Source organism: Leucopleurus acutus, assembly GCF_964270905.1.
Source record: "Leucopleurus acutus genome assembly, chromosome: 11".
NCBI lineage: Eukaryota > Metazoa > Chordata > Mammalia > Artiodactyla > Delphinidae > Leucopleurus > Leucopleurus acutus.
In genome coordinates this window covers 1,045,888-1,106,835 of record NC_139152.1, presented here as the reverse complement: position 1 = coordinate 1,106,835, position 60,948 = coordinate 1,045,888, and the positions used below count along the sequence as shown (strand labels likewise).

At 52.6% G+C, this 60,948-nt stretch overlaps 2 protein-coding genes across 2 annotated transcripts; both read left to right on the top strand.

The window, feature by feature from the left end:
• The first annotated feature begins 24,706 nt into the window (after window positions 1-24,706).
• On the top strand, window positions 24,707-33,580 carry PEX26 (peroxisomal biogenesis factor 26). Its single transcript, XM_082849812.1, has 5 exons — window positions 24,707-25,172; window positions 26,210-26,350; window positions 26,794-27,089; window positions 28,556-28,702; window positions 31,072-33,580. The coding sequence occupies exons 1-5, from the start codon at window positions 24,958-24,960 to the stop codon at window positions 31,173-31,175; spliced, it is 903 nt and encodes a 300-aa protein (XP_082705938.1). The 5' UTR covers window positions 24,707-24,957; the 3' UTR covers window positions 31,176-33,580.
• Window positions 33,581-51,595: 18,015 nt separating this feature from the next.
• Window positions 51,596-58,889, top strand: TUBA8 (tubulin alpha 8; the record flags this gene model as incomplete). The annotated part of the gene is made up of 4 exons (XM_082851133.1): window positions 51,596-51,785; window positions 53,200-53,348; window positions 54,917-55,597; window positions 58,596-58,889. The coding sequence occupies exons 1-4, from the start codon at window positions 51,758-51,760 to the stop codon at window positions 58,887-58,889; spliced, it is 1,152 nt and encodes a 383-aa protein (XP_082707259.1). The 5' UTR covers window positions 51,596-51,757.
• Between the last annotated feature and the right edge of the window lie 2,059 nt (window positions 58,890-60,948).

The window sequence follows — 60,948 nt, the reverse complement described above, 5'->3', positions numbered from 1 at the left end:
CTGGACGATTGCCACACCCACTACACACTTCTTATATTGCCCTAACCAGACATCTCTACTCCCCAGGGCTTGAGTTTTTTAAACACTCACTTCCACCTACTCTTTCTCTCAAGGATAAAATGGGGTTAAAGGACTTCCCTGGTGGCACAGGGGTTGGGAATCCGCCTGCCAATGCAGGGGACATGGGTTCAAGCCCTGGTCCAGGATGATCCCACACGCCGCAGAGCGACGAGGCCCGTGTGCCACAACTACTAAGCCTGCGCTCTAGAGCTCGCAAACCACAACTACTGAGCCCACGTGCCACAACTACTGAAGCCCACATGCCTAGAGCCTGTGCTGCGCAGCAAAGAGAAGCCACTGCAATGAGAAGCCTGCGCACCGCAACAACGAGTAGCCCCCGGTTGCCGCAACTAGAGAAAGCCAGTGCGCAGCAATGAAGACCCAACACAGCCAAAAAAATTAAATAAATAAATAAATAAATTTTAAAAACTATAAAAAATGGGGTTAAAAAAGGAACTAAAAAAAATGAAGAAAAAGCACTATAAAAAATCACTACATATATAGAGGGACAGACGTCACTCATCCTACTGATGTGTGTGAAAAGGACAGTTGTTAACTATGAAAAATATTGTCAGTATTAAATGGATGATTTTTAAGCTGGAAAATTGAGCTTTTGCCTTTTTCTAAGACATCCATCTTCCAGCCTCTACTACTTGTCAAATATCACCAATACTCAGTAAAAATGTCAGGGTTTTACTGACAATTTTTTTTTTGGCTGTCATGTTCTTTCTAGATGATAAGCTGAACCAACATCAAAATTATTTTTGTGTGCTTTTCTGCAGTGTCAAATTTGGTCACAATCCCTCAACTCTTTTTTTTTTGCGGTACGCGGGCCTCTCACTGCCGTGGCCTCTCCCGTTGCAGAGCACAGGCTCCGGACGCGCAGTCTCAGCGGCCATGGCTCACGGGCCCAGCCACTCCGCGGCATGTGGGATCTTCCCGGACCGGGGCACGAACCCGTGTCCCCTGCATCGGCAGGCGGACTCTCAACCACTGCGCCACCAGGGAAGCCCCCTCAACTCTTAAATGTTCTCATGGCATCTACAGATAAACCTGAGATGCTGTGGGGCTGAGTGGAAACAAAGATCTCCATCTTGCTTGCACCTTGCTGTGAGCCCTTGGGCGAGAGCCGATTTCCTCATCTGTCACCTGATACTCAAAGCTCCGGTGTCTCCCCAAGTCTGTGAATCTGTCTACTAAAGATTTGGTAAGTCTTTCCCAGATGAATACAGAATTAATCCATTGAAAACCCTGCTGGCTGCCATTTTGCTTCAAGATGGTAACTTGCTTTCACAAATGGAAAGTAAGCGTTCCATTCCTGGCCAGTAAGCATTCTGACCAGGTAGCATTTAGGAGGGCTTCCAAGTGGGTCAAAATCAGATAATCGTTTGCAGAAGGGAAAAGTTACAGACATGAACCTGAAGGGCTGACTCACAGAGTTTAGATGGAGACCCTTCTTCAGAAGGCTGGTCACTCTGCTGATCCCCTCACAGAAAAGGGGGCTCAGCAAGTCCTGGGTCTCCCCATAACGCCTTTATTAACCCTTACAGTACTTTCTGACAAGGAACACTGATTCCAGTGTGAAGTGGTACTAAGAGCATGTATGTGATGTCTTAAATTCTCCTGAAATCCGATCCCCATCCTAGGTGCCTGCTCTACCTAGAGTCATGCCTCACGTTCGTTTCTTCCAGGACTGGGTGCAGGTGTAGGGAAGTAGAAACACGCTAACAAGAAAAATGAACGACAGGGGTCCTTCGCTCTAGGACCTGAGAATATTTGATAAATACAGCTCTCTCAGCCCCAGCACAGGCTGCGGCATTTACAAATCCGGGGAGCAGATGGTAGAGCCAGGACCTCCCAGAGGGGCAGGCGCCCGCTCTCGGGATGGTTTTTATCCCTCACTTCTTTGGATTCCTGTGGGGTCTGAAGCAATTCCCTTGACCCTCTTAGAACCCACTCTTCTTCCGAGGCAATTGGTTCCTTGTGTGCAAAGGCAAACAGAAGGCCTTTCTGCCCTCCTCCCTTCCCGAGCTGGGCGGTCACTGCGTGTTCTCAGATCAGGCTGCTCCCACCCGCTCATCTCCCCCTTCCCCTCCACTCACCTCCCTTCTCAACTCTCCAACCTGGTCCGTCTTATTACATCGCCTTGCATGGATCCCCTGCTTGTCCTCCCTCGTATTCCAGGTGTTTCATCGCTTCATTTTCATGGGGTTTTTAAATCCACTCTTGTTTCCTGCTACCACCCCTCGGCCTAAGACGTCACCTTGAGGGCGCCGGCAGAGATGGCAAGGAAGGCAGCATGTAGAGTGAGGAAGGTGGCCAGGTGCAGCTTCACAGGTGAGGCCCCGCGTGCAGACCCACAGAAGCCTCACGGGCCTCTCTCCTTCCAGTTCACAAATCAGGGCAAATGAGATCCGGGTCCCCTATGAACCTATCTTCCTCATAGGCTGCGACACCTTCTCTACTCTGAGCGAGTCACAAACATCAGGGGGACGCAGGCAGGATAACCAGAGTCATCTGACTTCCAAGAGATCTGATAGACAGCAACGGCCCAAGATGAGGTCAGACCACAGAGGTGCAGGTTCTGAAGTGGCCTGGCCTGGGCTTAAGCCTTTCGGGAAGTGACGCTAGGAGGCCCTGTGCCGTCCCAGGGTCTGGAGGTGTGGACTGTGGGCTGCACCGTGTGTAATTAGGTGTATTTTACTTTATAGGGCATTACTGGAAAAACTTCCCAAACATTCAGTTTTATCCTGGATGGGCTGCGGGTGGCTGAGTGGGGCGATAAGGGATGGAGACGGGGAGAGTGGACCAGAAGAGCCCTGTCCCTTAGAGAGTCTGGAGAAGCCTCGGCAGCAGCATGATGGCAGAGAGCCACAGCTCCAGGAAAGGGAGAGCAGGAGACAGGATTTGAGTTGCCTTTTAGGGAAGCAGCCTTACCAGCAATTCCAGTTTAAAAAATAACTTTGCCAGCGCAGATCAAGTCTTGGCTCCTCCTGCCTGGAACACACTGAGGGGCACATCTTGGGGTTTAGCTGTGAGTTTCTCCCGCCCCTCCTAAGCCCGTTTACAGGAGGCAGTAGAGGCTCGTGGGGACCCTTTGCTGGGGGAGGTCCCAGGGCCTCAGAGGAAGTCTGGCCTCAGAGCTGGATGAGGTTGACAATTCTTGATAACAAAACAGACTGTTCCATGGTGCAGCAACAGGAAGAATTGGGTCCCAACGCCAGGGGAGAAGGATGTGGCTGCACTTCAAGCGTGACCTTTCTGGTTATCTTCCTGCCAGAAGCTTTCCCAGTTTGCTCTCCACCACATGCACTGCAAATGATGGTGTCAGGGAGAGGAGAGCCAGTTAAGACGGAAGGAGACCTTTTCTTGTTTCAGAAGGCACACTCCCCACCCAACCACACCCCCAAAGGAAACCTAGCAGAAGCCCGCTGTAGGCTTCTGCTACTGTTTCTACTGATGACGTCAGATGGGCCCTCAGACAAAGCAGGTGAGTCAGCTGTACCTTATTAGAGCCGTCTTGCAGAATATTTATGACAGACGGTTCAGAGGTCCAGGGATGACAGGCAGCAGCGGCCTCCGGTTTGGGGGTGGCTGAGTGAGTTCCGAGCTCGTATCCACTTCCCCTGGGAGGCCATCCTTACGGGCCCGGCACACACACATTCCATTACCCTGAATTTGGCAGCACGGTTTTCTGTGGTTTGGTCTTTTGGCTCCAGATTGAACTACATTTGTCCTCCAGTTATTTCTTTTCACCTAAAACTTTTCTCTTCATCCAGACTGCACAAACCTTGTCCCCCTCTTTAACCCCTGTACGAGCATGCAGCCCAGCACCAGACACACAGCAGCTACTCACCAAACACCTGCTCAGCTGAGAATAAATACCTGGAACGGGCAGCACACCAGCCTTGTGCTGCGTGAGGCTGTTTGAGATGCTCGTGCTTCTCCCACCTGCCAGGCTCTGCCCTCCTAGTGAGCCCATCCTCCGCCTCTGCAGAAACCATCTCATACTCCTGACCCTCACTCTGAGTCTCCCTTCCCTGCCCTTCACACCAGATGAGGCCCCTGCCCCATGCTTCGTGGAGAAAACGGTGTGGTCAGAGGAGAGCCGTCACCTCCCACCGCCGCCCCTGCGTCTGGATGCATCTGTGCCACGTGGGCGGGGGTCCCAGCTTCAGCTGCACACGTGCCCCTGTTCTATCTGAGGTCAGCCTTCTACCGGGACTCCGGGAACCATCCCGTGTTTCCACAAGCTCTTCACCTTGCTTCTTCCCTTTCTCTCACAAATTTTCAATTATTTGCCCCTTCTCCTCCCCTCATTATTTGCAATTAAAAAGAAAATATTGCCTTAATATTAATACTAAACACGTCTATCTTGCTGCTGACTGTGTGCCAGGAACTCTCCTAACCACTGCATACATATTAACTCATTTACTCTTCACGCCAACCCTATAATGTAGTCAGTGCTACTGTATTTCAAAATGAGGAAACTGAGGCATAAGTCTCACCAAACTCTCTTGGAGTCCAAGAGAGAATAAGAGCAGGCATCTCAGACTTAACTGAGTGGACTGCTTCCCACTCCAAAGCCACTGATTTCCTTGTCTTCTCCATCGTATTGAGTGAAACCACTATTTACTCTGTTGCTCAGGACTAAACCTACGAGTCATCCGTAACTCTGCTTTCTCTATGAATACCCCTCTCCGTTTCACCTTCAAAATGCATTGCATGAAGTACCACAGCTCACTACTTCACCACCTCCACCACATCTAAACCACGGCTCTCTCTGTTCCTCAGACCACGGTCCCTATCTTCCCATCTCCATTCTTGGCCCCCTCTGGCCGGGTCCGTCCTCCACATGAGCCCTAGTGATCTTTCTAAAATAGACAGATACTGCATCATAGCGCTCTTCCCCTAAAAATTCTCCAGACTTCAAATCCCTGCCCGTGTCCTACCAGGCCCTACAAAACTGGCCCTGTCTGCATTTGCGGGCACCTGCCCCTTCTCCCGTGGTCTACAGGATACTGCCCTACTGGCCTTCTGTATGTCGTCTCAACATGCCGAGTACTTTCCTGACTCAGAGACTTTCCCTCCACGGAAACACTCACCCTGGGACTCGGTGGCCTCCTCACCTTCCAGGTGGCAACACCTGCTCAGACAGGCCTGCCCTACCTCCTGAGCTAGTGGGCCCCTCCCATCACCCAGCCTCACCTCCTGAGCTAGTGGGCCCCTCCCATCACCCCGCCTCACCTCCTGAGCTAATGGGCCCCTCCCATCACCCCGCCTCGCTTCATGTTCTGTCCCCGAGCACCTGTCAGCCTGGGAAATTACCTGGCGTAATCACTGTGTTGTCTGTCTCCCGCTGCCCCCATTTCCCACCCCTGCTCCAAGTGGAAGTTCCTCGAGGTGGGGACCTGCCCCGTTCACTGCCACAGTCCCAGCCTGGAATGCGGCTTGGCCCCTAGCGGGGTGGACATCTGGAGGGATTCCAGCTCCCCTCCTGCTCTGGTCCCACACAGTGACCCCTGCAGAGACGAAGGGGTCCCTGGGAAGCCTCTCTCGCCCCTAGATCTGCGTCCAGGGCCACATGCTTCCTCTTGTGTTTGACCCCATTTGCAGGGTGTGGAGAAGCCGCCAGCCTGTTTGTTGCTGGGCGTCGGGGCCAGCACGTCAGTGAAAATACAGGCCACAGTCCAGATCCATGGCATCACGTCTCAATGACTCCAGCTGCATTTAATTAAAACTGAGCCTGCTTGCTGGAACCCAGGCCTTGTGGCCAGTAGTCTGAGCTCTGCCTCAGTTTGTTCTCCTCCAATCTTCAATTAAGGGAGCAACAAAAGATCCCTGTCATGAGCCATGTGTGGTGATCTCATCAGCTAAGACAAATATTTTTTTTCTGGTTATATTTATAGAAACCTTTCTTGTTTCCTTGGACAACCCTAGCTGGGGTTATCTTGTTTACTTTCTCTTTGTCCAGATCTGCATCTGTCGGGGGGCAGCTTTTTATCTGCTGCTCTTTGCTGCCTTGGATTTCTAATTCCTCTGTTTTTCTTCTCATCTTTCATCTTTGGGGCTCTTTTAAAATCAGACAGTTTGGAATTTCCAGTTACCAAGGCAGTAACTAGAATTAAAAAAAAAAAAAAGACACCATTGGCTCTGGTGAGCACTTGGCGATGGTTTTTCTTAGCAGTGTCTTGTTGCCTCCAGGGAGGGGGCCTTGGTACTCCTTCCTCCTTTCTGCCAGTCACGTGTTCCATGGTGCCAGGCCCTCCCTTCAGCCGCCACAGGGTGGAGAGTGCAGCCCATCCCTGCAGCCCTGTGAACTAACACCTCTGCGTCCGCAGTGAACCCATGTCGCCTGGGAATCTACATGCCCAGCAACATTCTGTCCTGCTCAGGGGCTGTTACCCTGGGTCCTGTCAGGGCTGGAAGAACGAGACCCTGGGAGCCGGGGAGGCTGCGCGGGCTGAATCCTGGCCCTGCAGTCTGGGATGCAGGGGGCAGCATGGTCGGACCGGCCAAGCAGCTCTGCCCAAGGAGCTTGGCTCAGGTGCCGCAACTTCTTAGCCAAACTCGCGTTTCCCTTGTGGGTGGTGGCTTCTCCAGACGCATGCTCACGGGCGCTGTTGCCCCCAAGCAGGGGGACTGGTTCTCAGGTTAGGGTCTGAAAAACACCTTAGTATTTTTATGTATAAAGCACTGATATTCACACCACACACAAACAGATATACAGTGTATCTATGGTATTAAAATTTCTTTGGGGGAGTGTCAATCAGAAAAAAGATACTAAAAAACACTCTTTAAGATGTGATAATAACAAAATGGTTGAACAACATCACCTTAATCTTAGCTCTTGCCTTCCTCTCTCCTGATCAAAACTTTGCTTTCAGCAAAGAATCTAAGACACACTCCCTCTAAGTTATGTCTGATAAAAGTTTATAAAATAGCATCTCTCATGGGGATATTTGCCCACTAATAGCCCTGGCAACGCCTTACAGTAAAAAGGAATGAAGCTCTAGTCGTGGAGTTGTAGGCTGGGGCGAGCAGGACGATGCTGCTTTGTGAGAAACTTGGATTTATTGACTATCTTTTTACATAAAAAATTCGGACATTGGGCTTCCCTGGTGGCGCAGTGGTTAAAAGTCCGCCTGCCGATGCAGGGGACGCAGGTTCGTGCCCCAGTCCGGGAAGATCCCACATGCTGCGGAGCGGCTGGGCCCGTGAGCCATGGTCGCTGAGCCTGCGCGTCCGGAGCCTGTGCTCCGCAACGGGAGAGGCCACAACAGTGAGAGGCCCGCGTACCGCAAAAAAAAAAAAAAAAAAAAATTCGGACACATTGTCCACCAAAAGATCTTTTTTATAATTGATTTTAGATGTAAGAAGCTTCTTCTTAGGTATAATTCAGAAATAGAAATGTTGCAACTTCTAGGGTCATTTAATGTTGTTTCTGAAGTCAGGATAATTCTGAAAACTCCAGGACTTGTGATTACATAGACCAGGACCTTCTCAATGTCCCTGAAATCAGAGCTTCAGGCTTTGGTCACTTTTCCTTTGCAAAAGACAGTTATCAGTACTTAACTGACCTAGACAGAGGGGAGAGCGGCCGTGGTGCCTGTGCAGGAGGAGGGAGGGCTTTCTGCCGCCTTGGTTGATCTTTCTGTACTTGCCCTGTGCGCACAGCAGCTGGATTTGTGTGCCTGAGATGCTCTAAAGTGGCCCAATGTCCTTGAAGTCATCCTCTCACTATTCTTGGCTTTAACCAGATCTTACTAGTGACCGATGTCCAGTGTTGGCTTTAAAAGTAAAAAAGAGACTGGGAACAATTGGTAGTGTCCGTATAAGAAAAAAATAAAGTGACTGGAAAATAGATCCTTTGCCAAATGCAGTTAGAACTGTTTACCTTGGACTAGGAAGGGCAGAGGAAGAGGTTATTTTATGGGGATGAGTGATAAACTCTTTTCTTTTTTCTAACTTTTTGGATGCAGATGGGGTACAAATAATATTCTCACTGCTGAGAATCAAATAAAAGAAACTGGGCTTGATTTTGCAACACAGAGATGTAGAGCGAATACAAGGAAAAAATCCCGGTACGTTGTTGGACAGCAGTCCTTAGGGGGCTTGGTTTTGTTTCTTTTCCTGGAAAATGTAGAAGAAGCAAGGCACAGCAGGGATGGTTTTGCCAGAGTGGAGCTAGTTCATATTTACTAAGTACCTGTGAACTGGGGCCTTAGTAGGACCCTATAAAGGCCAGGAAATATATACTCCCTGCTCTCTGAAACGTCCTGACTTTAGGACTAATTACTCTGATTCTTTTCATTTCTGAAAGTTAAAGGGATCATGGTAAACTGAGTGGGAGGGATGTAAGCCCTTGTCCTGCCTTTGCCATTGACTAACTTGCTGACCTTGGACAACCCACAGCTTCCTCACGTGCCATGTGTGATGACAAAGGCCTTCCTTCTTACTTAAGTTATTGTGTCAAATAAGAAAAAGAAATGACAGTGTTCTATAGGATGTTCAATGTTACACAAATATAGCAACTGTTACTAATTTGGATAAATCATTCTTTAGACCTTGATCAAAGGTATTTCCAGCTGAAAGTGTTGACCAAAACTGATTCCCAGATTTGAATTTCAAAACCTGTGAAAATCCATACATTCGAACATCCTCCTGTGCCTACCCACTCACCCCTCAGAGAGTGTCCACCGTGGGGCAGTCAGCGTGGCAGGCCCAGGGATGCAGGGAGGGATCGGGTGCAGCGCCAGCCTCAGGAGGGCACAGAGGACAGTCAGGAGAGGAGACTCACACAGGGAACTGCTGTGCCGCACAATAAGTGCTCTGATCCGACCTCACTCACTCAAGGGCCCCAGATCTGGCCTTACGAGGGCAGAGGGAAACTTCTCAGAGGGGCTGGGTGCCAACCCAGGCTCGAGTGATAGGACTTGGGCGTGTACAGAACAAGTGAGGTGGGGAAGACCCCAGGCCAAGACTCAGAAGCAAAGGAAAGCTGGGCGAACTCGGGGAACTGCAAGTATAGTTAAAGGAGGATGGGCGGGCGGTGTGCAGGTTAGCCAGGAGCGACGTCCAGCTGGCTTCTCTGCCCGGCTAACGGCTTCCCTGAGAGCAACAGAGAGCCATTGGGGGTTCAAGTGGGGAAGCGTGAAGATCAGACTGAAATGCAGACACCTCACTCTTGGTGCAGTTCCGGGGGATGAGTGGAGGGCAGGGCCCTCACGAAGACCGGGAAGGAGTGAAGGTGGCCCGACCAGAAGAGCTGGGTGACCAGGGGCTTACATGATGCTGTGAGCTGGGGGCGCGCGGGCACAGCGGGTTTCAGAAGGGGAGGAAGCAGGAAAGGCAGGAGGCCTAGGTCAGCGGGTGGGCGGTGAACGGTTCCTGGGGACGGCCCTGGAGAAAGGGAGCTGGGAGTGAGTGGGGGTGATGTCACTGACAGTGAGGACCCAGAAGGCTTCCCCTGCAGCTTCTTAAAAAACTGTGGTGAAACACACAAAACATAAAATCTACCCTCATGATCACTGGAAGTGTACTGAGAGCAATGAGTGTATCGCGTGCCAGCACATTCCCCTGTGTTGTGCTACCACCACGGCTGGCGGCGTCCATGGGATGTGTCATCGTCAAAAGTGAAACTCTGGGGACTTCCCTGGTGGTCCAGTGGCTAAGGCTCTGCGCTCCCAATGCAGGGGGCCCGGCTTCTAACTCTGGTCAGGGAACTAAGATCCCGCCTGCTACAACTAAGACCCGGCACAGCCAAATAAATAAATAAAACAAAACAAAAAACAAAAAACTGAAACTCTGTTCCCGCTGAACACGAACTCCCCACTCCCTGCCCCCCATCTGGACCCTGGCAACCACCTCTGTACATTCTGTCTCTATGAATGTGACTATTTAAGCTCCTCTTATAAATGGAGTCTCACAGGATCTGTCCTTTCGTCACTCGCTTATTTCCCTGAGCACAATGTCCTCGAGGTTCATCCACAGTGTAGCCTGTGTCAGACTTTCCTTTCCTTTTAAGGCTGAATAGTATTCCTTTATACATACTCTTATCCCTTTTAAACTTTTGACTATGGTCCATAATAAAAAGTGTATTTGATGTCATGACCTAGTACACATGTATTATGTTACTGAAATAATATGTTATTAGTATATGTTATCATATAATAACATACATGTCTTTGAAATAAACATTTTACCCCCAAACTACCCTTCCTACATGTGAAGTACTCTGATATTTTATTTCTATACTGTTTCTTAAAAAAAAAAAAAAGAATCTAGTCACAATTCTCCAAATCAGTTTCCTGACACACTAATGGGTTGCGATTCCCAGTTTGTAAACAGTTGGTCTGTCTGACACTGATTACCCAGGATGCCAGCAAGGCTTGGTGGAGTGGAACATTAGGGTTTGGTGCCAAAGCCGTCAATGAGTAAGGAGGGGTGGAAACCAGCTTCACCCATGTGTCTTCATGAACGGCCTATAATTCCAGCACAACCTATCAAGCAAAGGTCCAAACTATTAGTTTATTTCTGGTGTAAATAGGGTAATTCATGAATTTGCTGCTTTTTTCCAGTGGTCACCAGCTGGCATGGGTCTTTTGCTCTGGTTTATTCACTGCCAGTGGCCATTCCAATCCACTTTTCTATCACGGGGGAAAGCCAAGTAAACTGCCCTTCCTCATACCCTTGGACCCGTGCCCCCCACCCCCGCCCACCTGATCTGGGAAATGGGAAAGTGGGGGGTGCGGGGGGGTGACTTTGGCAGCAGGTGACTGTGGCCTCTGGACCTTGCGGGGCTCCCAAAGGCTCCAGCTGTTGCACAGCTGCAGGAAGGATCCCCTGAGGGAGGGGCACAGTGCAGGGGAGTTGGTAGGGGGGTCAGCCTCCAGGATGGACGCTGGGGGAACGCCTGCCAAGAGAAGAGAGGAGGGTCCCAGAGCAACGAACATCAAGGGTCAGGGCTCCCACTGTGTGTCTTCACGATGCTCTGAGAAGCCCTGGGGTTTCACCACTGTCTCCCAGCCATTTCGGTTAAACACTAAGTGCCAGGAGAGCTTCGCCCTCCCCACCTTATTAATTAGCTAATCTCTGTGGTACTCCCAAAGGATGAGGTCAGAAATATCCCCATCTCCATGGCAATGAAAACATCAGTGGGGATGGGGGGGAGAAATCAGGGGAAAGTTCACGTATGCATCAAAGTTCGCCGAGCACCGCTGTGTGCCGTGCGCTGAGTTAGCTGTGAAGATACAATGTGGACAAGCTGTGGCCTCTTTTGGACGTGGACCGAAGGGGGTGACCAGACCAAGGACTCCGAGTTATGGACGTGGACTCTGCAAAGTTCCAGTGGGGAGAAAGAGCCGGGCTCTTTGACTTTTCAGAAAGTGGAATTGAGGCTGTTCATGTCAGAAGTAAACAGCTGCTCAAGAGTGGAACCAGTCAAGGGTTTGATGATGACCTTGGGTGATTTGGCCAGAGAGACTCACAGAGAACCCTAGGACGCCTCACGACTTGGGCTGAGCCATTTGAGCACCAAAATATATCTACAAAACATTTTGAGCTGGAGAGTCAACTAGATAAGAACTTAGGATTTTTATAACATGACTATATTTGGTGACTTATTTATTCAGGGTTCCGTTTTGTCTTTGTAACTTAGTGAGGTCAGTACAGTGGGCATTTACTCATCCTAATTCCTCTATCCCATCCCACTGCCTTTCCTTGATAAAGGAACTGAGGATCAGAGGGTAAGTAGCTTGTCCTGCATTAACCAGAAAAAGAACCAGGACACTCCTGCCCAGACGAGAGCTCTGTCCACCACCTCAGGACACCTCTTCAGGTCCAAACTCTTCTCCTGCAGAGCCTTTGAGTGCTGGCCCTGCTGGAATGAAAGGGTTGGAGGAAAGGACAACGCAGGATGCCGCAGCGTGCCCCTTGGGCGCCGAGAGCTCAGTCCTCTCCCATGCGTCCCCCTCCCTCCCCGGGACACACTGGCTCCGTCCCTCTGGGAGGGGCCCTCAAGCATGGAGTGCTGTGGTGCAGTTGCTTTGCTGTCAGATTTATGGGTTAGAATTTTGGCTCTGGCATTTGCTACCTGGTAAACTCGGGCAAGTTTCTTAACCTTTCTGAGCCTCAGTCAAATGGGATACTAATAAGCACCCAGCGGGATAGTTTGTGCAGTTAAACCTGGCTCATGGGCTGACGTCAGGTACGGGAGAAGGAGTTCAAAAGCCTCTGCCGTTTCATCTGAGGGCCCTCCCCGCCCTCTCTCTGCTGAAGGCCCTGCAGAGATTACCCCCTGAACCCAGGGCGTCCCAAACACTAGAGACCCTTGTTCTGGGATCCCAGGGGCTCACAACGTGGCCTCAGGGCATCCTGTCCCAGTGAATCACCTCCTTCAGCGGTAGCGCTTTCCCAGCCCCGCAGCCTGGCTAACTTACTGCAGACCAAAAATAGCTCCAATGAATGGAACTCGGGTCCCCGGAAGTCCACAGCCATCCCTGAGCATGGAATTCCAGAGCAGGAAGGACTTCCCGGGCTCTCGCACTCACCCCCAACCCTGACCCCAAGCAGACACCCCGCGGTGGAAATCTATTAAAACCTTGAGCACGTCAGGAGCACTTGCTGTGGACACCTAACTTCCTTGACCTTCCAGCCCAGTTCCCCAACCTGCCTGCAAGAGCTCTCCGGGACAGGACCAGCCGCGTCCCACCAGGCCTCCCCTCCCCTTAAATGCTGATCATCTCAACCTCTGTGCTTTGCTTGCACAAATCTTATTTTTCATACTGAGTTCACTTCTCACCTCTAGACCATTGCTGAGGTTTCGTGGCCCCTCCCTGCTTCAGTGGGGAGCTGGGATGGATGGGGACGGGGCCCCATCTGACACAGTCTGGGACAGGTGCCAGCAGCCAACATGCTCCTGATCTAGGAGGAGGGGGAAAGGAAAGCTGACAACCATGGACACAGGTGCCCTCTTCTTGGTAATGCGGAAAGGCACTAGTATTTTCGTGGCCAAACAAGTCCTGAAGGGGAACCTCAGGGCAGAGGGTGGCACGACGCGGGGGTGACGACTGGGTGGGAGCGGGGAAGGCAGAGGGGGCCCTGAGAGCGCCAGCGAAGCCAGGGTTCCAGGAGGGGAAGTGTTACTTGGCCCAGAAAACCCAGGTCCTGCCTTACTTCTTTATCAGACCTCACTGGAGGAGACCTTGGTACTCATTAGGCCAAGGGATCCTGGCTACTCACTCATTCAACAAACATTCACGACCACCTCACTGGGTTCGGAGTTGGAAATACAAAAGTAAAATACACAGCTTTCTATCCTAAAGGAGTTAGCTGTTCACAGGGGGCTTCTCTGAAGTGAACAGATGGCTCATCTGCTACAATACAGGCAAGTACAGGCCCTACAAGAACACAGGCAGGGAGGCACTGAATCTACCTGAGAAGGGGGGTCAAGGAGAAGCTTCCCAGAGGAGGTGATAACTGTGAACTCTGGGGGTGAGCCTGTCCAGGAAGCCAGAAGGGGACCCCAAGAGGAGGGAGTAAGCCGCTCAGAGGCCCAGGTCTGGGGAGAGCAGGGTGGGTCAGGAGAGCGGCCTGGAGCTGGGCGTGAGAGCAGGGCTGGGAAGGCAGGCGGGGCGGGTCCCGGAGGTGATGCGGGCCACTGCCTGCAGAGGTGATGGGGGCCCAGTGCGCCAGGGGCCTCGGTCCCCCGCCAAGTATGCAGCCCGTACTAGAGCCCAGGTTCGGGAGCAGCGGGCCCGTGGTGCGGCGCAGGGCAGCTTAGGGGGGCGAGGCTTCCTGCCGCACACGCACATGGAGACCGCCACGCTGAGGTCTGGCTGCTCCCCTGTTCCTGAGTGGGCGTGCAGCCGGAAGTAAGGGGCAGCCCTGCTCACGTGCAGCGACCAGGGGGCTGGAGGCCCGTGAGAGGCTGAGGAGGAGACGCCGCTGGAGTCTGGGCTCGCGGTGGGCTCTGCTGGGCCTCCCGTGTCTGACAGCTTTGCTGTCAAATTTCTGTCTTTCCCATCGGATTCCAAGCGGCTGGCACATGGTGGGTGGCGGAGCCTTGGTGTGACCGCCACTTCCTATTGCCGGGAACGTGAAATGACCGCCCCCCCCCCCAAGCCGCTGCACGCACAGCAGCCTGCCGTCCCCTGCTCGGGCAAGTGCCCTTCCATTTGCCTGCTGAGGTTGGGGAAGAAGAGGGCATGGCCGGGCATGGCCTTCGCTTTGAGTTTATTCTGCTTTGACCTATTGGGACAGCACCATGGTTCCCCCAAATTCAGGTAGAAAGGGAACACTTAGGACGAGACCCCTGGTGAGGCGCTTAAGGTAGGTGTACAGCTTGTCCTGCTGTCCAGGAACTGGCGGTCAGGCTGACTGTCTCAGGGGCGGGGTCTTAATGAGACAGACCCCGGAGCAGAGTGTGGCTCGGCTGGGCAGCCAGCCGCCGTCCTGAGGCCCACAGGCCAGTGGCACCGAGACAACCACAGGAGGAGAGGGATTCTAGACCCGGGGCAGCGCTCCCGAGAGCCCAGCCACCCCCCACCACCCTTTACTCCCCTCTTAGTGCCTCTCCCCGGCCTCCTCTTTCAATCCCTCTCTTTTCCATCCTACCCTCCGCCTGTCTCACGGTTCTCTGCACCCCGTTCCCCTTGCTGCTCTGCAGCCGGCTCGCGGGGCTTCCGTCTTAGTGGTGAAGGAAGCCGCTAAGCACTGCGAGTCACCCGGCGGCTACTAGGCGCTCCGTCCCCCAGAACACGGACCAGCACCTCCGCTGTGCACGGCCCCGAGGGTACCTTCCGCCTGCGGCTTGTGTCATTCGATGGGGCGCCTTTCACAATGTAAACGGTGCTCTTCGGAGTCACCTCAATTTCAACGTGGGACTCGAAAGCCTTCATAGCATCAAGTCTTTCAGGGGCAGATGTCGGCGCCTGGAGGAGACCAGGTCCTCAAATGGACACGGAAGCCTGAGAATAGTGTCCACATTACTGTGCTCCAGAGCCTTCTGACGTGGAGACTGTAAATCTCCTCCCCTCCAGCCGCACCACCCGCTACCCTCACACGACCGCAGCTGCGGCAGATTGCTGATCGGAACCCGCCAGGTACCATCCTGGCTCCTGGAGATCTTCCTGTTTGCCCCGTGACGCTCGGCTCCCCACTCTGCTCCCCTTCCCTGCCCACTCAGCTCAGGGACACCTCTCCTCGCCACTCCAAACTCCTTTGGAAGTCTGGCACTGTACCTCAGATGTCAAACCACTGCCCAGAAACAACGGCTTCTGTTAGGATTGGAATGAAATGCACGCATCTCATCCTTAGACAGCTCTGAAGGCGTGACTCGACCCGGCCCAGGTCTCTTACTTGTTTCTTCCTGCTCTTGCCCTCATCCGGCCCCTCAGCCCCACTGGTCACTCTCAGACTCACCAAGTTCATGTCCATCTCAAGGCCCTGCACCTGCTGTTCCCGCTGCTTGGAGGACTCGTCCCCCCGACATCCAGGGCTACCAGAACGGAAATCTACGAGAGCAGAAGCTTTGCTTTTTCTGTCTTTCCCATCGGATTCCAAGCGGCTGGCACATGGTGGGTGGTGGGTAACAACGCTAGATGAACAGTGTAAATAACACGCCACCTGGGACTTCCCTGATGGTGCAGTGGTTAAGAATCCACCTGCCAGTGCAGGGGACACGGCTTCGAGCCCTGGTCCAGGAAGATCCCACATGCCACAGAGCAACTAAGCCCGTGCGCCACAACTACTGAGCCCACGTGCCACAACTACTGAAGTCCGCGCACCTAGAGCCCGTGCTCCACAGCAAGCCACCACAATGAGAAGACCGCGTACCGCAACGAAGAGTAGCCCTCGCTCGCTGCAACTAGGGAAAGCCCGCGCACAGCAATGAAGACTCAACACAGCCAAAAATAAAAAACAAACAAACAAAAAACACACCGCCTCGCATTGTTTCCTCGTGTGCCTGTCCTCCCCTGTAGAAAGCGTCCTGAGGACAGAGATCTGGTCTCGGTGATGCGTATCCTGCCCAGCATCCAGCCCAGGACCTCGAGTGGATGTGCTTTTAGAAATGTTTGTTGACACAATGAAGACAGAACGGGAAAGAGTCCTTTCCTACCAGGCGGGCTTAGCAGCCTCCACAGCAGGAAAAGAGTAACCCTTGTCCTCCCCGCTCATCCTGGGCTCGGCTGCCAGCCCAGCCCCTGGAATGTCGCTCCCATGGCAGCAGAGCTGTCCTCCACTTGGATTCCTTTCCCGCCACTGCCAACATCACTTTCTGAGCTGGTCGGACTCAGAGAAAGGGTATCTGCCCTCCTAGAACAGCACACACCTAATCTTAGGAGAAAACAGGGCTCTGCTGAGATAACTGCCTGATTTCAAGGTGAGCTCTTCTAGAAAGATTTACTGAGGCCATGACTGTGGCTGCTGCTTTTCAAAGCCCAGGCAGACGTTTAGGTGATAGAGTTAAATATTCCAAACTTACCTCATCCTCCCCCTCTCTCCCTCTCTCAAGGGGGAACATTCGGTTCCTCTTCCCCAACCCAGTCCTTCTCCATATTTGGGAATCTGGAACGGGCCCTAGGGGCACAGCGTCCCCTCTCGGTGTCTGCTGGGAGCTGTAGTTCCCGACGAGCCCCTGCCAGCAAGTGGGCTGTCCTTTCTCAGGAGGACGTCTGGACGCAGGGGCGGAAGGTGCCATGAGGAGGCTCACCTTCTGGTTTCAGGTCTCGGAAGCTGGTTTTGGTTGTGGCTCCGGCTCCCCACCTGTAAATAGGGATAATTATCTCTCTTTTCCTACCTGCCAGATTGTTTGTTGGGAGGGGTAATTATCCAGCACTCAGTAAATGCTTTGAGCTCGTGCCAGCAAGGAGGGCTTTATGAATAAAAATTGCTGTCTTTAAAGAGGAAAATATTAACTTTGACTGCCTCATTGCCTTCACAAGCCAATCCTTTGCCTACATGTCAAAAAGATGCTGTTTCATTCCTTGTATGTGCCTTCCACCCACCCGCATTTAAATAGTTTCCCTGCATCTCATTCCATTTTGTTTCATCAGCCTTTGTTTCATATCCTCAAGAATAAATGCGCGCTTGCCCTCTCCTCTCTGAAAGGAGTGGATGAGTTAGACAGCTCTGCCCTATGCTGAAAGCACAAGAAAGTCACGAAGAAGGGATGGGCTGGGCCTGCTCTGAGCTCCTCGGCTCATGCCTGGGTGTGGCAGCAAGCTCAGTCTCTGCGCAAGAGGCTGACCTTTGCTCCCTCTGAAGAAGGCACAGAGGTTTCAGTGCAGCAGGAAGGATTTTTGAAAGATCTTTTTTTTTTCCTTTGGCCATGCCACGCGGCTTGCAGGATCTTAGTTCCCCAACCACTGTGGAGTCCTAACCACTGGACTGCCAGGGAATTCCCTGAAAGATCTTAGCAAGAACTCCCTTCTCCAGAGATTTGAGGGAAGAGTTCTGCCACCCAGCACCTTTAGTTACAGGAAAGGGACTGGTCCCATGCAGTGGAAGCAGCAGCTTAGAAGCAAATGGTTAGAATCCTAGCCCTGGGACTTGAGGCAAGTCATTCACCTCTGGCCTTGGTTTCCTCATCTATGAAGTGGAGACGACACACAGGTCCGAGTTTTGTCGAGTGCTGCCCGAAGGGATGCTCAAGTCAGAAACGTCTGGATCAGAATCCTGCCAGGGTCCACTGTGGACACGCAATCGGTCTACTTGACTTCTCTGACCCTCAGGCATTCTCTCTCTAGGATGGGGATCCCGAGACCACGTGAGGCCCCCTGCACAGAGCCCGGCGCTGCGGCTTCTCAGTAAACGCCGCTGTGACTGTTAGTGCCTTGCACACATGGAGTCGTGAGTCTCCACATGCACCATCATCGCACTGTGATTACTTGTCTCGTTTACCACCGTCTCATTTCGTGATGATCAATGAAAATAATGTAAAGGTGCTTTCTAAGCTGTAAAGAACTACACTTTACAACTTAATGATGAGGGGTGATTAGAACTGAGCACACAGACAAGGGCGATGGAAGCCCCAGAGGTCTCCTCCCGGCCCCAAGTTTCCACGGGATCAAGGAGGTACAATTGCTTTTTACTACAAAGAACTATAAGCACGTAAACTGTCACCAGGAACAGCAGGATTATTCATTTCTTGTTTTAGGTGTGAGTAGTACCATGTCCACTTGAGGAGTAAGAAGGACTCCTGTGCACACCGTACACCAGGTCACAGGGCAGCACAGTCATGTCTAATCATACGAGCACGCTGTGTTTATGGAGGGTGGCCATCAAAGGGTTAAAGCTGTCATTTATGGATGGTGGGATTTCAGGTGATTCTTGTAGTTTTTGGTCTTGTCTGGGTATGCATCATTTTAACAAAAACAGTTCAAAGAGCAGGTACTAAACAATCAGATTAGAGGTTGTAAAATGTGAGGAGGATCCTTTAACCCCAGAGAACGTTTTCTTAGGCGTGTCTGTGGAAATTACGCCCAAGGCCTGTGAAGAGAAGCCAGAGGGGGATGGAGTCCCTCCAGGATGGCCCCAGAAAGACAGGAAGGGACGCTTTCACGTCTGTTTACTTCCTAGGCTGTACCCACACAGCAGTTTCACCATCGAGGGGTAGGTCGAGCCTCCGGTTTTCCACCTCTGCTCTCTGCAATCCCTAGGACTCGGGAACTCACCCCTCCTTCATGCGACCCAGGGAATCACCTTTTGTCATGAGGGATTAGGGGAAGGGTGTGGTGAGCCTACCTAGTCCACTCCCACTGTCCCACTACATTTCAGAACCAGACGCACAAAGAACAAACTTGCTTCCCAGCAGGACACAAGATAGGAGGGACGGTGACGCACGCCTCACCATTCATGACCTTCTTCCCAGAGGACGCCCAAGGCAAGTCTGCGCAGGCTCCGGGGCAGCCTGTCTGTTGGGGCAGCCCATCCCCGGAGAGGACAGGCTCCCTCCTGTTGCCACAGACACTGAGGCTGTCCCCAGAAAGACTTCTCACCCAAGACTTCTCACGTTAACATGGAGCCAGAGAGAGGGCTGCCACGTCAGGCCCTGTGGTGGTGGAAGCTCACAACCCAGACTCGTGGACCGGCACCTCCTGGGGCTTCCTGATTACCCCCCCGGAAGGGTGATCTTTCCTGCGCAGACTGATTTGCAGGGAAAGAGGCTTTTACAAAACCAACAAACTGGAGCTTGGCCAAGTAGTCCTGAACAATTTTTCAAATGAACTGAATTGTCATGGGTTAAAAAAATATGTTCCGACACCTGTTTTCCTCACTTTACCAGCCTTCAAGCATTCCACCTGGTGTCATTCTGAACCTGCCCCGGAACCAGATGCTGGGTGGGGTCAGCTTACCTGTGGAGCAGGGCACGAGGCTCGGGGTGAGGATACCAAGACGCCCTTTGAGGTTACAGTCTGAGAAAAATCATTAAGACAAATGCAAAGGCAAATTGCAATTCCTTTTGTTTATTTTATAGTTATTACTTTATTTCTTTTAGGCCCTGGACATGGGATAGTCTTGGGCACGGGTGTGTTTTCCTTGCTGTAGTCAGCTGAGTAAGAAACCCAATTTTCAGGCTGACTGAAGCCTCCAGGGTTGGGAGCGCTGCCCTTCTGCTTCTTTGGGGTTCTCACCACCCCTCTCTTTCCACTGCCCTCACCTGGGTCAGGTGTGAAATGAAGATTTCTGGAAATCCTCCCAACATTTCTCCTCCTTCCCCACTGCCCATATGCCTTCATCAGGGCTTGCTGACCCGAAATTCCATTTGGGGAAATAACTTCAGGAAATAATTTGGGACATAAAGATTCTGTCAGTGGTTCCCAGGCTTTTAAATAAAAATGACCACTTTTAATTGCCCCTCCATCAACCCTCTTTTGGAATGTTTCTCTAGTAAATAAAATCTATTGATCAGTAACAATTGTAGCATCATCTCAGGTAACCATACAACCGAAATATTAAAACTATGTTGAGAGCCCCTCCCGAGGGCCCGCTGAAGGAAGCCACAGGTTTTGGGGACCAGAGTTGCTCTGGGGGGGGGATACAGGGAGGGAGCCCTGGGGTGGGGAGTGCTCTTCCCAGCAGGATCTGGGCACGAACAGCGGCCTTGGATGCTGAGACCCACCCCAAAGCACGGGGATCTCTGGGCTGGTGAGGAAACACTTCAAGCCAAGGCGAGGTCCTCTCTGGGGCAGAATGTCGGGGGCAGGGGTGCTGCATCCTTCCGTGGGTGACAGCAGCTGTCGCTTCCCCTTCCTGGCCTCAGTTTGGCTGTAGAATAGCGCTCCTTCCAACCCTGAAATCCTATCACTCAGGGTGACTAAGTTTGTTCGATTATTTCCTCGGAAACAAGGAAGAGAGCACTAGAAGGAACATTGCAAATCACTCACAGGCAGGTAGGCAGGCCGGGGCACCAGTATCTGGAAACGCCACCACGCGTCCCTCCTTTTTGGCGGGCTGCATTAGGGCCTGTAGCTCCTCAGCTTGCAGCCTTTCTCACAGTGCTCACCAGCGAGGGTACCTGCAAGTCTCGATCAAATGATGCAGAACAGCTCAGGGGAGGCGGGGTCCCTTGGAGCAGCGCACGCCTACCGCTTTGCACCATGCCAGATGCCCCCTGAGATAAGGAATGGCACCGCTGAGTAAGGGAATGGCACAAATAACTGTAAGAAAATGCAAAGCACAGTGGGGAGTTTGAAGGGAGGAGTGATTAGCTTGAGTTGAGTGGGACCAGGGAAGACTCAGGAGGGCCCAGCATCCTTCCACCTTCCACGACAGAGCAGGGCTGACTAGTCCCCAGTGAGCAGCCGTTACTTGTTTCACATCAGGCCTGGTCTGGCATCGTGAAGATTTGCTCAGGCGAACCCTCTGGCTCCCGGGGTGGGTGAGAACATGTGGAAATTGGAAGGCAGGTCTGTGTGGGGGCTCCCGGTCGCGCTGAGGGCAGATAGGGAGGAGCTATTGCCAGCCCTCTGAAGAATGCCCTGCCGTGGGCTCTGGTGAGAGAAGTCTCCAGTAGTTGTTCCAGCTTTGCCACTGAAACCATGAGTTTTGAACTCAGACAGTTTCTGAGCTTTAATTTCCCATCTAGTGATAGGAATAAGAATAATATACCTGTATTGCCTTGCTCACAGGTTTGCTGTCCAGCTCAAACAGGGTGAGAGCACCTTGTACAGCCAGAATTACGTTATCAGCTGAGAAAAAACACTCGAGCCAAACTGCCTTACTGAAGTCCCAGCCCCCCTCTGCATTCCTGTGTGACTGCCCTGTTGCCTTGGCTTCTACACCCACAACTTGGGGGCCACAGCAGGGCTGCTGTCGCAGGGCTGCTGGTGATTAAGATGACGTGGATGTAAAGCACTTGGAACAGCGCCCGGCACATGGTTGATGCCGGAGCACCAAACTGAGCCGGCGTTCCTACGCTGTAAAGTACTGCACGGGGTGGGGATGACGACACTCCTTAGACACAGAAGCAAAGTGAGCACTGTGTGTGTGCCTGGAGAGGAGGAGACGGGAAGCAGAGTTCTGCCCTGAACTCCAAGTCCAGGCTCTAAAATGAACCATAAAAATGCCATCTAACTGACGAAGGTCTGGGGCCCGTGACCGGCCTGGAAAAGCATCATCTCCACCCTGCCAATATTTGTCTTTGGCTTGCTTCTAGCCAAAGTCCACACCAGGCATGATCCTACTGCCTGCAGGGCTTCACCACTGGGGTCCCTGTACAGAGGGGCTCTGGCTGGACGAGACGTGCCCAGAGGGGCAGCTAAGGATGCTGCCTATCATCACGGAATGTAGGGCCAGCTTGGAAAAGGGCAGACTCGACATGTGGGCATCTGACCTTTGTAAGGTCAAGAGTCTGATTCTGGGTCAGAAAGTAAGAGTACAGGACTTTGAGGTGGAATTGGATTCTTTCTTCTCCTTACCCACCCCCAGTTATCATCTCATCTTATTATCAGCCTGAACTATTCCAGTGATTTAAAGCATTCTAGGGACTCCCCTGGTGGTCCAGTGGCTAAGACTCTGCGCTCCCAATGCAGGGGGCCCGGGTTCAATCCCTGGTCGGGGAACTAGATCCCATATGCCACAACTAAGAGTTTGCATGCCACAACTAAAGATTCCCACGTGCAGCAATGAAGATCCAGCAGAGTCAAACAAATCAATAAATGTTTTTAAAAAGGCATTCTAGGCATTGTCACATGACCTCTTCTGACCTTTACAACCACCCACATGGCAGGTGTTGGTGTCAATGTCCTCAGATGAGAAAACCGAGGCTCAGAGGACTGGCCTGACTTTTCAGAGGCCCTCGGGATTCCAAATGGTGTAGCTCATCTCCCAGACCAGAGCCCTTTTCGCTATGGAAACACGGACTCATCACTTGCTCAAAGCAGCCGAGCAAATCCACACCCTCAGGACACTTCTCAGGCAAGAGACACTGAGCACCCGACGAACAGAAGGGCAAGTGGCAGGTCCCAGAGCTTGGGTGGGCTGGGGGATGGCTATCAGGTGGGTTTTGAGTCTCATTTACTAGTTTTCCCAAAATGAAAGCATTCCAGCAAAACAAATATTGAGATGGGTCAGGTCTTACAGATCTGAGAGAACTGCCTTGTTTCTACTCATTTTATCCCGGGGGAGGCTAGGTGGTTTCAAAGCCTGAGTCATGAGCCCCTGTTCACTCTCCCTCAGCTGGAATACATTAGGACTGCCACGTCTTAGGCTGAGAAGTTCTGGGTACGTTCAGAAGGGGGTGAGGGGTGGGGAGTGTCACAGTGCTGGTGTTCAGGCATCAGTCGGCGGGCACAGCAGTGCTGAAGTTGTGTGGTGACAGACAGATCACTATGTGGTCCTGCATAGTCAAAGATTGGGTGAGACACAGAAATAGAACACAAGCCTATTTTTATATGACTTTTTGCAACCTCCCACTTCCTTAAATATCCTGACCTCATTCCGGCAGCCACAGCACTACACCTGCTGGCAAGTTGGCTTCTTTTAAGGCTGTGCTGCCATCTCCTGGAAGGCCTGGGCATTGCAAGAACGTTCTCCTTAGGGATGAAGGGAGGGGCCTTTTTCAGGCAGCAAAAGCTTGGAGGTGGCACTTCCGGAGGCTGAGGTGTGGCTGTACCAGTCTCAGCTCGCCCAGGCCTGGTACATCCATGTTCTGATGCTACTACTGCTTACCCGATTTTTCAGGGAAGATTTCTAAAACCAGCTCTGAGAAACAGGTTTTTTTGTTTGTTGCAGTCCAATAATTATGTCATTACTAATGATCTTCATTAGCTGCTGTCAGACTTGAGGCAGAACCGATAGAACATGTTGGTAACTTCAGCCTTGAACTGATCCACACTTTCCTCTGGCCTGCGTGCCTCTGGAGTTCGCTGCGTGGGAATGAATACTGCCTGGAGTTGAAGAGGGATTTAAGGTGCACACTGAGTATATACTGGTCCCAAGGGCAGTGACCCCACCAACGGAGGCCAGTCCTGAGCTCAAGGGCCACATTTTCTCTCTGCTCTGCTCCAGCCTTGGCTTTACTGTTAGAAAACAAAGTTAGCTGTCGGCCCTGTTGTCACGCCCAAGCTCTCTTCTGTATTTGGTTTATCTCTCCTTAGCATTTATCACCACCTGACATACGACTGTATGTACTTCACTGGTTCACGTTCAATTTTGTTTCCTTTCACCGTATGGAAACTCCGCAGAGGCAGCTATTTCTGCCTTTGTTCAGTGGGACCCTCAGTGTTTAGAACGAGGCCTGGCACTTAGGCGGTTAGGTGTCTGTGGAACAAGTGAGTCCTGGCTTTATCACCTTCTACGGTTATGGCTCCACACTTCTCAACCGCAGAGTCTGATGCATTTAATGCTTCTGCCTCAGCTTTCCGGGAGGACTTTCTGCAGAGAGCTGAGGGCCCAGGCGGCTGACCAGGGAAGGGGAGGCCGACGCGGGCAGGTCCTGACCCTGTGCCTAGCCTGGTCCCTCTCATCTAATCACAAGCGGACCCGCTTCGAGAGACTTCAAAGGTAGGAACTGGGAGGAACCGAACTGAGGTAACACAAACCTGGGAGGCCCCCAAAAGCCTGAGTGAAGCACAGAATATAATAATAAATGTCACTTATGTGTCTGTGTACAGCCACTTAATAAATACTATCGCAGCCGTAACGTATGGAATACTTACTCTGTCCCAGTGCTTTACTGCAAACTGCATTACACACTGTACGGCTGTTTTCCACGAGCTCTCTACTTGGCCTGAGGTATGGAGTCTCAGTGTGGACTGACCGGGAGCCGGGCGGGAGCCCGGCGGAAGACGGCACACAGACGCCCTTTCCCGCCCGCTGCCCGAGATGCGTCCCCACAGCAGGTGCCGGAGAACCACGCCTACGCCCGCACCCCGTTGGGCCTCAACTCCAACAGCCCGCGGCTTCCGTCGCCGGGCTTCCTCCAGCTGCCACGACTTCCGGGACGCGGCATGCCGGGGCTTGTAGTCCGCAGTTCCTAGCTGCGCCGGGAGGGCGGCCGCTTCGGGAGCCGGACTACAACTCCCAGAGTGCCCTCGCGCCGCCGAGCCCCGAGCGTCGGTGGGAGCTGCGCGCGCAGCGATGTCGCTGGCCGCGTTCCCGCACCAGTGCTGGCGGCTCTACAGCTAGAGAGGCCAGGGAGCGGCCCTCCGCGGGCCGAGGGTCCGAGTCCTTGTCGTGGGGCCGGGTGTCCAAGGACGCATTGCTCTGCAAATCCGAGGGCGCCAGGCTGTCCCGCGCCGGAACCGCAGGAGAGCCCAGCCGCTCCCCGCTTTCCTTCTCGGGGCGCGGCCTCGGGGAGGCTTGTGGGCCAGGCTGTGCGTACTCTCCCTCCTCCCCAGGCCGCACCGGGTACCCCGCAGCCCGCAGAGGGCGGCGGCCTGGCGCCCGCCCATGAGGAGTGACCCAGCGACTTCCGCAGTCCCCCTGAGAGGGCTCGGGGGGCCCCTGCGGAGCAGCGAGCCTGTGCGCGCCGCTCCGGCGCCGTCGGCGGCCGCGCTTCTACTGGAGGAGGCGGCCGACCTGCTGGTGGTGCACCTGGACTTCCGCGCGGCGCTGCGCACCTGCGAACGCGCCTGGCAGGGCCTGGCGGAGGAGCCGGCGGGCGCGTAAGTGCTGGGCTCGGTTCGCCTCCGGGGGCGGTGGGAGGGGCGCCAGACCCCAGCGCTCCTGCTGTCCGGTCGCTCACGCCAGCCTTATGCCGTGTTTTCTCGCGGTGACTCTCCGGAGGCAGCGGCTCACCTTGTGCGGGTTCTCCGAGGAGAGAACGAGGCGCTGCCCAGTGAGGAGGAAGCGGTTGAGTAGTGTAACGGGCTTAGGGGAACCCACAGCCAGTTCTTTCTCCCCGTTCCAGGCTAGAATGCCTGACGGGAAGATAGAATCGAGTTGTTAAATCACTTCAGTAAGCAGGTGGCGAAGTCCTCTCCTAGGCGCACCCCTCCCCCGAGCGCTCTCACCTTGGCTGATAACTAGGTGTGTTCTGGTCCTGCTGAAGGATCGTATCAAAGAATCGAAATCTTGGTTCTGCCTTGCTCTTTCTGATGCTGCTAGCCTCTCCGGTAGCTGAGGGCATCATTTCTCTGTGGGTTGTAGAGTTGGATTGGGCCGCAGTAGGGAGGGGGTAGAGTCCCCAGAGAAGGATGGATGAACTGGGGAGCCCTGGCTGTGTGTTGAGGGGTCGGTGAAGGCTTGTTGCAGTAAATGCTGAAGGCTGTGATTCTGGGTGCTGCCCTCAGGCGGAGACCTTGCTCCTGCGCCTTTCTTCACTAAGCAAACTCTTAGCTTCAGCTCTCTTTCCACCCACACATTTGTGCTGCCCTTTGACTTTTTCCCCTCGGGAGTAAATGAACCCTTCCTGTTTGCTAACCCTGAATTTACCTGGATGCAGGGATGTGTGTTGGGCAGCAGCCTCTAGGTTTGCCTCTAGGTTTACAGGAACTTTTAGCTCCTGGGAAGAGGGCAGTTTTCTCTTGTGTTGGGGCCCATGAGAGTGACGGTAATGGTGAGGCCCACTGGAATGTCAGTGGCGAGGAGAGAGGTGATGGCTGCTGAGCTGGGAGCTGGCGAAGAACAGTCTCAGGGTGGAGGTGGGAATGGCAATGCAGGGGAACCACTTCTGGACTTGAATTGGCTTTTCTGCGGACAGCTGCTTGGAGGTGAAATGCTCTCTGTGTGTTGTGGGGATCCAGGCGCTGGCAGAGATGGATCGGTGGCAGGAAGTGCTGTCCTGGGTTCTTCGGTGTTACCAGGTTCCTGAGAAGCTGCCCCCCAAAGTCCTGGAGCTGTGGTAGGTCCTTAGGTCCTTACTGCTTCCCCACTGGGTCAGTGCAGAAGCAAGAGGCTTTTCCTGTCCTCTGCCGATGCAGCCCTGATATCTCCTCTTTTCCCTTCCATACCATTTCCCTTCAGATCTGATTCTTTCCCTGTCCCACCGCCCCCGACTTCAAAACATAACGATAAAAGATGTGGAAGGAGGAATTTAGGAAGGGGGAAGGGAAAAGAGGGAGGAGTAGGAGACGAGCAGTGGGGTGACAGAAGTGGGGTGTGTCAGAGCTGAGAGAGCTTCTTGCTTCTCCTAAGAACTCCTGGTTCTTAGCGTGTCAGCATCCTGTAGGGAAGGGCTGGAGGGCCGGGGGCCGGGCTGGGTAGGAGTGTGGTGGTTATGAGAAGTTAACAAACTGCGAAGAACTGACTGCTCTTTTTTCGGGGTTGGATTATTTGGGGCTGCAGTGTTCTTTTATACAGCAAGATGCAAGAGCCTGGAGCTGTGCTGGATACGGTCAGTGCTTGGCTCCAAGATGCTGACAACCAGGGCCTTCCAGAGTACAGAGCCTTAGCAGAACTTCACCTGCAGCGGGTGCTGCTTCCTCTGGGCTGCTTGTCGGAGGCTGAAGAGCTGGTGGCGGGCTCTGCAGTCTTCAGTGAGAAGCAGCGGCTGGACGCACTTCAGGCCATTAGCACAGCGAGGCAAGAGCAGAAACACGGACAGTCCGGCTCCGAGGAGACCCAGAAGCTAAACCAGGAAGGTGAGACGTTGTCCTTCTTTTTGGCCTCTCTACAGTGAAGTAATGGGCTTTCTCCTGAACCTTGGAACAGTTCTTTGTATGAGTAACTTCCAGATCACAGAATAAGAGACCTGTTGAGGTGCTTAGAAAGCCCAGCCCAGACCCTCGGAAGTTGGCAGTGAAAGGTGGGTGGCGCAGTCCTCAGACAGAACCTTGGCTTTTGTCTCCTGACAGCCACCTTCTCCTTGGGGTCCTGTCGTTAGGTCTGCCTCCACGGTGCTGGCCTGGGTGGGATGTTACTCCTTTAAATGCTGGCCCAAATGCAGACCCCGCTGAGGATAGCCAAAGGAGAATGAACAGCTGACATGGTAACTTGTTAGCTCGACTTACGGCATTCAGTTTGGGCCCCTGCCCTGCCTCCTGTGTGCCTTCCCTTAGCAGACCTCTCGCTCAGGGTCTTCTTCAGGGATTGACGTCTGCGCCGTTTCAGGGCCAGCCAGCTTCTGCCCAGTAGAGTGCAGCTCTATAAACGGTGGAAACCGCTTCAAGACCCAACACCGTGCACCTGGCTAGCAGTTGCAAGGGCGCCCTGCACGGGCAGGGATGCAGGGGGTGGACTTAAAGGCCCTCTACTGCGGACTCTTCCCCGGTCCCTGAAGCCTCTTCATCACCTTTTCCTCAAGCGATCGTCTAGTCTGTACATGAATACTTTCAAGGACAGAAAAGTCCCTGTCTCCTGACGCAGCTGGGGACAGTTCTTAAAGGAAGTTCTTCCTGAGGCTGAGTTTAACGTTTCCTTCTGGTAGTTTCTAACCCACTGATTCTTGCTTTTTCTGTTGGTAACACGTAGAATAGGCCTAATCTGTTTTACATGAAAGGCCCGTTAGGAGACTGAAGTCCTGTTTCCAAAGCGTTTTTCTTTCTGTGCTTTCTTTGTGAGCATGGACCTGCTGAGTTAGGATCACTTCTTTGCAAACAGGTTGTTGACTTCAGGGACTACACGTGACCCCCCCCAGACCCCCTGCCTGTCCACTGCCTGGGAAGGAGGAGTTCAGGGCTGGGAGGTAGTGTTCATGTTTGTACTCACGGTCCGAGACTGGAATTCTTCACTGTACCTATTAGGTGCCCTTTATTTTCTGCATTCATTGATCATCAGGAACTATTGCTCTGTGTAACTCTGTGCATACGTCTTAGGCCAAAATGCTGTAAAGTAGTCAGGCTATTAAAGAAGCACCAGACGTGCCAGGTTTCCCCGGCTGAGTAGACATTTCTGTCAAAGTCCTCTCGTAAGGAGGTGGTATTCTGGTGATTTAGTCTGTCCTTAAAGCACCTTTGGAGCTTTTGGAACTTCCTTTAGAACCACTTTATGAACTGCAGGAGAAAGCCAGTCTTGTTACCCTTTTGCTCGACTTTTATAATCAAGCTCAAAGCTCAGAGTCAGGGAAGCTGGTTCTTACCCTGAAGTTATGCTCCGTCTCCCCGGCCAGGCTTCTCCTCCCACAGGTTCCTGTCACTACTGATGTTGCTTCGCCAGCTTTGGGACTCTGCAGTGAGGCACTTCTTTTCCCTGCCCTTCAGAAAGAGCCTCCTGGCTGCCTTGCTTCTCTGCCTCTTGGTGGTGAGGTTTGATCCCGGTGAGTGAAGACGCCTCCCGCCCTCCTGGGAATGGGGCGGTTGACAGGGGCTGGCCCTTGGGAGCCCTCCTGGGGGTGGAGGTTTTCCCTGGTCTCTTCTGCAAGGAGGAGTTGGTGGACCCAAGCAGGAGCCAGCCCTGGAGAAAGTCCACTCTGCCCTGTTGACCCTGGACGTCCAGGGGTGAACTCTGAGGAGAGCCTCAGAGTTAAAAAAGAAAAACTTCATCATAATGTGTAAAAACTTTATGTTAATTTAAAACATATTAAATTGTAGAAATACAATTACAATAGAAAAATATATATAATATTTTAGAGAATATGGAAAATAGAGAAAAGTATAAAGGAGAAAACAGAAATCACCCATAAGCCTGCTACTGTAATGGTTATACTTAGTCTTTCTCTGGATATAGATGCAATTTTCTGTGTCATTAAGTATTCTTTTTTTTTCCTTCTAGTTGTATTGAGTTATAATTGACATAGAGCACTGTATAAGTTTAAGGTGTATAGCATAATGATTTGACTCACATACATCATGAAATGATTGCCACAGTATGTCTAGTGAACCTTTATCATTTCATATAGATAAATAATTTAAAAAAGAAAAAAATTTTTTTCCTTGGGATGAGAACTCTTAGGACTTACTCTCTTACCTTCTGTATCTAACACACAGCAGTGTTAATTATATTTATCATGTTGTACATTACATTCCTAATACTTATTTATCTTATAACTGGAAGTACCTTCTTCCAGTTGCCCATCCCCCTACAAGTATTCTTTAAAACATGGCTTTAGGGACTTCCTTGTTGGTCCAGTGGTTAGGACTCTGCGCTTTCACTGCTGAGGGCCCGGTTTGGATCCCTGGTCAGGGAACTAAGATACCGAAGCGCAGCCAAAAAAAAAAAATGTGTTTAAAGCTTTACCTGGCTGAATAATATTTCAGATTACAGGAACTTCCATAATTGATTTTACAATGCCCTGTCATTGAACATTTTGATGGTTTCTTACTCCGTTTTCTGCTGTGCTCTTTGCTGAGGGTTAATTCTTCAGACCCATAAGCACTGGGTCAGCGGTTAGGTGCTCACTCGTGGACTTTCCTGTGTCTTGCTCTGTGTGAGTTATGACCTAATCTCTACTCATGAATTTAGTTTTAGGATTATGTAACTTTCAAAACTGAAAGGAAAACTGGAAACCCTTGTTTCAGTCCCTTCATTTTCTTTTTCTTTCGTTTTTGGTTGAGAAACCTAAGAACCAGAGAGAAAAGAGAAAAGATGACTCGAGAGTCACACAAACGTGTGTCTGTTGATCTTGACTTAGCCTTAGATCTCACCCGTGTCTGCCTCTTCCCTTTTTCTCGCTCAGGAGCCGTTTCTGCACAGCTCAGGTTGTCCCTTTGACCCCGTGGCTGAACACTGAGCAGGAGTTCCCTCTGAACAGCTCTGTTAGGCCTCAGGGAAGCTGAGGAGAGTTTGTGTTCATTCCTGTCCACCATCTGACCTTTGACTTTGTTCCAGAGGCGTCGAAACTTTTTTGTGGTTCTTATGAGTCCTTCAGCCTCATAAGCCCTGGTCTCCTGAGTGGGTACAGCAAGGGGCCGTTTGAGCTTCTTCCATCAGGGAGCCCCGGCTGTGGTCCCACCCTCAGGACAGTCTTGACTCAGTGCAGAGGTGGTGAGAACCCAGGGCTGGGCTGCAGTTAGAACTCGGCAGAGAGGATGTAAAGAGGGTGGACTATAATGGCTTTCTTAAAAGTAACATTTTTTTTTTTTTTTTGGCACGCCTTGTGGCATGCGGGATCTTAGCTCCCCGACCAGGGATTGAACCTGCGCCCCCTGCATTGGAAGCGTGGAGTCTTAACCACCGGACTGCTAGGGAAGTTCCAGTAACATATTGCTTTTTAAGAAAGAAAAAAAAAATCAATTAAAAATCAGTAATTCAAATAAGGAAAAACAAACAAACGAAAACAAACAGCCAACTCAGCTCTCATTCAAAAGAGGTGGATTTTACTTTTATTTTCAATATAATTAACTTATGATAAAAATAGGTAATACTGTCACTTGGCTCCAAATTGAAAAGATACAAAAAGGAATGTCGTGAAAAGTCTCTTCCCAAATTCCTCTCCCCAGAGGGGGCCACTGTTACCAGTTTTTTGTGTATTAAAAAGTTAGGTTAAAACATAATAAATTTGGATCTTTTTCTGAGCAAGCTAGAGGTCACTGTAATCCAAGTGAAGAAAATACATCCCAGAGTCTATATCCTGGAGAAAGGGACATTCTTTCCTGTTGGGAGGGGAGGAGGGGCACCAGCATGGGTCGCTCCCCAGGTGGGAGAGTTTGGGTGGGAAGGGGCCCACTGACTCACCTCTCCCTGCAGCTTCTCCCGCTTCCCTGCCCTTCATCTACAAGCTGGCTCAGATCTTCCATCGGATCCGCAAGGCCGTGGCTTCTCCTCTCCGCCGGCCTCCCGTCCACGACTGAGTGGTCTTCCTGCTCACCTTGACCGCCTGGTCCCCAAGGCTGCCGGACAACAGAGCCAGTCGTCCACGGCAGCCTGTTTCTTGCAGCTGGATGGGCCCTGCAAGTGCGGCCAGCCTAATTCTAGGAGGAGCTGACCTGGCCCAGGCACTGTATCTTGCTGCCTGAATGCCCTCCCCTTTGCGCCCCACTTTGGCCGGCTTGGCAGGTGGTGTGGAAACAAGATGCACAGCCCTGCAGAGGCCCCTTGCACAGGAGGGGTTTGGGAAAGGAGAGTGCTTTGTCCTTGAAACATTTCATCTTCCTGCAAAGGCAGGGGTTTGATTTTTAAGGCCAGGGTGTTCATGAAGCTGGAAGTTCAGAACAAGGTCCTGGTGGAGGGACTTGGCCTTTCACTTGCTTGGAACACTTAACTCTGAAGGTCGCCCCCAGTGCAGGCCCTCCCCGGGCAGGGTGAGGGCTCCACAGTCTGGTCTGGTTTACCACTACCCCTCCCCGAGGTGTGCAGTGGGCCCATCTCTGCTCAGACCAGACATGGCTTCCTGAGCCCCTGGTGCACTTCTCACTGGGTGAGGGGATCTGGCCTGGTGCCTCCTGGGCTTCAGCTCAGATTTCCAGGTTGTCAGTGGCCAGGCGGGGCTCTGTTACACCGGTGTCTCTGCCCTCTCTCCCTCCTCTCAACTCCTCCCCCTGCCATGCGGTAGTTGCGCTTCGCCCGATGGTTGTCTCACCAGGTTCTGCCTGCATCCCTGCCTCCTTGGTACACGCCTTTGCTGGTTCCCCCCTTCTATGACCTGTTATTCTAGTTATATTCTATTGCTTGTATAACACACAAGTGTTTCTGCTTCTGTGACCATGAAAAGTAGGCTAGCCTCAAAGGCTGATGAGCTGAAAATGGAGCGGGGTAGTCAGGTGAGCTGGAAGCATGTGTGGAGGGGGTTGGGTGGAGGGAGGCTCTGCAGGCAGCGAACGATTTTATTCCTATGCGGGGAGGAGACACTGGGGCCCTAGCGGTTGAACAGCTGAAATGTTTCAGTGCTTCCTGTCAGTGGCCACAAGAATCCTACCTGTTTCCGTGTGAGGACATGCCGTCGGGTGGTGGAAGGCCTGGGAGGTTAGTCCTAGGGTTGGTCCGCCGAAGCTAAGAGTTAAGAGCCCTGCGGAGAGGAAGGGGGGCGACCGAGCTTTGCTCTCTATCCTTCAGGATGATTTTTAAAATCTGGTCCTGTTCACACCCTGGATAAAACTCTTCAACGGCTTCCCCTGGCCCAAGGGTAAAGCACAGGTTCTTGCTGTGTAGGCCCTTGGGCACTGGTTTTGGCGGACACCCCTACTTGGCGTGGGGCCTCTGATCCAGCCCAGCCCCCCATGGTCTTAGTTTTCTGAGCACTGCACCCCTCACACCGCTGTGCCTTCTGCACCTGCTGAGCCCTCTGGAGGCCCAGCTCCCCTTTTGCCTGGTGAGCCCTTTCAAACTTCCAGACTTACCCAAGGGTTGCCTCTGTGCATCCTTTCCTGGTGTCCCCTGCTCCAGGCCCCTGTTTGATGTGCTTTCTGTGTGGTGACCCCACGGCCTCGTGATTGTGGGGTTCTGTGGCCTCTCTGAAGCTGGGGAGTGTGGCTCTTCGCAGTGCTGAGTCGAGGGTAGATCCCTGCCCTCCCGCTCGCTGGCTGTGTGACTGTTGGAAAGTGATTTAACCGCATGTGTAAGTTGGTTCTTCCCTCACAGGGACTTGGGTGAGGAAATGAGCCTCTGGTGCGGTGTTAGCACATCTCCTGCTCCGGGTAAGAGCTCCCATGAGAGGTAGCTGTGTTCCCATTGCCTGGCCGAAGGCCGGGGGTTAGAAGGTGTTTAGAGGCATTTAAAAGAATAAGCGGATGTAACTGACATGACGGGAGGCCTCTGCCACAGGTGCGTGTGTGGGTTTGTGTTGTGGAAGCCCCGACTTTCCAGCCTCTTCTCTCGCCCCGGAAGCCCCCATGTGGCCCTGCTCTAGGCCTTGAGGGTCTCTGCTTCCTGTCTGTCTTGAGCTCCACAGCCTTGTTTGGCATCCAGCCCTCCTAGTCAGACAGGCACTCGGCCCTGCTGCTCGGGTGGCTCGGGCCGTTTCTGAGGGTGCAGCTGCTGCTCTGGCTGGTCCTCAGCTCTGGGCTTGACGAGGTCCGAAGCGAAAGGAGAGCCGCCTTGTCACACCAGCGCCTGTGGTGACCAGTGAGGTCGCCATGAGCTGCAGATGGACTTTGAGCCCGTGAAGTGTGGCTGGTCCATATGGAGATGTTCTGTAAACGTAAAATACACGCTGCTTTCAAACACATAGAACTACAAAGGTGGAAACTCGATAATTTTTATATTGATTGCATGTTAAAATGACAATCTTTTGGGTATATTGGGCTAAATAAAATCTATTACTGAAATGAATTTCACCTGTTTCTTTTCATTTTTTGGGGGGGCTCCCAAAATGTTTAATCTTGCACGGAGAATTAAATGTTTCTGTGGGCCGGCACTCGCCAGCACCCAGCACACGTCCGGCCCAGAGAAGCGGCCCATATAGTGGGGTCTGCAGACAGGAAATCTGGAAAGACCACCTCTTGTAGCCCCTTTGTGAGTTAAGGAAATGGGGACCCCAGGGTGAAGTGAGCCCCCAGGTGACAGCCTGCATGAGACCAGGGTCTCCTATCCACCCAGTGTCCCCTCGCTGCACACGGTGCCCTCACATGCCCGGAGGTCAGCCGCCGAAGCTCGCTGTCAGCATGCAGCTGTGTCTGGAAGGTACCGCGGCCTGAGCGAGTGGGCTGGTCCTGCAGGTTCTGAGAGGATACGACCTGGGTTCTGTGGCCGAGGGGCCGCTGGGGAGGCGGGGTGAGGTGACGAGGGCTTGGGCTGCGGTGGGTGGTCACCGGTGCGGGTGGGGAGCAGCGGAGGGGAGGATGCAGGGTTCTGCTTCTAGAAGGGGGTTCGGAGGGGCCGAGGGCGTATTTCGTGGCTTTGTGCAGATGACGCCGTGGATGTGTTTGCACGTGTGTGTCTAGACTGTTTAAAAACTATTTGAGGTTTACGTGTATAGTACAGAATTCAGAAGTCACAAAAGGGTGTTTGTGAAAAAGAGCGTCTTTCCTTCCCCGGCTGCCTGCCCCAGCCTACCTCCGCTGCCATCCGTATCCTCCCACAGCTAACGTCTGACACGAAGCTTCTCTTCCTCTCTGCAGAGGATGGCATCCTACACACACGTGCCACAGTCTTTTTAAAACTTAATTAATCTTGGATGTTTGTTCCGTATCAGCTGATGTAGAGCTGCCTTATTCTAACGAGTGCTCTGTATTCTGTTGCATGATAGGCTCACAGTATAAAGCCCGTACCCTTTCCCCTGAATGCAGTGAAGCCTGTCCACCCTCTCCTAAGCCCGAGTCTGAGATTAGCAGGTGGGGGTCACACCTTTGCTGTCTGCCTGCTGACTGCCTCAGCCACAGGGGAGCTGAGAGCCGGCCTCTCACACTCCGGACACTCCACTTCTAAACCGGGGCTCTTGCGTCCACTATTCCCCAGCTCCTCCTTTTCAAGCACCTCTTTGAAACTTTTCACATCCCCTTGTCACTTTTTCTACCATCCGATGGAGACTGACAGGCATCAGGTAATATTTGGAGACTTGGTTGAAAAACGAAAGGATTTTTGCGGAAGTACGTCAGCATAGAGAAGAGTCACTTTAACAGCAGCACCAGCATTATTGATGTGGAGAGGTTGCTTAGGCAGAAAACCAAAGTGTACGGTCCTTAGAAGGTAACCAGCAGCCTCACCCGCAGAGCTGCATTAAGTTCCGGAGAAAAGCACTGATGCTTTTATGTTAAGAGGCTTGTTTTCCAGATGCAACAGAGCGTAGTCCCTTCCTTGGCTCCTTGCTGCCTCTGAGGGCTCTGACTCTGCCCTTTCTGTTTCTTGGGCTGGTTTCCCTCTGCCCTTGGCCTGCGTGCTTGGAGGGAGCACACCCTCAGGGCTCTGCCGGCAGCTCTGCTCTGTCTGGTCTCCACCCCCATCTCTGACCTCACAGGCTATTTGTTTTTTATTTCTTCTTCTAGAGTTTCTTTGTATATAAATTTTTTCAAATTTGGTTATCGATCCCATTTTCTCCTGTTTTTAAATAAAAATATACACACTGTTTTATTCCTTTTTTATTTTTCAAAGAAGTGGCATGATTTTGAGGAATATAAAGGAATATAGGTTATTATAATGTGTACTTTTGCTGGTTTGGGTTCTAGCTCTGCTGCTGAATTGCTCTGTAACTTTGCAAAAAGCACTTAATCTTTAGGTCTCAATTTTCTTACCTTAAAGATGGGGATAAAATTTTTCTGCCTTATTTTCTTTACGATACTTTTGTATCATATGAGCAAAAGTCCACTGGAAAAAACTTTGAAAAGTATTAAGTGATACATACATACACGGGATGGAGTATTTAAAACACCACGAAATATTTACTATTATAAAATAGGATGGTTAAGTCTTTTTTTTGCGGTACGCGGTGTTGTGGCCTCTCCCGTTGCGGAGCACAGGCTCCAGACGCGCAGGCTCAGCGGCCATGGCTCATAGGCCCAGCCGCTCTGCGGCATGTGGGATCTTCCCAGACCGGGGCACGAACCCGTGTCCCCTGCATCGGCAGGCGGACTCTCAACTACTGCGCCACCAGGGAAGCTCGGTTAAGTCTTTCTGATAAAATAGGTCTAAAATATTTGAAATAGGTGCGTGAAATAGGTTGCACAGACACTGACTTTCCATATGGGCACATTTAGTTGGATTAAGGAAGACTAATGGCCCACTAGGGATCTGTGTCTAGTTACACAGGCAAATGCAAATCAACGCTTTCTCTCCTCTTTTTAAAATAATCAGGACTAGGCCAGGAAATGACACGCCCTCTGCCTCACCTTTACTTCAGGCCTGTGGGAGGAGGAGGGTGGGGCTGGAGAGTGGGCTCTGTGAGAGAATAGTTGCTGAAGACAAAGGCTGGGGGTTGTGGTCTGAGGGGGTGGCTGTCTCAGAGGCGGGGAGAGTTCACGACAGGGAAGCAGGTGCAGGTGGGCACTCAAATTTTAGAGATGGATCTGTGAGCCGGTACTGCTGGGGTCAAAACTCTGACACCAAATTGACCAGAGTGAAAAATAGCTGGGGTCCAAGCCTGGCTCTGCTGCCACATGGGATGACCAGACTTTACTTTCAGATCTGTGAACAGGCCACGTTACTCATTATGTTTGTAAGACATGAAATGTGTTCATTCAAACAACCTTACTAAAAACCCCGTAGAAACATCTCCATCTTCTCTTCGATACATATGCCTATTGTTTGTCATAAACATATATCTAGTACTTTCAGTTCTGCGGTTTTCATTTAATATGATCATCTATTCAGTTTTCAGCATTGCTGCTGCTTTATGTATTTGTTTCCTGGGGTTGCTGAGACAAAATTAGCACAAACTGAGGGGCTTCAAACAACAGAAACGTACTCTCTCACAGCTCTGGAGGCTGGAAGCCCACAGTCATGGCGTCTCTCTCCGGAGGTCCTGGGGAGGGTCCTTCCTGCCTCTTCCAGCTCCCAGAGCTCCAGGTGTCCCTGGGCTTGTGGCTGCATCCCTCCTGTCTCTGCCTCTGTCCTCATGTGGCCGCCTTCTCAGTTTCTATGTTTTCTGCTTTTCTGTCTCTTTTAATGTTGCCGAATTTAGGAAACACCCTAATCCAGGTGATCTCATCTCGAAGTCTTAATTACACGTGCAAATGAGGCGACAGTGGAGGTTCCAAGTGGACGAATCTTTGGGGTCTCAGTTTTCCATTTTAGCAGCCATGTAACCCTTCCTACTGATGTGCTGGCCATTCTAGATCTTGCTGACATTTTGCTAATGTGAGCAACAGCTCTGCACAGACTGTGTGTACGAAGGCCATGTAACTGTTATTTTCCTTGTGGGTTATTTTCTTGGGATAGTCTTCTGAAGCAGATTTATGGCAACGGTGAGAGTGGTTTTCCAGCTCTTTTAACATGCTGCCAGGGTGTGGCCCAGAAAGGCTGGATGTCTGTGATACCCACAGCATTATGTGAAATATCTGGAAAACAGAGAAGCCAGCAATCGTTTCAGTGTCTGATAGGAGGCAGATATCCAACAAGTGAAGAATCAGCTGCATGCAGAGCACCAAGCCCTCAGAGAAGACCTGACCTGACCACCTTGCCTCTTCTGTGGTGCCGCTTTACCCCGCGCAGCTCGTTCGGTGCTTTCTGAGGGGCTGGCGGCTGAAGAAGACGGTCACCGGATTGGTAACAGAGCCTTGGGTGAGGGCGGGGGCTTCCCCTGGCCTGTGAGCCACTTGCCCCTGTTTGCGAAGGAGACGAGTTTTCTTAGTTCACCAAGCTCAGGGTTCTCTGCACTTCGCCTCCCGTCCCAGCTGCCTTGTATTTCTGCCGAGTTTTCTGTGCCTGACAGGTGATGGCCTAATGGGCTGCCCCCTGGGAGGTGAGCTTAGCAGGGATCAAAGGCAATGCCATGAAGTGTCCCACTTCTGACATCAGCCAGTTGGCGGGAGGGGAGCAAGGGGAGAATCAGGGCCGTTAGGAAAATGCTTCCATCCCCAGCTTAAAACAAGGCCACCCAGACCCTCCACGGTTGGTTTTGGAAGGGGACGCGCCTTGGAGAAGGGTTGGCTGGACCGTGTGTCTCCACATCTGCGCCTCTAGATTTCAGTGCCGCAGCCGTCCGCCCTCAGAGGGGAACCGCTGCACCCGCGACCCTGTGGCCATCGATGCCCCCTGCCCATCCAGCGCCCTGCAGTGCCTGAGACACAAGCGGGGAGTCCAGTATTCAGATGCGAGTGGTCTTACGGCAGGCGGTCACCGGAGTTAAATCCATGTGGCAAGTGCCTAAATCTAGATAGTCTGGTTATGAAACAGAGTCCCCCAGCAGCGTGGGCACCCGGGAAGTACCGGGTCTTCTTTCTCCAGGCACCCATCGCCCTCTGCGGTCAGCTCCACCTTTAACACCCACCCCTGGAGCAGCTAGACATTTGGCCTCCAAGTCTAGCCGAGCATGAGGACAGGCCTCTAGCTGAGGCTCAGTCTGGAGGTGATGACTAAGCATGGAGTCTGACCCCCTGAGTGCAAACCCCAGCTCTGTCTCTTACCAGCGTGTGATCAGGAATGACAGCTAACACTGCTAAGTTTCTGATTCTTCACCTGTAAAATGGGGGTGAAAAGAGTGTTAAGTTCAGGGCCTTGTTGCGAGGAGTAAAAGAGATAAGCACCCAGCACAGCATCTTACACACACAGTGCTCAGAGTCAGGGAATGTGTAAGGAACACACACGTTGTGAAGGCCGACCCCAGGGGCTTCCCTGGTGGTGCAGCGGCTAAGACTCTGCGCTTCCAATGCAGGGGGCTGGCTTCGAGCCCTGGTCGGGGAACTAGATCTCACACGCGTGCCACAACTAAGAGTGCACATGCCACAACTAAGGGGCCAGTGAGCCACAACGAAGGAGCCTGCCTGCTGCAACTAAGACCTGGCACAACCAAATAAATAGCTAAAATAAATATTAAAACAAAACAAAACAAAAAGACTGACTCTCCTCCTGGGGGATTGATAGGAATTATCCTACCTCCTACTCAGATGCGTGTGGCTCAGCACTTTAGGCATCACTATAATGATCGTATTGGAGAATACGACCCCATAGCACTAAATCCACACAAGAAGAAATAACATGGTCTCTGGAGTCCGGCGGATGTGGAGTGATCGCTTTACAAGGTCTAAATCACACTGGGAGGTTGCTTTCATGAATAGCCCAGACTTTTTTTTTTTAATCATTGCAAAAGCTAATTTATTTCACTCTTTTTATAAGAACAGAACAAACTCTTGATCCCAGTTGGGCCCAAATCACCTATTTTCGAGGCTGATTTTTTTTTTAATTTAATTAATTAATTAATTTTTTGGCTGTGTTGGGTCTTCGTTGCTGTGCACGGGCTTTCTCTAGTTGCAGCGAGCAGGGGCTACTCTTTGTTGCAGTGCGTGGGCTCCTCATTGCAGTGGCTTTTCTTGTTGCAGAGCACGGGCTCTAGGCACGTGGTCTTCAGTAGTTGTGGCACGTGGGCTCAGTAGTTGTGGCTTGTGGGCTCTAGAGCGCAGGCTCAGTAGTTGTGGCGCATGGGCTTAGTTGCTCCACGGTATGTGGGATCTTCCTAGACCAGGGCTTGGACCTGTGTTCCCTGCATTGGCAGGCAGATTCTTAACCACTGTTCCACCAGGGAAGTCCTCAAGGCTGATTTTTTAAAATCTCTACAGGGAGCAGGGAACTTTAAAGCTATTAGAGTAATGCTGCTCTCCTCTGTGAATAGCCTGAATTTGACTTCAGTTTTTCCACCTGCAAAAAAGGGGGACTGTGTTAGGGTTCTCCAGAGAGAGAGCACCCATGGGATATATGGAGACACACACACATGCGCGCGCGCGCACACACACACACACACACACACACACACACGGAGAGAGAGAGAAAAAATAAGGAATTGGCTCACATGATCATGGAGCCCAAGATCTGGAGTCTGCAAGCTAAACCCAAAGTAGCTGCTGGTGTGAGTTCCAGTCCAAGGGCAGGAGAAGACCAGTATCTCAGCTCAAGGGTCAGGTAGGCAGCTGGTCCCTTTACTCAGCCCTTTTGTTTAATTCAGGTCTTCAACTGATTGGATGAGGCCCACCCACACTGGGGAGGACAATCTGCTTTCCTCAGTCTACTGATTCAAATGTTCATCTCATTCAGAAACACCTTCACAGACACACCCAGAATGATGTGTGGCCGAGTGTCTGGGTGTCCCGTGGTCCAGTGAAGCTGACACATAAAGTAGCCATCACAGGGACTGAAGACACGTGTCCTTCCTCCTTTCCAAACTTCTACTCAGAAAGAAAGGATGGAGGTGGGCTCCAGGTTGCCACAGATCAAATAATTGTGAGACAGAGGTCTTAAAAACCAAGAAGAAGTAGATGTTTTTTACTCTTAAAGACGGTCAGGCCACTATCTGAGTCTTTTTTTCACTATCTGAGTCTGAATGGGCTGCCATAACAAAATACCACACACCAAGTGGCTTAAACAACAGAAACTTATCATCTCACCATTCTGGAGACAGGTAGCCCCAGATCAAGGTCCAGCAGGGTCAGTTTCTGGTGAGGCCTCTCATCCTGGCTTGCAGACGGCTACCTTCTTGCTGTGTCCTCACCTGGCCTCCCTCTGTGCATACACTCCTGGTGTGTATTCCTCTCCTTATAAGGACACCAGTCCTATTGGGTCAGAGCCCCACTCTTACGACTGCATTTAACCGTAATTACCTCCCTAAAGGCCCTATCTCCAAGTACAGTCACACTGAGGGTTAAGGCTTCATATATAAACTGGAGGGGGCGGGGTACCCATCTTTTTACCTCCCTGGAACCAAAAGATGTCATATTCAGCATTTATGGTGTAGACATGGCTCCTTCCAACCCTTAACCCCATAAAGAGGAAAGATGATGAGGTTCAATGAATTATAATGAAGGTTCTGAATGCCATCATAATTACCACTGTTGTCATTATCATTTTTATCCGAAGACATTAAGAACCTGTTCATAACATATTTGGTGGTTTACAAAGAGAACTCGAAAAATCAATTTACTCAGCAATGTTTATTGAGCATCTTTGATGCCCTTGACTAGCTACTTTTGAGGGGGAGGGAACCAAGATGAATAACAACCCCTGCCTTCAAGGTGTACCAGTTTTGTAGCAATACTTAAACACATGCACACGTACACATACCAAGAATCCAAAGTGGAAAGTGATAAATGTAATGGAAGTGATAAAGTGACAAATGTACACTCTGGGAGTTTGGAAGGGAGATAAATGCATAGTTGATAATAGTCATCATCCTTTATTGAGCATTTACCATGTGCTTGGCAGTTAGCTTAGTCATGGTTCTCAAGTTTTAGGATCTTACATTATAAGGTAGACAAAATTCAACTCATAGTTTACTAAGCACTGTATGTATCGATGGGTAAAGCATTGTGTCTGAGACTCTCTCAAATGCGAAGATGATTAAGGCACGTGTCCCGTCCTCTAGAAACTCATAGTATAAATAGGAAACTATAGGAGTGGGTGCTCAGCAGAACAAATTGCTATAAAATAAAAAAGTGTTCTCACTCTCTACTGGCCGGAGATAGGCACCTGTCGGGAAGGGAAGGGAAAGTGAATCTGTGTTTGTGCTTGGACACTTGGCGAGTCTCCATGTCCGGCCAGAGCAGCTCTACGTGGTAATACCTTGTGGAAAAGCCACGGATTTGCCTGGAGTGACATGGGGTTGGAGGTCGGGGCCTGAGGAGAGCGGGAGAGGAGACAGAAGTGCCTTAACTCTATTTAGCACTGAATGGACTCTGGTGGGGAAGTTTGCACTGAGACCAAGGATCAATGACGGTCCTGCCCACCACTAAACTGGGGAGGGGAGGGGAGAGTGAGGGAAGTTCAGTAAGGTGGACAAAATCTGAAGTGTGAAGAGAGGGCCAGACCCGTTGTCCCCACCCCCTGCAACCAGGGGAAGCGGGGCAAGCCCCTGGCCCTTCAACATCACTTGTGGTCACCAAGAGAAAGGCTTATTACTGAGCAAAGAGGCAGCCAGAATCCTGGTATCGTTGTGCAAGTTCTGGGCTTAAAAGTAGGAAGAGGGAGTGATGAGACATGGATCAAGAAAGAAACTTGAAAATAATGGTGGAGGGAGGAGTAGAAGCGGGAACAGAGGACGCACTGAGCACCTGCTATATTCTCACTAATTCTTATCTCAGTTAATCCCCCAGTAGGCAGGCCGGCCTCGATGGAGGCACAGCGGGCTTCAGAGCAGAGGCTCCACCCCTCACTCAGCACAGGCTGACGAGCGGCAGCAGGGCTGAGCTCGGAGCCTGTCCCTCCCACCCGGTACCCTGCCCCACCACTCCTGCACTCCCCCGGGTTGGGGGTGACTTCGCGAGCTGAGCCCCAAGCAGGTGCCTTTCCTGCCTGGGCCGGGCCTTCCTGGCGCAGCTAGTGTTTGGCCGCAGGAAGAGGATGAAAATTTGGGGACCGTGAACGTTTATTCTAACAGCACTTTACATTTCTTCCTAAGCGGCTGGAATTACAAAGGCTGATCCTACAGACCATAGCGTGGGAGCCTGGAGCCCAGCCGCGCAACGCGCGCGTGCGGCGCCCGGGCAGAGACCCGAGCCGCGGGTAGGCGGGGAGGAGCGATTGTGACCTGCCCGGTCCCTCCCTCGCCAGCACTGTGATGCTGCAGGGCAGCTGCTGGCCCCCTCCCGCCTGGTGTCACAACAGCGGAGGCGGCTGTATCTGGAGCAGTTGGAGTGGGCAGGCCCAGCCGGGAGCTAGCGGGCTACGGGAGCGGCCGCGATGGTGAGCCTGCCGGGCCGGGGCGCGGTGCGCTGGGGGTTGGGGGCACGCGGCGCCCAGCGCAGGGCCGCATCCACGCGGGGGCTTGCAGCCATCGCTTTGGATCTAAGGAGTTCGAAGTCTCCTGGGGGTGTCAGTTCAGGGTCGAGGGATTCGTACCCTCGGGCGGAGGACAAGCCGGTGCCAGTGCCCCTTCTCGTAGAGAGAAAGTAGGGACGGGGGCGAGTTGCCCCTTAAAGGGACCCAAGGGAGATGTGCACACTCAGGTGAGGGGAAGGGGGACATGGGGGCCTTCGCAGAAGAGGTGAGGCTCTGAGGCATCACCTTGGGGCAACTCAGGAATCCGAGTGGGGGAGGGGCAGGCAGTCCAGGGATTCCCAGAGGCTGGGGGCGTGGGCGGTCAGGTCCCTACACCCAGCCAAATGTGACAGAGCCCCGAACGTGTCAGGGGACTTAGGGCGTCACAGCCCCACGCCTGGGGGCTTCGTTCTCCTTTCCCAACCCCGGCCATCTGGCTTGGGCTTCCCAGGCCCCCGACACCCGCTCCAACTCCCCAGTTTTTCCAGTGGTCCAAGCCAGAGGACTCTGGCCCACAGGGCTCTCCTTCCGGAAGGCGGGGGGTGGGGTGGGGCTTCAGACCTGTGGTTTCCTACCCTGGCCTCTGGTCTGCCCGTCTCCTTCGCGGACTTACTTGCTGGAGAGGACCTCCCCCACCTCCTCCCTTCACCCCCTGCCCCCTGGGCTGGGTAAATTTGCCTCCAATACATTTGCCCGGACGCCTGGAAAACCAGAAATCTCCTCGTCCAGAGCCCGGCTGTCTGGGCCACTGGGAGTGGGGTGGAAAGGTTGGGTGGGGAAGGGGGCAGAGTGAGCAGTCTCACAGGCCAAGGTCAGGCTTTCCGCACTCTTGCCCGGGTGTCAGTGACCAGCAGGACAGGTGAGGACTGCCCTCCTCCCGGCCTCTGCTCGTTCTGGAGAGTGCCCAGGGCCCCTGGCTCTGGCCCCAGCTCTGCTGAGTCTAGTCCAGGTCTGTCCCGCACCCTCCCTCCCCAGAGCAGCCTCCTCGTGGCCAGAGGAATCCACTCCTGCCTGAGGCCCCTGGTGCCGGGTCACGGAAGGAGCTGAGCTGGGAGTTCAGAGTTTTGGCTCCTGTCTCTGCAGCTAGCTGTGTGACTTCAAGAAAGTCACTTAACCTCTCTGAAGTGGTTTTTCTCATCTACAAAATGAAGAGGGCTTATGGTTCAAATTTTCAAGGCTCCACCTAGTTTTACTATTTTAACCTTTTTATTACAGAGAATTCCAAACATATACAAAAGAAGAGTGTTATAATGAACCCCTGTATATGCCTTATCCAATTTCAACAGTTATCTACTTATGATGAGTCTTGCTTCATTTACTCCCCTTCCCCTCTCTCCCTGTTATTTTGAAGCAAATCCTAGGCAGCATACTCAAGATTTGATATTTAATATTTATAATATCTAGCACGTAGCTAGTGCTTTATAATTTTCAAAGTGCTGTCTCTTGCACGTTTTACTTCTGACCTGAGAGCCATAGTGAGTCTTAGAGGGGATCCCATGATTCTAATCCAGCTCTCTGAGCAAACTTCAACGTGCATTCAATAGGCCAGTTTCTGAAAATACCTAATAAACCAAAAAATGTAAAGTAAAACCTTATTTTAAATATGCTAAAGAATTTGAACGATGTTTAACTGAAAACCTATGGCTGAATATTTTGGAAAGAGAATATCTTTATTTTGAAACACTGAATTTTGTATAGTAGGTTCTATTTGGAATATTAATATACATGGGCAGCACTGTCTTGATGGGGAAACTTTTTTTTTTTTTTTTTGCGGTACGCGGGCCTCTCACCGTTGCGGCGTCTCCCATTGCAGAACACAGGCTCCCGACGCGCAGGCCCAGCAGCCACGGCCCACAGGCTCAGCCGCTCCGCGGCATGCGGGATCCTCCCAGACCGGGACACGAACCCATGTCCCCTGCATCGGCAGGCGGACTCCCAACCACTGCGCCACCAGGGAAGCCTGGGAAAACATTTTTATTGACCATTTCACACTCACAGAATCTAAATTTATTTATTTATTTATTTATATTTATTTTTGGCTGCATTAGGTCTTCGTTGCTGTGCACAGGCTTTCTCTAGTTGTGGCGAGCAGGGGCTACTCTTCGTTGCGGTACACGGGCTTCTAATTGCAGTGGCTTCTCTTGTTGTGGAGCACGGGCTCTAGGCGTTCAGGCTTCAGTAATTGCAGCACGTGGGCTCAGTAGTTGTGGCATGCAGGCCCTAGAGCGGGTGGGCGTCAGTAGTTGCGGCACGTGGGCTCAGTAGTTGCGGCACATGGGCTCAGTAGTTGTGGCACACGGGCTTAGTTGCTCTGTGGCATGTGGGATCTTCCTGCACCAGGACTCAAACCCGTGTCCCCTGCATTGGCAGGCGGATTCTTAACCACTGCACCACCAAGGAAGTCCCCAGAACCTCTTTTTCAAAACCCCTTGACTCATTCCTGAAAGGCTAGGCTGACACATCTGCACACCTGGACCCAGAGTCCCACCCGTGCCCAAAGGACTCTCCTTCCTCCAGTGGCTGGGCTTCCCTCCTGAGGGTTGGGGAAGGCTGCCTGTGTTGAGGACGGATGCAGCATTTCTGTAGTTTCTAGGTGAGGATTTTAGAACTAACCCTGTAACTGAGCATTCCCATGTGCTCCCAGGGTCCCTCTGGTAAGCAGGTCTCCTGGGAACTGAGACTGTGACAACTTTTTTGGTGTCGGTGATTCCAGGCCTCAGAGAACGTGTCTGTGGTTCACGGGGGGAGTTGAGAGCACAGCCTCCTCACTGCTCTCCTCCTGGGGGGGCGGGCCCGTGAGTTCAGGTGGGAACTGGCATCAGATGGCAACAAAGAGCCTGTCTTCCTGCAGAAATGGGCAGCTAGAAGGCAGAGTGTCCTGGGGGTGAGGTGGATGCTGCTTCCGAGTCCACAGGCCTCTGCAGACGCCCTGAGTGGGCGGCGTGGCTGAGCCCCACAGGGCCCGGGCTTAGCTTCCGACTCCGAGCACCCCAGGGGCTGCGGTCACTAAGTGCGGGTCCCCAGAGGTCCCTGGGCACATGCTCTGGGTGGCAGCAGAGGCCCCACCCCCAGGCACTGTGTCCACAGGGAGCGTCTGGGCGACAGTTGGGCCCACGCAGAGCCTGGGAGTGAGGTTGCGGCTCAGTGATCTCAGTGGCCTTGAGAGGAAGAGAGAAAGTTACAGTAATTTTTGAGGAGGAAAGAGCTAGTGAGTACAGGGCTAGTGATGGGGTGGGTGGGAGGATGTGGCTCTTGGGGGCAGAGTAGACCCACTGCTCCCTCCCTTTGGCCACCAAGGGACTGACAGGACTGTCGGTGGCCTTTGTGGCTGACGTCCCCCGTCGGCGTCGTCCTGTTAGAATTTCTCCCAGATGAAGAGACCAGGAGGAGAGTGGGTACCGTGTGCGGCGGATTAACACTCGCTCGCTTTCTCCGGCACCTGACCCAGTGTCGGCTGAAGCTCAAGGGCCTTTGGCCTCAAAGGGTCTAGAGAGTCTAGGAGTCTACGACCAGCCCTGGCCACTCCTGAGGGCCGTCTCTGCCACCCCTGTTGCTGCCCTGCTGCAGCGCCTGCAGCCTGATGTTAACTTAGGTCGACTCTGTTCCTGCTGTTTCTGGCTTGCTATCTATTCTTTGAGTCCAAATATGCTCTAATTGAAGAATTTTGAGCAGAGGTAGTGCAATCTTTCGTGAACCACGTTGTTCTTACTTTAATTATCCCTCTGGAACACTGGTTCTACTTTTTACCTGTCATCTCCGACCTAGATCCTGAAGTGTAGGTGATTTATTATCCTAGCCTGACAGCTAGAAGTAATTGGGTCTAAAAATATGCTTCCTGAAGGCAACTGTGTGGCCCTTGACCCACAGGTGGTCTGGGTATGTGGCCTGGTCTCAGGTTTTCACTGGCCTACACTGTCAGGTCCCTTCCAAGATAATATGCCAATTTCACTGTTTTGTGGTAGTTCGAAACTATTTTTAAAGCTACAAAGCCTCCTTCTGCAGAGGATTGCAGTGAGCTTATCAGAGTCCTCTGAGAGCAAATGAAAAGGAAACGATTACTATTTAAACAGAAATAATATAAGGTTGACCTAGGGAAAGATTTCTTGCAGTGGAGTTATAAGAGGACTGCCAGGTTCTGGAGTGTCTTTTTTCTGCTGTCCTGCAGAACTGGGCGCCCTCCCCGGGGAGGATGCTCGTGGGCAGCTCTGATGCTGCTTCTGCCCAGCCTTCACAAGCCTACACTTTGGACAAACCAAGCAGTTTGTGGGAGCTGCCCTAAATTCTCCCGCCTCTTGTTCACACTGCTCCAGAGTCCAGCTGAAACACCTGCTGGCACACCTACATTCTCCAAGATGTCTGCAAATATTCCTGCTGGGGGAAAGCAAGCTGCAAGCTGTCTTTTCTCCTTTGAGCTCCTGTTGCCTCTCAGGCCCTGGCCACTCCCCTTGTTAGATGGATTCCAAGCCTCAGCAGGGTTTTCTTTCCAGTCACCCCTGCTGCAGTCAAGCCCTGTACTCGATGCTGGGTATCCGGCCAGGAAATGGGGGCTCCTTGCTCTCCACCGGGTAAGTCAGAAAAGCAAAGAGAACCTAGGAGCCGTGCAGTAGAGCAGTGATGGGGAGGCGGGGGCTGAGGGAGGGCGCGTGGGGCCCCGGCTGGTGCGGGGCCTTCCAGACCTTCTGCAGGAGGGAACGACTAATGAGCGACTTGAAGGGCGACTGGGAGTTGGCCCAGTCCCTCCTGATGCCGTCTTGCAGACAACGACAGTAGCTCTGTGCTGTGGGAACCAACAGAGCAGGTCACTTTGGTAGCCACCCAGCACTAGGTCTGGGGAGGGGTGTCATGCTTTCCTCGAGGAAGTGCGCTCCTGTGTTAGGTCTCTCCAGCTCCCTCACCTTCACCCCCTGGACTGCTGGGCCGGAGGCTCCAGCACCACTGGTGGGACCCCCTTCATCTCACAGGGGCCCAGGAGCAGAAAGCTGGCCTGAGCCCTACAAGCCCAGGGTCAAAATAGAACTGAGGGAGGAGCAGTGTGAGAGAGAAAGCAGGAACTCTGCCCAGCCAGAGAGGGAATCTGAAACATGAGTTTGGAGCAAACACATGATGTAAAGGCCCTCTGCTGAGTCAGCTCACCCCCGGGCCCCGGCCTCGGCACTCACCACCCGGAGAAACAGTCCTGGTCTTGCAGGGAGGGTGGCCCACTTTCAGAGGCTCCCACCGCGGGCCCTTCCGTTTCTCTCTGCGATGGAGTTTTTTTGGTTTCGAGGTTTGCCGTCCAAGCTTGCCTTGCTCTCTGCTATCAGGCTTGTGCTGCCGTAGGTGTGGCCCACCAGAGCCCAGGGGGTTAAGAGTGCAAACGAGGCAGGGGGGTGGGTGGTGTCAAGGAGAGGACTCGGCCGAGGTCAGAAGACCTGGATTTGGGGCCAGGCTCTTGCCCTGTGAAATTTCCAATCTGCCCCTTTACCTTTCTGAGCCTCAGCTTTTTCACCTGTAAAATAATGGGGTGGGAATCATATTCGGGGATCCGTGAGGCCAGCCCAGCTCTAGAATCCTGAAGGCTCTGAGCTCACATAACGTCCCTGGTCATGGCAGATGGGTGACCTGTCTTGGGCATGAGGGCCGGCCCCCAGGCCGTCCGCACTGGGGGTGCTTTGCGTGTTCCTGTATAGAGCCTCCAGGCAGGAAGGGGGTGGGTGGCAACGAGGCACAGTGGCCAGAGGAGCCGTGGGGTCCCTGTCCTCTCAGAGCAGGTGCAAATGGTGCACAGACCTTAGCACCATTAGTTAAATGAGGGGCTCACCTAACTGTTCATTTCACTGGTGATTTCCTCATGTGACTTTATGTAATTAATTAATTTATTTAGGCCGTGCTGCGTGGCTTGTGGGATCTTAGTTCCCCGACCAGGGATTGAACCCTGGCCCCGACAGTGAGAGCACCCAGGTCCTAACCACTGGACCGCCAGGGAAGTTCCCCCCTCCATAACTTTAAAGTTCTCTTTTGCCCTGACAAACTGGGCTCTTGGTCATTGCTAGTTGAATCAATGACAGAGTGAAAAGGGACAGGAAGAGCCTGGCCCTTCGCAGTGGGTCGTTAGGGTGAGGGGAGCCGTCACTTGGCTCATACTCTGTTTCCTTTCTTTAATTTTTGTCATTTTAGTATGAAAACCGTCAAACCTTCAGAGAAGTACGGTAGTGTATCGCCACCCATATATCCATCATCTAGATTTAATAATTACTATTTCTCTGCCATGTTTACTTTACCTGATGTGTTTGTGTTCGGTAGTTGTGGCACACGGGCTTAGTTGCTCCGCGGCATGTGGGATCTTCCTGGACCAGGGCTCGAACCTGTGTTCCCTGCCTTGGCAGGTGGATTCTTAACCACTGTGCCACGAGGCAAGTCCCCCCCACACCATATTTTGATTTGTTCAAACCAGAATTCAGTTAACATTCACATACTCCATGTGGATGTTATGTGTCTTAAGTTCCTCTTGATGTGGGTCAGTCCCTCCTTCACCTTTGTTTCTCATGAGTTGAAAAGATTGGTTCAATTTCCCTGTAAAATGTCTCACCTTCTGGATTCATGTCGTTTTCTCGCCATGTCCCTTATCCCTTGGACCCCTGTGTTTTCTATAAAGTGGGAGCTACATATAAAGGGTGTAATACGTTAAGGCTGAGTATTTTTGATTTTTTTTGTGGTACACGGGCCTCTCACTGTTGTGGCCTCTCCCGTTGCGGAGCACAGGCTCCGGACTTGCAGGCTCAGCGGCCATGCCTCATGGGCCCAGCCGCTCCGCGGCATGCGGGATCTTCCCGGACCGGGGCACGAACCCGTGTCCCCTGCATCAGCAGGTGGACTCTCAACCACTGCGCCACCAGGGAAGCCCCTGAGTCTATCGTATACGTCCCGTTACTCTTGTGAATTAGTGTAACAGGGAAAACTGCTCCTCCTAAGGAGTGTGTGTGTGTGTGTGACTGATTTCATCTGTGGAGACTGGCATATTGACTAGCATGAGGTTAAAGGGGGGTGAAAACCTCCGTATCACCGTGTTGGTGGTTTTCAGGACCCTGAGATCCTTTACTCTTCCTCCTCTGACCTTTGATCTTCCTGAAATACCCCTGTTTCCTTCCAGAAAGGCCCAGGGGATGCCTGGAGGATGGTTGGGGGGTGGGGTCACAGGACAACATGTGGGACCTGCTCCTTTCAGGTCTCTCCGGGTCCCCTCAGTTCACACACCCCCGAGGAAACCACAGCTGCATGTGAAGGTGTGGTCTGGTCGGTAGCTGCTGGTTATGGGGGGTTCCTGGGGGAAGGACCCTGCTGCCTTAGGCCTGAAGTGAGTCCGAAGATAAAGTCGTTTCATTGTGAGAGGAACGTAGCCTGAGGTCTCCGGCTTTCCACCTGTGCCTCTTCCAGGTGGAGAGTGAAGCTCCAGTAATGAAAATGCATAATGATAAGAGCAATCACAACAAAAGTGATCGAGGTAACTTATGCTTTTCAGATGAAGGGGGTTTACGTAACTCAGCCCAGGTCACACAGCGCAGCATGTAACTTGAGAGGCAAGATTTGTGCCCTGGGGTGTGGGTGGCTGTGAGCAAAGCCCTTTCCTGGCCACCAGCCTCACAGAAGCACAGAGGCCAGGGCACAGAGACAGGTGTGGAGCAGTGCCACGTTGTATAAGTGTTAGGGCACCGGCTCCTGACACCGCTGGCTTCCCTGCACCCACACCCAGGGAGCCCCAGGGTCCCAGGAGTCCCATGCCCCATGCCCAGCCACGGTCTCTGGAGGCTCTGCTCCTGGCTTGGGTTCCCTGGAGCTGGAAAATGCCAGGTCGGGTCACAGTTAAGAATAGAAGGCCACAGAGCAGGCACGTGCTTCCCTGCCCAGCTCCATCTGGAGCACACAGTCTCCTTGCAGGGCCCCTGCTTCCCCGGTGGGGTGTTGGGGGTGACGAGTACACCGTCCCAGCAAAACCATAACACACACTCACACACTCACATCCACACACACACACTTACACATATATACACACATACACACCACACGAATGTACACAACACAAACACACACGCACACCCCTCCCCATCCTAAGCTGTTAGTACCAGGACCAATCAGGTAACTGCAGCTTCACGCCAGAGTAACATGGAGAAAAGGACACTCTAAAGGTCAGCTTTACTTAGCACTTGGCCTGACGTGGGCGAAGGAGCAGGTGATGGTGGCCACAGAGGAACTTTCCAGTCCCTCAGAGTTCAGGAGGCGCCTACTTTGTCCCCTCCCAGCCCTCCCTTGCTGATGTACTGATCCTTTCTCATTCCTACAGTTGTAGCCAGAACACTAATGACACCCATGATACAGACTCCAAAGTACATTCCACCGTGTGCTTCCCTGTTCTGGGATGCGGAGACGGGGAGCGCGCGCGCGTGCGTGCGTGTGTGTGTGTGTGTGTGTGTGTGTGTGTGTGTGGCGGCGGCTGGGAGGCTCAGGCTGCAGCAGGAACGGGAGACCTGCGCCGGGCACGGCAGTGGATTTGGGAGTGGTTTCTGCTGTCCTCACTGGTTCTTCCTTTGACCGGCTCCATCCGTGCAGGAGTCTCGTGGTTTGGAATTAGCCCAGTTTCCTCCACGCAGCTGCCCTCTTTTTCCTTTTCTTGACACAAAGGATTAACCCTGGAAAGCAATCTTTACAGCAAACCACAAAGCTGCGGTGCTTCTTTGGAACCGAGTCTTGATCCGGATGCTGTGGTGCCCAGACCCCACGTGGCTGGGGCATGGCATGGCGGGAGGCATGGGTGTCCTGCCCGTCGAGTTCCAGGGATGGACAGGTCCTCAGAGGTGGGGGCCTGGGGGCCTGGGGGCCTGGGGCAGAGGCGTGACCGGGCTGGGGCTCTGACTGGGCTGCTCTCTCCCCGCAGCGGGAATGCATATCCGTCCACGTGGGCCAAGCAGGGGTCCAGATCGGCAATGCCTGCTGGGAGCTCTTCTGCCTGGAGCACGGCATCCAGGCCGATGGCACTTTTGGCACGCAGGCCAGCAAGGTCCAGGACGACGACTCCTTCACCACCTTCTTCAGCGAGACCGGCAACGGGAAGCACGTGCCCCGGGCCGTCATGGTCGATCTGGAGCCCACCGTGGTGGGTGAGTGTGGGCCAGGGTCCCCGCACAGGGACAGCACCGGACTGCAGAGGCTGTGGTGTCTGGGGAAGCAGATCTGTACGTGGAAGGGGTGGCTCATCCGGAGCCCCCCACCACATGACTCTTGGCTCCTAGAGTTCTCTGCAGTCTCGGGATCTCAAGTGGGGATCACAGATCACTGCTCCCCATTAAACCTCCAACCTAGTACTCTCCACTGAAATCTGCTGAGACAGACCGACATTGTTTATTAAATACTAAGGGTCAAAATACAAATAATTTCAGAAATTATAAGGTGCCCTCCAACAGTCAGTTTCCCAAAGTGTATGTTTCCGCTCCTACGGTAATTGCAGTCTGTCCCGGCGGCCTGGGATAACCTTCCAGCCTCTCGCACACGAGACGAAATAGCAGCAGGCGCTTCCTCTTACAGCCAGAGGCTGCCGTAGGTTAGAATGAACCTCTTCTGGATCTTAGGGAGCAGGAATTCTGACTTGTGTTGGGGCAGGATTCTTGCTCTCCCAGCTCCCCCGGCCCCAGTACCCCCTGGATCAGTCCTCGCTCTTCATCAGGATTTTCTCATCTTCAAAGTCTGCTCACCAGCGAAGGTGGACAAGTCCCCCAGGGATGTCTGGGTACTGCCTGCGGTGCCTGAACACTGTTTCTAGGGCCACAGACCCCAGGCCCTCTATCCCATGGACGCTTGTACAAATACAGAAAGGGCAGATGAGTTTCCCAGGCCACTGCATAGATGGGTGCTTTCCCTGGGGGAGCAGAGGGACCCTGTAGAAGAGAGGGGCTATAGGTGGGGCCTGAGGCACCTTGGCCTGCCGTGTGTCCACCTTGCGTGGACCTTGGAGGTGAGCAGAGCCCTCTGCACCGCGGCCTCTCTTGGGCTCCAGCTCTTCTGGAGCCTGGAACATAGCTTTGCTTCAAAGTTGTTCTGAAATATCTCTAATGCCTGACATGTATTGTTGCCACCAGAGATGGAGGTTAGGGCTGGGACAATTCCGGGGGAGCCTAGGAGCCAGGCATATTCTGAATCTTTCTTTGTGTCCCTGGAACATTTGGATGCAAGTGAAATCGGGTTAAATTCTGGGGTAAATTTTGCAGCATGAATGAAAAACAAGAGGGAAGCCTTGTGGGTCCAGGGGGAAGAGGCAGTCAACTTTGGTGTTTGGCCAGCTTTGTAAACCCAAGGCTTTTTAAGGTCCAGCCAGTAGAGCAGCTGGCTTCTCATTGCTGCTTGAGTCCCGGGCTTCTGGCTCTGTTAGTGCCTGTGTTACCCTGGAATTCTCTTAGCCTCGCAGGTATATTATAGGGTTGTCTGGTTCCACCTCAATGGAGTTCAGTAGGTAGGGGTGCCATGTGTATTCTCGTCTGGGAACCAGGTAGTAAGACTGACGGTCCCCTCTCTTGGTAGATGAGGTTCGGGCAGGAACCTACCGCCAGCTCTTCCATCCAGAGCAGCTGATCACAGGAAAAGAGGATGCAGCTAACAACTACGCGCGGGGCCACTACACGGTGGGAAAGGAGAGCATCGACCTGGTGCTGGACCGCATTCGCAAGCTGGTATGTGTTTACAAGGGCAGGGAGCTGCTGAGCTGGACGTACTAGGATTCACCTCTCTGAACAGGCTGGGTGGAGGCACGTGACCCCTGGCTACAGGATAAACGCCTAAGATCTGGGAATTTCTGCTTATGTCCGTAAGAGGCATTCATAGGGCTGACGCCCCTTCCTCTGGCTGGACGTTGTGGGCTGCCCTCCAGGTGATGCCCCGGTAGCACTTACAGATGCTCTACGGTGGTGTCTGGGGAAATTCCAGGTGTGAGAAAGGCGAAGCTCTTTGCTTCCTGGCAGCACAGTTTAACAAAGCATTTAACTTGGAAGAGAAGAGGAAGATTGTTGATCTATTTCAGCACTTACAAACAGCATTACCAATGTCAAATACGTTCCGTTTAATCCCCTAAATAATGATACAAAGGAGGTCTTGTCCTTGAACTTTACAGATGGGGAGATTGAGGGCCAGGATGGTTCAATAACTTGGTCTGGGTCCCGCAGCTAGAAAGTGGCCAAGTCAGCATCTGAACCGGGTTGGTTTGACTAGAAAGCTCAGGGTGGGTCCCTTGTCTACTTGATCCCCCTTTCCTAATCTGTACAACGGAAAAGGTTGGGCTTGATCAGGGGTCCTTGGGAGCTAAGGATGCCGAATTTTCTGTTTAGAGGAGGGCTAGTAGGGTTCATCAGTCTCAGAGCCATCTGTGATCCCTAAAGCTCAGAACCACAGGACTGAACACAGTCATAGATCACGGCCAATGGGGAAGTTCTGTGACCTGTGAATTCTCTTAGTTCTGGTGAGAGCTAACTGTCAGGTCCTTGCTTAATTATCACAACAACCTCATGAGATGAATTTTTTTTTTTTTTTTTGTGGTATGCGGGCCTCCCACCGCTGCGGCCTCTCCTGTTGTGGAGCACAGGCTCCGGACGCGCAGGCTCAGCGGCCATGGCTCACGGGCCCAGCCGCTCCGCGGCATGTGGGATCTTCCCGGACCGGGGCACGAACCCGCGTCCCCTGCATCGGCAGGTGGACTCTCAACAAATGCGCCACCAGGGAAGCCCGAGATGAATAGTTTTTATTGTTCTCACTTTAACCAAGAAGAAACATGAGTCTGGAGGGTTCAGTTCAGTAACTTGCTCGAATTTTTACAACTCGGAAGTGGCAAAGTTGATGTGAAATCTCAGGTTCTCTGACCCATTTATCTTCCTGAGCCACCTTCCAAGGTTGGGCTGGGATGTGTAGGTCTGCAGTTCCCACAAGATCAAATGACTAGGGCTGGGGAAGTGGGCAAGGAGCTGGGGCCCTCATGGGGCAAAGTCATTAACCGCCGTGGTTCTGGAAGCTCATTCCTGGTCCAACCAGGCCACTGGGCTGGAAGCTTCATGGACCCGGAGGTGTGTGCAGGTTTGCTGCCCGTATTTTAGTGGTTCCTCCCAAGACCGCCGAGGCTCCTTTGTGTTTCCTTGCTCCTTCAAGGCTGTTTTGATTTCACCCACTTGACAATGTTGAGGGATAGAGTGGGGCAGACAGAGAGGCCCGTGAGGGAGTCCTCAGAGCCTTGTCTCGTGTCCTCCGCTCCCAGACAGATGCCTGCTCAGGCCTGCAGGGCTTCCTCATCTTCCACAGCTTCGGGGGCGGCACCGGCTCCGGCTTCACTTCTCTGCTGATGGAACGCCTCTCCCTGGATTACGGCAAGAAGTCTAAGCTGGAGTTCGCCATCTACCCGGCCCCCCAGGTGTCCACGGCCGTGGTGGAGCCCTACAACTCCATCCTGACCACGCACACAACCCTGGAGCACTCGGACTGCGCCTTCATGGTCGACAACGAGGCCATCTACGACATCTGCCGCCGCAACCTAGACATCGAGCGCCCGACGTACACCAACCTCAACCGCCTCATCAGCCAGATCGTGTCCTCCATCACGGCCTCCCTGCGCTTCGACGGCGCCCTCAACGTGGACCTCACCGAGTTCCAGACCAACCTGGTGCCCTACCCCCGCATCCACTTCCCCCTGGTCACCTATGCGCCCATCATCTCGGCCGAGAAGGCCTACCACGAGCAGCTGTCCGTGGCCGAGATCACCAGCTCCTGCTTTGAGCCCAACAGCCAGATGGTGAAGTGTGACCCCCGTCACGGCAAGTACATGGCCTGCTGCATGCTCTACCGGGGGGACGTGGTGCCCAAGGATGTGAACGTCGCCATTGCTGCCATCAAGACCAAGAGGACCATCCAGTTTGTCGACTGGTGTCCCACAGGCTTCAAGGTGAGAGCTGGTGGCTCGGTGGAGACAGACAGCTAGAGAAGCAGAGGGAGACACCAAGGATGGGGAGAAAGAGGTGGACACTCAGGGTCTTGGACTGATGCACATTCCGTGGGAGCTCTGGGATGAGATGGGAAGAGGGGCTTAAGCCAAATGTAACACTAATTTCATTCATTAATTCGTTCATTCACCTATTTTAGGTCAGGAGAGATTTTGAGAGGATTATTGGAAGAGGGGGAGGGCACTAGTGCAGTAGGGAGAAGGGCTCCACCTCTCCTGCCCTAAGATCTGCAGACATCGCAAAGGTCAGGCAGAAAGGACTTTTCTCTTACAGGGAGGAGTGAACGGGGCTAGAACGAACTTGTGTGCAAGTGGGATGAAGAGGATGACTGGGTGGAAGTAGCTCTGCTCTGACGGTAGATCAGAGAATGCAGTAACCAGATTATTCAAGTTGCTGGAGAGGTGTAATTCCCTCCTCTAACACCTCAAAAGCTGTGTTCTTCTCTCCCCAGTTTATTTTGAAAAATTATTCGCCCTGTAAGTTTTCATCGATTTCGAGAAAGGATAAGAAGTTTCATGGTTATCATATGGTTGTGATTCACATTATGAAGCCCTGACATTTCCACTAACCGGGAGTGAGCTGGGAGCCTGTTGTAGGTCTGCGGTCTGGGGAACACCGGACTCTGAGGGTTGGTGTGGGTACACAATAGCCAGGGAAGACCCCCAGCTCCCAGGACCAGAAGATGTCGAGCACTGGAAGCCGCCCCCTGAGTCGCCCTGGCCGGGCAGGCAGCTGCCCCTGCACTCGTGCCTGCTTGACTGCTTTGTCCTGTGTCCCACGGTCTCATCCGAGTCCACCATCAAAGCGGCTGCCACCATTCATGTTAATTAGACCCCTGGCAGGCCTTTAATAATTTAGAGGTTTGCTGAGCACCAGAGGTGGTTGTGACAGTTGCTCGAGACAGAGATGAGCACGTCTCAGTTTTCCCTGCTGGGACTTAACGGAAACAAGACACCTCATGCTGGCTTCTCAGCTGAGAGGCTGATGGCAGAGAGCATCTCCCACCCTGCTCTGCTCCAGCCACGTACAGAATCCTTTCCCCTGGACTGTGCCTATTTGTATGTGGCAGTTCTGGTCACTCTTGCGAAAACATTCAGGATCTTCCCCCAAGTTGTTGGGTTTTTTTTCTTTCAAATGGAAACAAACAACAAAACAAGCTAGTAGTAAAATGAATAGGCAAAAAAAAAAAAAAAAAAAAAAAAGAATGAGATATGAGGGTGGTGGAGAAATTAACAAAAAGGACATGCCCCCGTATTCTTGCCCCTTTATTTTAAGCTGAAGCTCCAGGGTTATGACCAGAAAGATAAGGCAGTGCTAGAACCTTTAGCTGCTTCTCAGAAAGGCACATGCCGTGGGGGTGGATGGTGTTGAACTTCACCCTGTAGCATCCTCCCCAGGGTCAAGGGCTGCTACTGCTGAAAAGAGAGCAGAGTTGGCTGGTCTAGTGAAATGTCATGTGGCATTGCCTTCTCCCTTCTCACTTTGGTCCTTCGCCCCTGTCTCAGCATCACCTCCACCCCCAAGATGCCACTTTTGTTTAAGAGGAATGATAGATCATTGTGAATTCATTTAGTGGGTTACCCACCTTGGCTGTACAGCCTGCTGCCACTCCCACCTCCACCTCTCAGAGGACATGCATTTTAAAGCTGTGAATTTAAGAGATTGGCAGTTCAGACCTGGTGGCCTGGTGGAGAGGCATTTTGGGGCCAGCTCCATGGTTCTCAGTGTCCCATGAGTATTATCACAGTCGTCACCTGAGGCCCCTTCCAGGCTCCTAGAGTTCCTGGGGTCGGCTCCAGTTTGGGGTATGTGTGGGGAGAAGGGAGACTTCCGGGATATTAGCCCCCTCGTCAGGGTGGGCTGGATCAACTTGGAGGACCCTCCGTGCTGCCAGAACTTGGGGGATTGGCTCATCCAGCAAGTTTTAATTGACTTTCTTTGATTTCCATGCTTTTCTTCCAAGAAACCCCACTCCCCAGAGACAGAGGGCCTGGTAAATGCTGACGCCATCCGCAGAACCTTTTGCATCTCTTTATTTATTGCTTGAGAATATCTTTTTAAAAATTGATTAATTAATTAAGTTTTGGCTGCGTTGGGTCCTCCTTGTTGTGCATGAGCTTCCTCTAGTTGTGGCGAGCGGGGGCTACTGTTCGTTGCAGTGCGCCGGCTTCTCATTGCGGTGGCTTCTCTTGTTGCGGAGCACGGGCTCTAGGCGCGCGGGCTTCAGTAGTTGTGGCTCGTGGGCTCTAGAGGGCAGGCTCAGTAGTCGTGGCACACGGGCTTAGCTGCTCCGTGGCATGTGGGATCTTCTAGGACCAGGGCTCGAACCCGTGTCCCCTGCATTGGCAGGTGGATTCTTAACCACTGCGCCACCAGAGAAGTCCTCTCCCTGATCTTTTAAACAGCCCTTCACCCTTGGCAGAGAAACTGCCCTAAACCCGTTGACAGCATAACTAAGAGGAACCCGAGATACCATTGGAAGGAGTGAACTTATAATAACCCTTGTCTGCTGGCACTGCACACGCGCCCTGCTTGGCCCCCTTTTCCCTGCCCTCATTTGCCTGCTTGAGTCTCCCACTAGGGTCCCCACCAGCCCTTCCCCTCCCCTTGAGTCTCCCGGCCCAGTGCCGAGGAGTGAACTTATAATAACCCTCGTCTGCTGGCACTGCACACGCGCCCTGCTTGGCCCCCTTTCCCTGCCCTCATTTGCCTGCTTGAGTCTCCCACTAGGGTCCCCACCAGCCCTCCCCTCCCCTTGAGTCTCCCGGCCCAGTGCCGCTTGCTTTGCTTTCTCTCCCACACGCACCCCTCTACCCACCCGCCGTCCCACCTCCTGATCCCCTCTTCACATCCAGGCCTGCTGCCCCACCCACCACGTGACCAAGGTGCCCCAGCTTGTGTTATCCGCTGACTGCCGCATCTTCACCCTCTCTTCCCCAGGTGGGCATCAACTACCAGCCCCCCACGGTCGTCCCTGGGGGAGACCTGGCCAAGGTGCAGCGGGCCGTCTGCATGCTGAGCAACACCACGGCCATCGCCGAGGCCTGGGCCCGCCTGGACCACAAGTTCGACCTCATGTACGCCAAGCGTGCCTTCGTGCACTGGTACGTCGGAGAGGGGATGGAAGAAGGAGAATTTTCCGAGGCCCGGGAGGACCTGGCTGCCCTGGAGAAGGATTATGAGGAAGTGGGGACTGATTCTTTTGAAGAAGAAAATGAAGGGGAGGAATTTTAAATACAAACGTTCCTCGTGGCTGTGTCTCTTTATTCCTGCTGCCCCTCCAAGCACGTTTAACTTTTCCTAGAGCAGCAGACCCCGGCCTGGGTCCCGACACCAGTACCTGTGGGTGACGGGGCCAGCACGGACGCTGAGCTCTGCCAGACCCTCCCGTGGGGGAGCGCAGCTCCGTGTCAGCAAAGGAAACGAGAGTCACTGTCTCTGGGTTAGGGTGCAGGCCAGTCACACCTGTGCAGAGACCTAAGCGGGATTTAAAATTCTCTGTTAGGCTGGGCTCACCCCAAACACAGCCTGCTGGCTGGGGAGCAGAAAGGTGAGATCTGGGCGTGGCTGAGATTCTGGAAAGGGAGTGTTCTCAGAGTTAGAGTTAGAAGCAAGAGCCCATTTCCTGCCCTTGTGAATACACAGATAAACGAGTGGGATCATTCCAGACAGTGTTCAGTGCTGTGAAGCGAAAAAGCAGTGATGGGAGAAGTGGGTGGTGAGGTCAGAAGAGGCCTCGTGGAGACCCGGGTGCAGCTCGGAGCCACCACGGAGGTTCTGGAGTCAGAGCACGCCGGGTGGGTGTGTGAAGAGCAGGGAGGAGGTGAAGGTACCCGGAGGATGGAGGTGAGGGGTGCGGCCAAGAGCCATGCGGAGTGCAGGGCACACTTAGGCTAATCCTGCACAGGACGTGAGGAGCTTAGGTTTTCTCTGGGTGAAACACAGCATTTCTGTGTGGAATTCGGAAGGTTTTAAGCAGACACCTACTAAGCTTTATATACACATACACCTCATCTCTAACCCCAACCATCTCAAAATGGATGGTCTTCTCATTTTATGGCTGAAGAAGCTGAGGTGTAGGGCGTTTATGTGTTGGAGACACAAAAGGGCGGGGGCCAAGAGGCTGTTCTCTCGGCTACCCCGCCCTCTTTCCACCATTGGTGTTTGTGTCCGGTTCCAACTGCTGCCTCATAAAATGAAAGGTGGGGAGAAGCAAAGTCCATTTATTGCAAAGGAGAGGACAAATTAATGCATCTCTTCCCTGAAGTTGGCAGCTCCGGTAGGATTTTTGGAAAAATCAAAAGGCTACTCTGATTAAACTACTGATAAGACACCCAGGGTCGGGCCGTAGCAGGTCCCTGTGCATTAAATGTACAGCTCGTCAGCTGTGGACTTTCCCTACATGTTTCTACTCTGTATTCCTTGGAGGCCCCGACAAAAATAGAATAAAATGTTCCAAGGAAAGGAAGACCAGGCAGGAAGTGACGCTAACCACTCGCCGAGGACTGTTTTCGGAGAGAACACACTTTCTTGCTCTTCTGTGAAGGAGATGGTGGCGCTGAGGAGGAGTCCAGATCTCTGCCCATCAGGACCCCCTTGCCCGAGGTCACGCCTCACCAAGTCCCGCAGGGGCTGCAGGGACAGACCCAGCTGTGCGGAGAACTGGGGTCAGGAGCTGTGGCCCATCTCAGGAAGGGGCATTTCCCCTCTGACCGACGTGAGAGACCTACCCATGGGTTTCAGATAAGCCTCGAAGGACTTCCCGAGTGTGTAACTAGGACCTAATTAGGGAGAGAGTAACAGACCCCTGAGACCAGGGTTTAGGGGAAATCACCTACAGTGTCTTCCTTCCCTCTAGATCTATGTGAATTAGGTTAAAATAAATACGAATGGCAAAGTCACAGAGGTGATGTCTGGGAGGTATGGGGAAGGGGGAGTTTGAGGGGTGATATTTTAGGGCCTTGGATGTATTTCCCCCCAGTTTCTTTCTTTTTTTCTTTTGCGGTACGCCTCTCACTGCTGTGGCCTCTGCCGCCGCGGAGCACAGGCTCTGGAAGCGCAGGCTCAGCGGCCATGGCTCACGGGCCTAGCCGCTCTGCGGCATGTGGGATCATCCCGGACCAGGGCACGAACCCGTGTCCCCTGCATTGGCAGGCAGACTCTCAACCACTGCGCCACCAGGGAAGCCCTCCCCCCAGTTTCTTCTCTTCCATTTTCCCTTGTTTGGTTGAGTCCCTGTCCGATCATGGGGTTGGGCCCGTCTAGCCCTGCTGGCTTTTATCTCTGTTCACGA

Bases quoted from the DNA above. Each gene is read 5' to 3' on its own strand.
- PEX26 (XM_082849812.1), top strand. From the start codon at position 24,958: ATGAGGAGTGACCCAGCGACTTCCGCAGTCCCCCTGAGAGGGCTCGGG. The intron at 26,351-26,793 runs GTAGGTCCTTAG...TTGGGGCTGCAG, and splicing joins CCCAAAGTCCTGGAGCTGTG to TGTTCTTTTATACAGCAAGA. The intron at 27,090-28,555 runs GTGAGACGTTGT...CTCCCCGGCCAG, and splicing joins CCAGAAGCTAAACCAGGAAG to GCTTCTCCTCCCACAGGTTC.